The sequence below is a fragment of the Protobothrops mucrosquamatus genome, unplaced genomic scaffold (assembly GCF_001527695.2).
Source record: "Protobothrops mucrosquamatus isolate PMUCROS unplaced genomic scaffold, P.Mucros_1.0 scaffold2680, whole genome shotgun sequence".
NCBI lineage: Eukaryota > Metazoa > Chordata > Lepidosauria > Squamata > Viperidae > Protobothrops > Protobothrops mucrosquamatus.
Window position 1 is genome coordinate 390,472 of NW_015388727.1, and position 69,470 is coordinate 459,941.

Below are 69,470 nucleotides of genomic sequence, written 5' to 3' on the forward strand. Positions count from 1 at the left end.
GAAGTCAAGGACTTCCTGTATAGCAACATACTGAATTTTAAAATACACATCAAACACTTGGATTTTTTTCTACTAGACCATTGTACTGGTGTTTTTTAGTCATTTTGAAATAAATATCACTGTTGCAACTTTTCTAATTACTGCAGAAATAATTGTTTCACGACACTGAAATTAAATGAACTTTTTGCACTGGGAAGAGACCCAAAGACAGGTTTTTCTTGTGTAACAATCACAGCAAGAAATTTAAGTACATAAATTAGGAAATGTATGTCACTTACCTGACAGCAGAAAAGGAATATAAAGGTTCTTGAGTTTGGAGTGCAAGAGATGCATTTTATTGTATGCTCATTACAATGAGTAACACATTTTAAAATAATAATCCCACGTAACAGTGACAATCTTATTTTACAGCGTGTACATCATTTTTACAGCCACATAAAACACGAGTAGTTTCCTATGGTTTCCCAAAGTTAACTTTCCGAAGGTTGGAAATATATATATATATAAAAAAATTATTCTCAAGGAACTGATTCTCATCTGGTGCAAAAACAAAGTATGAACATTATCTGAAACACAAAACCACAATATAGTAGCATGAATGAATTAAAGTTACAAGTTATCATGTGAACAGCTGTGTGCAAACATGAAGCAACTTAAAACGTAAGGGTTTGTTTTTTTAAAAAAAAATGACACATGTATAACATTTATGAAGTTTTTTTTTTTAAATTATTAAATAGCCCTAGACCAGCTTGTTATATTAAGCGGCAGTTTTTGCAGCATGCTAACACAAAGCATTGTTTAAAGGGATGCGTATTTCAAATGTATACACTGTAAACTGAAAATCCATGTCTGCCCCCTAGTGGCAGTTTACTGTTCGGGTTAAATACTGCATACATAATTTCCATACAGATTGAGAATGCAAGTTTATAGTATGGTATATGTTTTGTATGAATTCTTTAAAAGGTGCAATTTTTCTTTCTCTACGGATTTTTTTTTTTTTAAAAATAAAAGATTAATGGCAAGTCAGAGCCATGGATCCTGACTTGCCAGAAACACTGTTTTTGAAAGATTCTCTAGGATTTTCCAACGGCTGGCGTCTTTCTATACCTTGATACTCTCTCTCTCTTAAGGACAGTTGTGAAGTTACAAGGGAAAAAAAAAAACCAGTGCCCCATAACTGCATCTATCATTTTTTTTCTTCTTTTTTTTTTAAAAATATCGATCAAAAGTTACTTGTCATCGTTAATATGTGCCGTATTAAACATTCAACTTGTAGTTTCAGATAAAAAGGGAAATTATGTACATACATGTCTCGGTCCCCCTAGCACCAAACTTTTGATCTCGGAAAACATAATGCTGTATTTTCAACACGGTATCCTGTAGTAAAAAATAGGTTAGCAGCTCTTGAAAGGAAACTTTGGAAATTGCTCATTCAACACGGGGAGAAAAAACGAGGTTTACGCATGAAATGTCGTGTTTGCTTTAAAATGGAAAAAAAGAAAAAAAAAAAGACAGATCTTAAAACTCGATCCATTTCTTGAATACTATGTCCCGGCACAATTTTCTTTAAAAAAATAACAAAAAAAAAATATGTAAGGACTACGCGACTTGACTTCTACCTAGCTTCACTGTTCGAAAACTGCATGTGGTGTATTCGTTCTAGCCAAAAACACTTTGAAAGAACTTCTGTCCTGTTCTGGTTTTTTCCGTAAGGTGACCAGTGGCGTTATTGACATAAAGAGCTACGGGAATGGACTTAATATTTCTTTAGCTTAATAACGTGTAACGCTTTATTATAACAGAAGACATTCAAAGTCTCTTTCTGCAGCTTCTCAAACATTCACCTCTCCGCGTTTATAGTGCTCGTTAGGTTCCTATAAGCAACAATCGTAGGGCTACGAGATACCCAGTCAATCATAAAACTTCTCTTTAAGACTCTTTAATGTAGGGGTCTTCAAACCTGGCCCTTTTAGGACTTGGGGACTTCCAACTCCCAGAATTCCTTAGCCAGCCACGCTGGCTGAGGAATTCTGGGAGCTGAAGTCCCCAAGTCCTAAAAGGGCCAGGTTTGAAGACCCCTGCTTTAATACAAAGAATGCAAAGTTATGATTTAAGATCAAGCTTTGAAACCAGGAGAAACAGTTCATGAGAGTTTCCTTCCCCTAACACAGGGGGGTCTTCCGCAGCGCCCAGACCTACATGAGGGCCTCTTTGTGATGCCTCATGATATGTTGGTTCTTCTCCGAAGGCCTCCGGAAGCCCTTTTTACAATACTCGCACCTGTGAGGGTAGTCTTTCGTGTGGATGGATATGACGTGCCTCTTGAAGCCCGAGGCGTCTGTCGTGCTGTATTCGCAATACTGACACTGGTAGACTTTCCTCCCGCTGTGGGTCTTCATGTGCTTCTTCAGTTCCAGCTGCTGCCGGAATCCCCTCTTGCACCGTTTGCACTTAAAAGGCAGGTCCTTGGTGTGAACGGAGAGGATGTGCCCGCTGAGTACGAAAGGGTCGGAAGTCTTAAAGTCGCAGTGCCGACACTGGTGGATCTTCTTCCCTTTGTGGGTCTCGCTGTGCTTTTTGAGCTCCGAGGGGCGGTGGAAACCTTTCTCGCAGACCTCGCACTTGTGAGGGAAGTCTTTCGTGTGGACGGAGATGATGTGCCGCTTGAGGTCACTGGAGTTGGTGCTCTTGTGGTCGCAGTGCGGGCACTGGTGAGTCTTGTGGCCCTGAAAGAGTTCGGTGTGCTGCTGCAGCTCCTTCTCGTCGGGGAAGGCCTGCGGGCAGTGTTCGCATTTGAAGGGCAGGTCAGTCCCGTGCTTGGTTTTGATGTGCGTCTTCAGGTTGGACTGATCCGCGCAGCGGAAGACGCAATGCTGGCACTGGTAAGGCTTCTCCCCCGTGTGGGTCCTCATGTGTTTTTTCAGCTCCGAAGGGTGGCGGAAGCCTTTCCCGCACTCGACACAAACGTGGGGGAAGTTCTTGCTGTGAACGGCGAGCAGGTGCCTGTTCAGCAGGCCTTGCTCCGCGCTTTCGTAGTCACAGTATTTGCACTTGTGCACTTTCGGTTCTTTATCCCGTAAGATGAGCTTGTTGGAACTCAACGGGCTGGCTTCTCGGTAGCGCCTGGTGTACTCGGTGAATTCGTGCGCCTTGTCACCTTTGTTGATCAGCTTATGGCTTTCCAGGTGATTGTGGAAGCTGACTTTTTTGTTCGTCGTGAAGTCACAGTCAGTGCACTGGTACTTCTTCTTAATCATGTGATCTGGGTGGTTCTTCATATGCCTTTTCAAGAATCCCCTGGACTTAAATTTCTTCCCACATATGTGACACGGGTAGACGGTTAAGGGCTGTCCGTCAGGACCTATTATAACAGCTGGGTCAGATAAACAGAAAGAATTATGGCATGAATTACGCAACAGTTATTCTGAAGTTATACAGAATGCAATATCAACATGAAAGAAAGCAAATCTTTCAACAGCTAACAATGCAAACCAACACACTACTCTAAACTACTCAGAGGTAAATATGCTGTAGAGTTAAATGAGACTTTACTTCCAGGAAAAATATGTATTAAGACTGCAAAAAGTGATGATCAAAATCCTTATTAAAACTGACAATACTCTCAATTAAGAGTAAAGTAACTTTTTAAATTATAGTTCTATATAGCTATACATATTGCAAATGTACCTAGGAACTCATTCCGCTAAACAATTCAGCATATTCCCAGTTCTAAACCTCTGTCTAAGGCAATCCATAGTTTATATTACAGAACAAACTTTTAAAAAGCAAAATTTAAAGAATCAAGATCTATTAATATTTCAAATCAGTAATTAATTTTCAAGTTTTCCCAAAATGTATTAATTTATCTATCTTCTTTAATCAAGTTCATTTTCTACAACCAAATGGTTATTTTACACTCTTTTCCAATTCTACAATGGACACATTGTATTTACACACACACACATCTGACATACAAAATTGTTAACTCAATTGGGGATCTCCACGAAGGAGACTTTGCATGTATAAAACAGGAAAAGACAAATGAATTGCCTCTTTGTCACTTCCAAAACTTTCTCCTATTTTAACTTATCAGGCTGATAGCAGCTATTACAGCTTGCCAAGTGAAAAAGTATTATATGGAAATCATCTCTGACTTAAATTCAAAGACCATTTTGAAACAACATTTTTGTCTGGCCAATAAAATTGATAAAGATTGTACCCTTTCAAGTTTTTAAGAACGTCTCATCAAGCAAGATGGTTAAAAGTCTAGGGGAAAACATGAAAGAGAAAAACATGGCTTGTAATCAAAGCACACGTGTTAATTAATAGGTTATATCCTCAAAGAGATGGACAGGAGAGTCTCACAATGTGAAAACTTGCTTTTACCCAAAGCAATTGGTGGTAGGTTACACCAAGTAGTTTCAAAACTTGTTGGGAAGAAGATAATAGGAAGCGATTAAGAGACTGTACAAAAAATACTCATTTTTTGCAAAAAACAAAAACAAAAAACCCCAGACAGAAGTTAGCTATGTTAAAAGCTACATTTAATTGGATAATAACTTTATAGAAAGTTTGTTTCACCTGTTTGCCATTGGCGTGCTTCGCCTCTTCTCCTTTTCTTGGTCTTCTGCTTAAGCAATCTGTTCGTATTGATGCTATCGCAGATTTGGAGATACTGAGTTGTGTTACCATTCTTGTTTTCTAATCTTGCATCTAAGTTTGTTCCTGCAATGAAAGATAACATCAGTATATTGCAAACGAGAGCTTTAGAATACCTGATTTACAAAACTAAAGCTGAAAGCATTTATAGAGCCTCTGATGTGTGAAAGGGTTCTAGTTTATGATGCTAGAACCCCAGAATCACTTCAAACTTCTCTTTAGTGCATCACATAGAAAGCAATCGTTTATTACTGTTTATATTTGCATTGTGCTTCAGAGTTTTCTCCGATGAAGGAAAATAAGTAGTTTACTCCTTATTCTCATATTTTATTACCCGATATAGTGGCACCCATGGTTGCAACTCGTTGGTTGCTATATTCAAGTAACATCTCTATGTATTAATATTCTTTTTCCCCTTTTCGAATTTAATTATGAATTATTCTAAAAAACACAGACTGCTCTATGCTATATTGCAGAGGGAGCAATATTTAGATTAAGCATGGAACAATTTTTTCCATCTTCTCACCTGGTGCTTGACAGTCTTCATATTTCCTAGGAAGTCTTCTATCATCCCCTAGAGAAATAAGCAGTTTAGTGATTTAATTCACAAACAGAAGATACGTGCAACATCTATCGTTTTGGGAACAGAGCATTAGAAAGAACTTCATTATATTATGTTTCTCTTCTGGAGCATGTTCCCCCAGCTAATGTTTGGGGAGGGGGAACTAGAAGTCATTCCCGGTGCTCTGGATGGAGGCCAACCCCCAAATTGGCCCTGCTTTAATGAGAACACCATCAGCCCCTCCAGTTCAGAAGACTGTCCTTGCAATGGTTGACTGGATCTCTTTGATCCAGAAGAAAAATAACAGGTTTTGCACAAACAATTAGTTTGTGCACTGCTACTGTAAAATAGTTGAAGAAAAGAGAAAAGGATGAGTACTTAATTGCCAAAACTTTCTTTGTAAGGATTCCAAAGAGTGCCAAGCAAAATCAAAAGATATATAATCATATATCTTATAGATAATAACAAGGTTTGCTGTCTGTTGCTTCCAAGAAAAAAATTACAAATATGCTTTGGTGTCCAAGAGCCCATTTTTATGCTATGAATATAATTATATCGGGCAGACGAAACAGCAACAATCGGCCTTCAGATATTCTATTTATACTATCATGAAAAATACTTGTTATGTAAATAGAAGTCAGTGCATGAACTAAACAAACCTGCCTAGCAACCACCAGTCTCTCTTTCGTAAAGAGTGTACACACAGGTACACACACACAAACACACAACCAGTATCGTGGACTCTGACAGGGCTCCCAGGATATCTGACAATACTGTTTGATTGTTTAATAGGCAATATTCTGCATTCCAAACCTCTTTACTTTACTTACTAATCAAGGAGAGAAGCAAGGAGAAACTTCCTGACAGTTAGAACAATTAACCAGTGGAACCACCTGCCTCCAGAAGCGGTGAATGCTCCAACACTGGAGGTTTTTAAGAAGAGACTGGACAGCCATTTGTCCGAAATGGTATAGGGTTTCCTGCCTGAGCAGGGGGTTGGATTAGATGACCTCCAAGGTCCCTCCCAACTTTACTACTACTACTACTACTACTACTACTACTATTATTATTATTATTATTTATATAACCCTGTAATTGTAGCAGATAAGGTCAATTGCTTTTATTATCTGACCTGAAAAGAGAAAAAAAAAGGAAATCCCAGAATTCAAGAGAAATAGGGGAATTAATCGCTTTCTGAAGTTATGTTTAGAAAATGTAAATATGCATAACAAAATGTTATAGTTTGAACAAAATCAGAGGGCCTTATTTTTTAACACCAAGTAGCAAACCGGAAGATGTCATTTCAGAAATCTTCTCGGTCACCAAAGATCGAGTTTGACTTGAAGGAGACTTGACTTCAGGTAGAAAGAGATGGGGGGGGGAGGAACCTCTCCAGGACACGAGCAAGTCTATAGAAGTAGTAACTGCAGTGAGGAGAAGGGACTGAGTTAGAGAAAAAGTAGCTTCTTACCATAAGCAGCAGCCCAGGCAACTGGAACAAAAGTTTTATTCACACCAGAGTCTTCGAGTTGTGCATCGGGAAGTGAGGAGGCTTCCTCTTCGCCAACAATGACCTCCATGTAAACTTCATCTGCTATTTCAGCACAGCCTAGAATTAATGTGAAAGGAAGCTAAATTAATTATGCTATTTATCTAACTAATATATCCTTGCTCAATTAACAGGCACTAAACCCGCTATCTGGATTTGTATGGAATAAATCATAATACAAAATTGTTCTGAATCAACTTCTTCCCTATTATTAAGGCTTCTGCTGTACGTATATTAACTTTAAGCGGGGAAAACCCCCCACCAAAAATACTTTTAATTATCTGCTTAAAATTACACTGTGCTTTTATATTGCAGAGAAGTTAAGCACAATTCCTAAGTAGAAAAGCACCTTAATAAAGCGATTTTTAATTCACTCACAATCATATAATTAGTTAAATTATGCATGTCAAAAATATTATTTTTATAGCACTTAACATATTCAAAGCAGTTCATTATCTAATCTACATTTTCAATACTGTAATGTAAGCCAATAATTCGGCTATTGGCTAGCTTATCTATCTAGTAAGTACGTGGTTAAAGTAAAATCTGTAATGGAAACAATCATAAGGTTTAGATATTTAATTTTAAAAATGGGTGGTAATTTTTAAAGAAAATGAAAGTTACAAAGACAACTCTTTTAGATATCGTGGGAATTGTGTTATGTTGTTATCTTGCTTCTCACTGGCCTCAACATATTTTAAATACTGAACAGGTAAGTAAAATATTATTATTAATAATAATATTTATATTATTATTATATGCAAACTCTTGTCAGTAATTATTGATATTTAGACATTAACATAGCTTTATGTAAATTAGAAAGGCAAAATAAAAACAGTGAATACAGACAACTGGGGAAGCATTCATAAAAGTATTATCACTGGTACATGTGGAACTACATACTTATCTTTAGACATTTCGCAAAATGTATCTGGCATTGTCACAGTTTCGTGTAAATATCAAGAAATATATTATGTTTTGCCATTCACACACGCAAAGCAGATCAAAGTCAGCAACGAGGCAACATAATATTAGACCACAATTTTGCCAAAATGGCTTTTGCAATTGCTTGGATTAAAGCTTGTGTAAAAGTGGACGTAACTCTTTCTACCAGGCAAAAATTGTGACCTGAGTAATTACAGAGGTGGGAAAGATGAGTAAACTTGCATACTTGTTAATCTTCTGTAACTTTGAACAATCATTTAGTAACAGATCTTCTAGAAATTACAAACTTAGTTACTTAATGATACAAAAAAAAAGTTGTCCTTACTAATATCTTCATCCTCTTGGGAAGAATCCTTAACAGCCATATAAACCATCTTCTCTCGCTGAACTCTGCCAATACTGCCTTGCTCTAGAACTCCAGCTACAGAGTGTCCATTATGAAAGTCACTCTCTGTTACAATCTCCGTTCCCCCTTGAATAGAAAAAATAATATTCACATGGTAGAATTTTAACAGGAAGAGTAAAAGTGTGCTATTTTTCTCCTGTGTTTGGGGTATAACAGAAGTCAACCCAGTTTTAGGGACAACAGATAATACAACAGGATGGTCTTAATCTGTAAGCAGTACGACAAATTTAAACCCATGGCAGGAAGAAAAAATAAAGATAGCCGTTCAAGGTTTGGGAAGACTGTAATACTCTAGAACAGGGGTCTTCCAATTTGGCCCTTTTATGACTTGTGGACTTCAACTCCCAGCCTGCCTGGCTGAGGAATTCTGGGAGTTGAAGTCCACAAGCCATAAAAGGGCCAAGTTTGAAGACCCCTGATTTAGTGTCTGCCTACTTTAAACTGGTTTGATGGAAACTTTAATTAAACTGGAATCATTACAAAGAAAGATTTAGTTTATGAAAATTGGCAGACAGATTTTATTTAATATTTATGGACTGATTCATAAACCTAAGTTTAAGATACATACCTATTTCAACATCATCCTCAGCTTCGGCTTTAAATATGTAAACTTTAATAACTTCAGAACCAAATCCATCGTCTTTAGATACGTCACCGTGTGCAACCTCAGTGCTGATTTTTAAGGGGGTGCTTCCAATATGGTCTAATTTTTCCCCAACATCATCCACTAAAAAATTAAAAAACAAATGAGAACTGCAGTTAAGTTTGAAGTAGAATGTGAAGCAAAACAATACATTCTGAGAATCTTAGCTGACTTATGCAAATACCATCTTGGCTGCATTAGATGCTGGCATGCACACCAATCTCTCTGTACTTGTTTAATTTCTGAAGCTTGTGTATGATATAAATATATCCACTGTAATTTGGTAATATATTATTTTAGTAAATCAAAATAATTAATTTCACCATCGGAAAGAATCAGCAAGTGTGCTGTAGAAATATATCATTAATATCATAATGTCTGATTAAGCAATTAAATAAGGCAAGGGTATTTTGCATTTAATTGGCCTTTTTTTACATTTTAGAACACATACAAGGTGAGGAATACCCATATTATCATTTTTGTGTTTTTTTTTAAAAAACGGAAATTCATCTTGGTTTGATCTTTGAAAGAAAGACCTTCAAAATTTCCAATTATTCAGACAGACATAAGAAGGTACTCTACAAGATGAAATTATGACTGATGTAGAACAGTGAAACCTTGAGTGAATTAATGACAGGTATATTTTCATGGGGGTGGGGAGGGCGAGGGGGGGTGTCAGAAAGCAATTATTTACCCAATCTCTTCAACATTTCTTGCTTGCATGAAAATCCTTCCCTTAATCAGTTAAGTTTATACCACACTAATTTTAATTTATGGACAGAGATTTTTGGAGTTCTTTCTCAATCAAAACTTGTTAATCAATTCCCAATATGGTCTCTTGTTTCAAAATGATCCAGAAATAAAACTGAAGGTACCGAAGTAAACTGTTGGTGGGGGGAAGAATAGGTTGATATTGGGGAAAGGAAGCATGCACTGGGCCTGCTCTTCACTATTGGACTACTTTAGACTGTTCCATGATCACAGTCAACAGCAGAGTTTCTTTTTAGCACTATTAACCGTACCACAAGACACCCTCCCCCTTGAGTTATCTTAAGCAAATTTAGTATAATTTACTTTGCTGGAAGCTGGAAAGGAATTGTTTAAGGTTGTGCTTCCAGGCGATAGTCAGCTAGATGCTCAGCTGCTTCTCTGATGTTAGTTCTTCCATGGAAGCAAGCAAATATCAAATATAATTTCTTGCTTTTATACAAATTGTACACGAATGTTAACAGTGCATCTTTGCTTTATGTGTGCCCATATTGCCTGTGCTAGATGTCATTTAAGGATACCTGCTAAAACTGCTGCAGTTTTGGGTGTCACTGATGAACTTGTATTTCAGAAGGCTGTGAACTGGTCAGAACAATGCTGGAGCTACTGAAAACAGAACTAAATAGAAATAAAAAAGCTAATCACTTAACTTTTTAAAAAGATTTTTTTATCAGTATCGCTACTGTTAACCATTACAAAACTAAGCTTATATGACTGAACTCAGTGTTGCTGGTGTTTATTAATGAATTTTAGGGGGGAAAAGCAAATAAAATTCAAGTCATTTGGCCCATGCAACCTACATATCTGAATTTATAAAAAGTTATCTCACAGAGGCCAACAAATCTTCCTTCCTTCCTATCGGTTTGCAGATAGACAACATTATTGTAGGGAGATGCTGGACTGGTAGATTTATATACAGATAACAAACCTGTTATTTTAATAGGAGAGCTAATTGACAAGTAGAAGCAGTGATCGCTTTTGGGATGTGTCGGTATATGCAGACAGATGCAAGGGTTTATATTGCTAGCACAGAGAAGCAGATTTTTCAAATACTTCTCTATCTCTGAAAGCATCTCTAATTCACATTCATACTCAGAAGAGTGGGAGGTAGACATCACAAAGTTTCAAGCAGTTCTTTGTGAACTGCCCATTTAAGAATATTTAAGAATGGATTGCTACAAAGCACTCTTTTTTATGGAGTAACTTCTTGCCTTTGAAATGTTACATTTTTATTTATTTTCCTTTAAAAATTAGAGTGCAGAGAAACACTTAGAAATTTGCAACAATTCTATGCAACATTAAATAGAAATGTGCAAATGCTGCTGGCCTAATAAAACGGATTCCAGACCAAACAGTGAAGCATTTACTAGATTCATGAAGATGTAGTAAAAAAATAAATAAATACGAAAGAGAAATAATATATATAAACCTATGAAGGTAATGGAAGTGATTTGTCTATTGTATTGTGGTAGTTTCCTTCTTCCAAGGTTTCAAGCTGGTTTTTTAATATTTGAATAATAATTAATGAATTGTACAAATTCATTCATAATCACTGTTTAATTCCATTCATAAAAATAACAGAGAACAAGGTTCTTTTTAAGATTTGTAAGATATGCCAATGACTGTAAAAACACTAAAATAAAGTCCTCAGAGTCTTTTATTTACCATATTAATTAAACTGAAAAGAATCGGAAAAATTAACATTGCAACTCTATCTGAATTCTCACTTGCCATTATTTTGACAAGTTAAGATCCATACACTAATTATAAACCCTAGTTTCAAATTCTGGCTTATTAGAATGAATAATCCTTAGGTTAATAAAGACCCTAACAATTTCCAACCAAAATAAAAACTGCAGCTATAACATACATTAGTATAAACTGCAGTACTTAATACATGAAGAAAATCTTACCTCCTAAAATACATTTTTCCAAAACCTATTGGTTAAATATCATTAATGCCATGCCCAAATGGCAGCAGCAGAAATATTGCAATGGATAATATTAACACTTCAAATTTTCAGGTGCGTCTTGCACTGAACAATACTTGCTAAATAAAAAATTTTAACATTGAAAGGTCTCAATACAACAGGAACATAACGCTGGAATGTTGGAAAAATATATTGGAATATTTGGTATAGTATTGGGGGGAAAAGCTGCAAATAAAAATGATTACAAATCATTAGAAACATATTGCATGTGTCAATAATGTTTTAGCATATGAATACTGTAATGCACTCTATCTTTAAGCTCTAGCTTGATATCTATTAAATGTTAACTACATATTTTATTTTTATTTCTTATTAACATTTATGCACCATTTATTCAAGGGACTCCAGAATTTAAATGCATGCAAGCTAGACTGCTACACCCACAACTCATACATCAATGCATTTCCCCCACCTTGATTTAACAAAACTTTCTGTTAAAGAAAAAACAAAAGGCAATTTATAGACTTCAACATAATAATTGTGAACCTATAGGACAAGTTAAAAAAAATTATTTAACTCCACATTCATTCTTACCAAAGATTTCAAATTATAATTCCAGAATATTATTTTCTGATCACACATAAACCTGAACAAAAAGGGAAAAAATACCCAATTATTTCCTTAGATTATTAATGTTCTATTATTACGGTTACCAAGGCAATCGTAAGGAATAATTTTCTGCAGAGATAGGAGGGGACATCCATTGACAAAGAAAAATTATAAGGAAGTCTTAACCACCTCTAACTTACCTTTCTTAGCTGTTTCCAGGTATGAGATGTTCAGATTCACTGTGGATTGCCAGCTCCCAATTCATGTGATGTCTCAGCATGCACAATGCTGGTGCTATCACACCCACCATAAAACCATGAGATACATGCCAAAATTTACAGCTGTGCAATTTTATTTTATTTTTTAAAAATAAATCTGACTTTCCTAACTGTTTTCTCAGAAGGGAACAGAATAGGATTTTACTTATAGTTGTAGCAGACTGTGCAATGCTGTATTGCAGGGGTGAATAACTTTTGGCCAACGTGTCAAATGTAGTCCAACCGTTCATTTTATGGCCCATTTCGGAGCTGAGTGTATGTGGCCACAAGCCGCATTGTGACTCTGTGCCCTGGACTGGTAGCAAAATACTCCACCACCTTGCCCGACTAACGTGATTGAAAGCAGTGGGATCCAATTGGGTGCATGCAAGAGGGGAAATGGCTCATTGCCAAGGAAAAGTTGCCCACCCCTGCTATACTGTACTGTAACAGATTCTTAAAAGGAGGGGGCAGTGGAATATTACCTTATCCCTAAAGGACAGCTCCAGGGTGGCTCTGGGTATAGGATCACCAGCATGTGCATGCAGTATCATCCTATGGCTCAAAAGCTAGCAATCCATTGTGGGTGTCTGAACATCACAAACCTGAAAAACAAAAAAACAAAGGAGGGCGTTTTATGTTTTGTGTGACTTTCCCACCCCCACCCCAACCACTAAATCTCTATTTTTCATGAATTCTTTCCGAGTCCAATTCTAGCAAAGCATTATAAGTTCTTTTTATGTGGGCTCGAGATTGATCCTTAATCTGTTTGATCAAATTCACATCCACCAAGGTGATACCGACCTTTTGATCTAAATTCCACCTCATTAATAATTGATTATAATAAAACCAAGAATCTACAATATTTTCTTGTTTCAGATCTGCTAAAGATTTAATTTGCCATCCCTTTCCTACCGGTCTAAGTAGTTCCCTGTAAGTAATATTATCCAAATTGACTCCTCTAGATACTCCCTCTATCACCTGTCCTGAAATCGCCCATATAGGAATTTTATAATTTAATCTATAATAATATTTCTTCCATACTCGTAATAAAGCACTTCTTAAAATATGAGCTTTGAAAGCTTGATCTACTTTTTTGTTATAAATTAAATAAGCATACCAACCATATAATAAATCCCATCCCTCAAGTGAAAGTACATTTCTATTTGTTAAGTTAATCCAGTCACTTATCAATGTTAAAGCCACCGCATCATAATCATGAATTCTTGCCATGGGTGCTAGCTCATAAAACTGTGAAATGGCAGCGCTGGGAAGGATGAGTTTTGAAAAATGTAGTCTTTTAAACACGGACCTTCCTTTTCAAATAGGTTGGTTTTATTAGGAAAACTATTTTTGTTTCCTTCAAAACCAACCCGATTGGGTCAGGATGCGATTGTACAGAACTTTCACTGTTTCATGGGTGTGAAGAATGTTACGTCCTTACCACAAACTCTTTTGACTGACGTTACAAAGACATCTTCATCAGTGTGACAAATTAACTATTTGCAACACTTCACTTTGGAGGAGAAAAGTAATTTCTATGAAAAAATGCAAAATGGCTATTTCTATAAAATACTAAACAATTAAATATGTATTGTTGATAAGACTGCACTTAAGCAGAAATATTTTGTGGAATGTTCCTCGAATTTGTCACAATTTTCATTCTTTAATACAGAAATACTTCCGTTTGTAGATCATGTTTAACCTTAAAATGGTTAAGCAATAATATAGAAATAAATCCCATGTTGAGTTTAACCATGGTAAAGAGATTTGATGGACCTTTTCTCATCTTTCTTTCCTTTTGGCCTCCATAACCCTCTTCTTCCCTTTAACATATTTAGCTATTTTAATGTCAACCACAGTTACTTTTATTGCCAACTTTCAACCATACTTTTTGTTGTTGTAATACTACAAGCTTAACCTACTTGTAAACCAGAGTTAAGGATTGAAAAAGAGAAATTCAAGTCGAAGCTGATACAAACTCTCGGTCGGACAAGCTACACCCATTTTTCTCAGCTGAGGCAATATCTGCAAGCTTACAACTTTTAAAGCCTAAATGTTTCCAATTTCCTTCACCAGGTAGTTTCTGTTAACTTATTTACAATGTCGTCCTTAATTATGAAACAGCCAGACCCAGTACTTCTCCACAATTATATCTCTCACTGTTAAGTCACTTCTAGTCTGAGTAGATAATGTTATATATACCTTTACTTCACTTACAAGATATCATTAAATAGTCTTCAGATGTGCTCTTGCTATCATCATCATCATCCTCGGTCTTGATGGTAACGGTGGATCCAGGAACAGTGCCGGCTGCTTGAATCACAGTTTCGGTATCTGAATTTGTCACAAGAACTTCTTCGGATACCATTGTGGGGGAGTCAGGTCCAGATACCGAATCTTGTACCACGTGTTCCAAGTGTCCATCAGGACCAGTAACAAGATCAGCCACAAAAACTTGATCAGGCACTCTAACAGTTTCGGTGATTAAATCGGAAGTTAAAACGTGATCACTGGTATCTAATGCTTCTTCAATAGCAACGTCTGCTTCCAATACAGATTCAGGAACAATCACTCCTTCGGTCACAACGTCCGTTTCAGTTATGATATCAGGTCCTTGGACAACTTCAGCTGCCAAGCCATGATCAAGGGTGATCCCATCATCTGTGACAACATCTGAAACCAGCACAGCTTCAGGGACTGACACCACAATGTGATCTCCATCAATATGAGCGGTACCAGCCATTCCAGCCACTATGAAACAACAACGAATGAGGAAGCATATTAACACTTGTTTTCAGGTTGAAAAATAATATATTCCTAAGGAGGTAATGAAATACCATACAGGTAATCCTCAACTTACAATAATGACTGTTTGAAGCTAAAACAGCACTGAAAAAAGGGATTTATGATGGTTTGCAGCATCACCATAGTCAAATGATTTACATTTGGGTGCTTGACAAGTGATTCATATTTATGACACTTGCAGTATCCCGGAGTCAGATCCCGGAGTCAAGTGAAGCCAGACTACAACCTTGTTGTTAATTTAACAACTGCAGTCATTAACAAATGTGGCAAGAAAAGTTGTAAAATGGGGCAAAACTCATTTAACATAAATTTTGGGCTCAATTGTGGTCGTAAGTTGAGGACTACCTGTACACCTATCTGAAATGGTCCCCAGCCGTCCAGATATTTATCATCAACGTCATAACAGAATTCTGCAGCTGGGATGGAAATATTACATAACTATTGGGACTCAATGAGTCTACTAGGAAATACCAGGTCTGCAAGATAGACTGAGATAGCCGTCTTCTAGTGCCAAGTGTATTCCAATTCACCTGATTTCAGAAATTAAATACAGTGGTATTATTTAAGTATTTGATCACCTTATTATCAAATTCAGAGGAAGGATTTCTTTAGTGGGCACTATACATTCTCCACACTCAAATGTGGTTTTCTTTGTAACTGACTGAAGCATGCAGCTAACCAGAGTGAGGCAATGGAGAGACAACAAGAAGTCAGTCCCATGAGCCCGTCCAAAAATAAACCAAATTCACATCCCCATACCAATTTTGGCACCCATGCTGCAGATTATTCATTTACAAATACAATGCATCTGATAAGCAAATACTTTAGCTAGTAATAATTTTGCGTGAGTATAGTATGGTTTTTACCAAAATCCTGCATAATCATAGTGTGAGGCATTTTGGATTCCTGTGTCTGCAAACCAAGACTTCCACCACCTGGATCCATAATCATTGAGGCTCATTCACAAACTGAAAAGGGAATAATTATATAGAAATTACTATTTGTACTACCACCACATGAAATGTCTTATTAAATTGTCTTGTTCTGTGCAAATGTAATGTAAACACATTGAAGGAATGTTATGTTCTCCATAGTTACCAAAAAGTCTAAATCAGAAGTGAAAATTAGCAGAACAATTAAAGGATATCACAGTAGATCCAGCTGCTATTTAAATTAAATTATTTGAAATTAGGCAATTTATTCAAGATATGTACTAATATGTCGTGAAATGATTTATAATTAAATCCTAAAAATAAAGGGGCTTACTTCCAGTTAAGCGAACATAAGATTGAAGCCTAGAGCAATTGACATTTCTGTACATGTTAAAAGATTCTTAGATAATAACTGTTATCCAGATTGAAAATTTAACCCCAAATTCTGGTTTTTTTTTCCAGAACAGCCAACGATCTCTTTTTGATTACTGAGGCACACTGGCATATGTAGGGATTTACTTCCTGGGTCTCATGACTATTTGTCAGTGCCAAACTTGCTCTATATGTCTAGGTAAATAGAGTGGTACCAGATAACCCATGATTCATTGGGTCATCATTTCAGAGAAACTGCCTTACCCAAAGGAGGTTTACTGGTGGGTAAAAAAGCTGTGGGAGCAGGAGCTATTTCCAACTTCCTACTGGCTTCCCCATTGACTTCCGTTCTAGGAAGCTAACGGGAAGTGTTGGAAGTGATGACCACATGACCATAGCTAATCACAACAGCATAGTGGCATGGTAGCCCTGAAGTGGCCACAACTTTGCCAAGTTTAATCCCACAGGAGTCATAGTTCCTGAATTTGAACAGATTCTGTAAATTAGCCCATTTGAGGCAGGTTGACTCAAAAAATTGTTGCCCTATGACAGGGGTAGGCAACCTTGGCTCTTTTATGACTCATGGACTTCAACTCCCAGAATTCCTGAGCCAGCGTGGCTCAGCTTGGAAACCTCTCCCTTTCCCCTCAGCATGGCTGGCTCAAGAAGTCTGGGAATTGAAGTCCACGAGTCATAAAAGAGCCAAGGTTGCCTACCCCTGACCTATGATGTACCATTTCGCCCAATTTACGATGACAAAATATCAAACAAACACGGGTTTTCACAGTTTACAGATATATAAAGACCAGTCGTTATATACTTAAAATCCTTAAGATAAGATTGCAATATTCTCATTTATAGCTGTGATCATCAAAAACCTGGTAATGTATATTAGCATGCTTGAATAAAGCCAATTTCTAAGAAACAGTCTGGGAGAAAAAGTGCAGCACACATCTCACTATAATCAATTCAAGCTTTTCTTCAATAATTTCTATTCACCTTTATTATTTTTACAAATAACTCAAGGCAGTGACCATATCCAACACACCTTCCTCTTCCTATTTTCCCACAACAACAACTCTGTGAGGTGGTTTGGGCTGCGAGAGTTTCTGGCCCAAGGTCACCCAGCCAGCTTTCACAGCTAAGGAAGGACTAGAATGCACGGTCTCCCAGTTTCTGGTGCCTTAAACATTATATCAGGGGTCCCCAACCTTGGCAACTTTTAACTCTCAGAATTCCTCAGCCAGCAAGTTGAAGTACCCAAATCATAAAAGGCCCAAGTTTGAAGACGGCTGCATTAGACCAAATCTTATCCGAGATGTAAAACTTTGGTATACTGTATATACATGGTTTTACATAAACAGCTTTAAACTGTAACATATGATACATCTGTTTATATTCTATCTTGCAGTACATACTAATTTCTTCCCAAATCTTCCAATGCATGTTTATGGTTAACTGAAAAACTGTGGACTGTTAAGTTACTCTAGGATAGCACAGCACAGCACTGCACCAAAAGGAGTGAGATTTTGGAGGACTGGATTGTTTATCAGTTCAAAGCAAGAATTCTTGAAATGTTTTCTTTGGAACAAAAATGCACGGGGACTTATTTTAGTCTAGATCTTGACTGAACATGCATAAAAATTCAATTAGGAATATACATTTGCAAATAATATTCAGAGTCAAAATAGGCAACATTTCTCCGTACAACAAGGTATTAAAATTTTATAATGGACATAATTTACTGAAAGGCGGGACAAGTATCTATAAAGTATATGGACTGCATAACTGGGTGAGACAGCATCCCCACAGTTAGAACTCTGAATTTTCAAAAGGACTATTGCATCTGTGACTATTTTCTGACTCTTCTCACTGTAGATAATTTTTAAAAATGGGGGTAACTAGGTAAGGCTGCCACTAAATCTGGTCTGGTCATCATGGAATTGCCATAGAGGTCCTCTTTGCCCACTCCTGATAAACAGCACTGCACCCTAAACCATTGCTCCAAATTCTTTAATGAAGAAAAAGTGTAAATACTCCAAAACACATCCTGAAAAATAAGTGGAACAATTTAGCCCAAGATACCCCTACCTGTCAATTAGGATTTATTCCCCTGGCTTGGAGGATCCCAAAGGTGCTTTTTCCAAAAGGCAAGCAGAGTTTCTTGATTTCTTTTTTTTTCCCTTTGAAAAAATGTTCCGCTTCTCATCCAAGAAGCTTCTTCAGTTCTAACTGAAGAACTGGAGTTAAAACCAAAGAAGCTTCTTGGATGAGAAGCAAAAGTTTTCAAGGGAGAAAGAGAAAAATCCCCCCCAAGAAAGCCCAGTTGCTTTTGGAAAAAGCACCTTTGGGACAACCATGACCTGGATGATGGAGAATCACCCACAGTCGTTCCCCCGGAGGGAAATCGGAGCCAAGGAACCAGCCTTCCTTGCAACTACCATCCTGACTCAATGCTTCATCACTTCAAGCAGCCGCCTTCTTAGAGAAAAAAAGGACTAGGTGGGGACACGATAGCAGTATTTGAGAGGTTGAGGGTCGAGTTATTTACTAAAGCAACTGAAGGAAGCAACAAGAAGCAACGGATGGAAACTAATCAAGGAGAGAAGCAACCTCGAACTAAAGAGAAACTTTCCTGACAGTTAGAACAATCAACCAGTGGAACGGCTTGGCTCCAGAAGTTGTGGATGCTCCACCACTGGACGTTTCTAAGAAGAGACTGGACAGCCACTTGTCTCAAATTGTATAGTTTCCCGCTTGAGCAGGGAGTGGTCTCCAATCTTTTGGGCACCAGGGACCGGTTCCATGGAGAGAACCGGAGTGTGTGTGGTTTTGTGTGTTGCCTGCATCTTACGGTTGGGGCTTTGTTTGTGCGGACCGGTTGCTGGCATGCCGCGGTCCAGTACTGGCCCACAGAGGTTGGGGACCCCTGGGCTAGAAGACCTCTAAGGTCCCTTCCACTCTATTTGATTGACTGCTTGAAGACAGACCAGACGAGGGATGCAGGCGAGGCCCGGAGAAGCCTTAAACCGGTGTTTCTCAACCTTGACAATTTTAAGGCATGTGGACTTCAACTCCCAGAATTCCACAGCCAGCAATGTTGGCTGTGGAATTCTGGGAGTTGAAGTCCACATGCCTTAAAATGGTCAAGGTTGAGAAATACTGCCTTAAGCCATGCACGGGTTTCACCGTTATGTCCCCATCTAGGAAGCGACTGAAACAGCCAGCCAACTGCGGGAGGGAAGGGGGGGGGGTAAGAAGCGCCCTCTCCCCGGGGAAAAGGGTCATTGCAAGCCCGCAGTGGGGGAGACCAGACGTGCAGCTGCTCCGCAGAAGCTCTGAGCCGTCTGGCTGCGATCTGTACCGGGGGGGGGGGGGGGGGGGGGGGGGGGGGGGGGGGGGGGGGGGGGGGGGGGGGGGGGGGGGGGGGGGGGAGAGGAGAGAGGAGAAGAGAGGAGGGAGGAAACGGGCTGGGCTGGCGATACAAAGAGCATTCGGGACCGCGCGTGCGTCATGCGGCCCCCCTCCCTCCCTTGCGCGCGCAAAGCGCTCTCTCTCTCTCTCTCTCCCACGCAAGGCGGAGAGGGAGGGGGAGAAGCGCGCGAGAGGCGTCGGGCGCGCGCCCCGCGCCGCTGCCCCCCCTCCTCCTCTTCCCCTCGCTTCCAATCAGCGCCCGTGATGAGCAAACAAAAAAGCGGCGCTTTGCAGCCCGAGTCGGGCAAAAGGGGTGGGGTTGTACCCATCCTTCCCCGGGGCGGTGGTGGCGCGGCCGAGGGAGGAGGGCAAGGGAACCAGGAAGGAAGGGAAGCGGCGCGCGGGGGCCGGAGCCAGACGGGCGCTCCCCGGGAAGCCGCGGCAGCGGCGGCGGCGGCGCCGGCTCGACTCCCCTCCCGCTCCCAGGCGGGCTGCGGCGCTGAGGGGAGGCTCGGGCGGGTTTCCCGCTGCGGGTTTCCTCCCCCCCCGCCTGTCTGGGGGAGGGGGAGGGGGGCGCAAAGGGGGGGGGAAAGATTGTTGGGGCGGCGCAAAAGGGGGGTGAGGGGCTTTTCTGGAGCCGGGTAAGGCGGGGCGGCGGCGGCGGCAGCGGGGAAGACGTCGGCGATGGTTGGGGGAGGGAATGGCTGCGGTCGGGGTCGGCCGCCATTTTAGGCGCCGCCATTTTCTGGCCCGCTCTGAAGCCGCGGCCGGCCAAGGCGGCGGCGGAGGCGCCCCTAACCCCTCCGGGGGCTGCCGGGGGCCCGAGCGACGCCCGGGCTGAGGTAAAAAAGGAACCCGGCTCTTGGAAGAGGAGAAAGGAGCCGGCCGCGAATGAGGCCCGGAGTAGGCCTCAGGTCGCGGCCTGGGCCGGGGCCTAAGCGGCCTGGCGCCCGTCCCTCCCGTCGCCGCCGCGCCTCTCCGTTTCTCTTGAGGTGCTTCCTTCGCTGCCTCGCCCGGCCGCGACCGGCGGCTGGGTGCCCCCATTCCCCCCACCTCCTCACCTTCGCTGGGCGGGCTCGGGCCCGAGCGGGGGTGGAGGCCGGAGGACACTCGGCCGCCTCGGCTGCCAGTTTTCCGGGCCTGGCATTCGAGGTCCGCCAGGTCCGAGGCCTGCACCAATCACAGGCTCGGGCTAGGAAACGGCAGGCGGGCGGGAGCGCGCGCGGCCTTCTCCCTCGCCCGCGCGCGCTCCCTCTTCCCCCCTCCCTGTTCCCCCCCTGCGCCGTCCTCGCGAACAGCCGCCGCCGAAACACGTCACCCAGGCGCTTTCTCTCCCCCCTCCTCCGTTTCCTTTGAGGGAGCATGCGCGCGGAGGCGAGTGAAGCTCGCCGGCGCCCGCATCTTTCCCTGAGTCGAAGGGAGGGGCGGGGGGGGAGAGAAAGGAGAGCGGGCGAACAAAAGCCACCCGGCGGGAGCAAAAGGAGCGGGAGGGCGACGCACGAGAAACAAAAACAAGCGGGCGATTCTGCGGGTGTCGTCTCACGCCAAGACCATCCGCGGAGGCGGGAGGGGAGACTTCAGAAATGCGCAGAAAAAAATTGTTGCAAAGCTTCCCCCCTCCCTCTTTATAGTTATTTTTTTATAAAGGAAGTGGCCGAAGTCCAACTTTGAAATTAACCTTTTATTTTTAAATCTTCTCCTAACAAGCTCTGAGCTCTGTCGGATTTCTGTATTGTAGCAATGCAACGTACAATAAAGGGCCCGTTTTGTTCTGAGCGTTAATCTTGTTTCTATCGAGCAACGCAAACGTAACGCGTTTGGCTTGGTTTCTTTTGCAAGCATAAAACTCACAACTGCCTTCAAAACGGCCAACAATCTAAATGGACCTTTGAAAAAGAAGCTTCATGCATTGCCACAAATAGTTAAGATTTACAATGTGCATTTGTAAGATGAAAGGGACTGGACCACATTTTCTAATATTCCCACCGTTACATTCGAAGTTTCAGGAAAGGGTAAGAAAAAAGCATTGTAGGAGCGAACAACAAGCTCCTTCCTCAGGTCTTCTGTTTACTTAAAATCCTTCGCCCATTTGCCTGTCTGCATTTCAAATCCATGAAGAGCAGGGAGCATCAAAAAGACTTGCAAGTTTTTGACACTGCTGCAAAAGAGAGCCGATAATCGTGAAAGGCATACTGGGTTTCTGAAACTTTTTGTTGTTAAGCTCTTTGCCATTTTTAGATAACGGAGGAACTCCAAAGAGCTATTGTTTGCATGGGCTATATCAATATTTACCCTACCAAAAATTAAAACGATACTTGCACAAAGCACAATTGAAGAGGTTTTACTGTGGGAATGCAAGACAAAGCCCCTTTTAAGATTAGGATAGTTGGGTGCTGCCCCCAGTTCGGTATCTATTCATCTAGCGGTCATCCTTAGGATACAAGTTGAAATGTGGGACTGCAAAATGAATATTGAAGTATTGTGGGGTTATCATGCACCCCAACATCAACCTGAATGGAACTGCCAAAGACTAGTTTGAGGACTACAACTCTGAGGGGTAAAGAGTAAACAGACAAAAAGTATTTATCTTGTAGTTTATTACACCGTAAGGCGCTACTTAGTTTTCTGAAGTTCCTTTTAGTTATACGTATACTGTCGACCGACAAATCTAGAAGGCATGTTATTAACGAGATCATTCATTGGCTGGGAACTGTTCACCCCATAGTCTGGAAGAGGAAACATTGATGCCTTAGGCTTCTGTGAAGGAAAATTAAGATTAAGTCATTTAAGACTGTTTTCTGAACTATGCAGTCCTCGGGATAGGACATTTGACTTATTTCTCACAATTGAAAAGTCCACAAAAGAAAGGAGAGCAGAGAAAGAGGGCACACCAACCATCTCCAGTCGAGTATGTTAAAGCAAAGTAGACCTACATTATCCAGCCTACAAACATCTGAACAATCACTAAGTACCATCAAAACTAATTATTTTATACTATCCAGTAGTTGTCTAGACTTTTGCAGCTCAGCCTAAATCTATGCAGACGGGACTGACTTTCAGCAGGGTATTTCCTGGACACTGGCCCCTGAACAGCCTCTGAAAATTTGGGCTTTAGAGCCTGATAAATACACAAAGACCAATAAACTTGGTATGACCCTGGTTTCTTCTTTAGAGTAATGGTGGGACTTAAGAAAGATTGAAATCCTCCGATTCATTAAATGGTAGTATTTTAGTTGGGACAAGTTACATCCTAGAAGGCATGACATAATGGAACATCTCTCTCTCTTTCTCTCCCTCCCTCCCTCCCTGCACAAAGTCCATTTGTATCCTCTTCAATGTAAATATTGGATACAATCCCTTTAAATCAAATAACCTGTGATTTGCAGAAAGGCTGATCATGGGAACCCTTTTCCATTTAACTATAAGCAATGCTTTGGCTCAGTGGTGGTGAACCTATGGCACGGGTGCCAGAGGCGGCACTCGGAGCCCTCTCTGTAGGCACGCGCGCTGTTGCCCCAGTCCTAGGCCTTCAGCTGGGTTTTATAAAACCTTTTCGCTTTAGGCCTCCGCCGCCGTGTGCAAAAAAAAAAAAGGTTCAATCAATCAGTCAATTTCAACTTCTCGCGGGGAAAAAAAAAATATCTTGCAAAGTTGGAATTGATTGATTGAACTTTTTAGTCCCACCCAGTCTGCCGTTACCATCGCAGCCACGGCCACCCAATGGGCCACACCCAACCAATGGGCCACACCCACCCGGTACCTGACGATGCATAAGTGGGTTTTGGGTTGCAGTTTGGGCACTCGGTCTCTAAAAGGTTCGCCATCACTGCTTTGGCTTATTCCAGTTGATGGAAACCTTGTCCAACCCAGTTGGAATGTGACACCTGGGGTCAAATCATGTTACAGTTGGCTAAAATCTTATATGTTTTTGGCAATCTCACCTAGCTCACATAGTAACAAATAAATTCCATGTTCTTGCCTGAATCCTTATAAGATTCCGGTTATTATTTATATTATTACTAGTGATTATGCCTTCAATTTTTAACCCAACTTCCTTCCATAGAGTGCTCATGGACCGCATGCAAAAGCCATTAAATTTTCATGCTGAGGTTTTAGAAACACTTACCTGTTCGGTTCAGTCTGTCTGCCTGCCTATTATTGCCTTTTCTTATTTGATAGTCTAAGTTGGGAGTATTGCTTAAGCACAGGTGTCTTTTGAGAACTGTCTGAATGATTGAGGTGTCTAGACAAGATCTTGTAGAAGCAACGGGATCCAGAAAACCACGGGCAATATTCCGTTTGCACAAGCTATTGCACAAGCTATTCCTCTGACAAGGATTTTCAAGTTCCTTCATACAAGCAAAGGTGGCTTCCACTGATCTAAAGAACACTCTGAAAAAATGGCATTTTTGTGCATAGCCAAAATTTGGACGTACCAAAAGTTGCCTCATAGGCAGAGCTTCAAGTGGGTTTTGTTGATCATAATCAGCACTTGGGATCTCATTCATCCAGGGGTTACCCCGACCAGCCTGGGCAGATGGAAGGGGTCTCTGGGGTGAGTAGCTGTCATGAGAAAATTAAACATACCATAAAAACATTCCGTAGTCCTGCAAATGCAACCGAGGAGTTGTATTCCTGCAACACGTTAAGCTAAATGTAAACAAACCACATTATGGCCGAATTTACTGTATTGGCCAGGAAATGAAAGCAGACACACAAACGAATAATTTTCCACTGTTACTAATTCCCTCTGCTTATATGAAAAAGAGAGAGCCGTTTTTGCATATTGTACATGTAGTGATCACAATGTGGAAGTTACTGTAAGGCTGAATTCCAATAAATATTTTTCTTTGAAGTGACTTTCAAGCAAATTACTGTAGATGGAATAGAATCAGAGAGTAATGTGAAATAGCCTCTTTCTGGGTGCGGGCTGAGTGTGTGTGTGTGTGTGTGTCTAAATCTATATAGTGTGTTTATGCTACACATACACACGCGCACACACAGAGTCCAGATTAAGTCAAGTTGAGTGGATGGTACATACAACCAGAATTGAACTTAAAATTCCTGTTGCTAAGTGAGACAATTGTTAAGTTCATTTTGCCCCATTTTACGACCTTGCCACAATTGTTCAATGAATCACTGCAGTTGTTAAGTTAGTAACTTGGTTGTTAAGTGAATCTGGCTTCCCCATTGATTTTACTTGTCAGAGAGTCACTGCGGCCGTCATAAATGTGAGGCAGTTGCCAAGCACCGAAGTTTTGATCACGTGACCATGAAGAAGCTGCAATAGTTGTAAGTGTGAAAAACGGTCATAAGTCGCTTTTCCCAGTGCCATTGTAACTCTGAATGGTCACTAAACAAACTGTCAAGGACTTATTAGTGACCGTTCAAAGTTACACGTATTTGACTTACATTCACCCAAACAAATGCTTAAAATTCGTTGGGACTCCATGAGCTTCGTTTTTTGAGTGTGAAAGAAAGTTAACAACCGGGATTCAAGCCCTGTGATAGAAAAAACAAATCTTTCATCCCAGGAGGTCATACCTCAGTCTTTCAGGAAAGGGGATCTCCTGTTGGTCTTGGATCAAAGGCCTAGGAAATGCCAACGTTTGTCTGGGCTGGGCATCCTGTGGGAGCAAAATCAGAAGTGGGAAATAAGCAGATTGCTTTGATTTTGATTGTTGCTTTAAATAGAAAAACACGGACATTCCAAGGTGCAACATTTCTGAAAATGAAACGGGTCCAGAATTATGTTGATGGAGGAAAAATAAAACTGGGGAAAAAAGACGGCCATGCCTCTAGGAGATCAAAACTGGACACTGCACATTAGGCAGCCTTCTAAAAGGTTGCAAAGCACTGTTCTTATGCACAGATAGTATCATCATAGTTTCTTTTCCACATGAGCCATAATTTCTTCCTCTGTTCCTCTCTTTTTAAGGAACACATTGTTCTTTTTTCTTTCATAGGCCAGGATTTGCTAGACTGGGTGCAGCAAAGGGGTTGGCATTACTTTAGAGATTTATTTTATGTACACATTGAACATAAATGTACGCCATCTTTTTCACATCATTCTGGGAGTGTCAGTTACAGGAATTAATCGCATCTTGTATATCGGAGATCTGGTATCAATTTCCATTGGAAAGCAAATAGGATGTTTTTTAAAAAAAAGATGCAAGATATGTCTCAAAATAACTATCCGCTATTTTTGTAGAAGCAAAACAACCCTTTAAAAACATCTTAAATTAAAACAAAATTAAACATAATAAAAAAAACAAAGCCATAATAACAACAATGAAATACATTTAAAATATATTTGCTTACCGGCTGTCTTTGGGGTTGAAGTCTGGATGGGATGGCAGGGATTGAGATCCTTGGTTGCCTTACTTGACTTCTGAAAATACATCAAAATATCACATTTTTTTTAAAAAAAAGAAATATTAAATGTAAATGTAGTATACTTCAGATGAGGAGAAAAACTGTGGCTAAGCTAATTTATTTTGTTCAGTCATGTTCAGTTCTTGGAGATTGTCTGGACATGTCCCTGAGGTTTTCTTGGCAAGATTTTTCATAAGAGTTTGCCCATATCTCCTTCCTAGGGCTAAGAGATAGTGACAGGCCCAGGGTCATCCAACTGGCTTTGTGCCTAAAGTAGAACTAGAACTCACAATCTCCTGGTTTCTAGCTTCATGCCTTCACCATTAAACTGTGGTTGGGATCATAGACCATTAAAAATGGATGATCTCACCCTATTATAGGGTGATGAACAAACCATAATTAGACAAACGATGGCTTAGAGGGAGTCAAGCTATTTTCCAAAGTGCCTGAAGGCAGGACAAGAAGCAATGGATGGAAACTAACCAAAGAGAGAAGCAACCTAGAACTAAGGAGAAACTTCCTGACAGTTAGAACAATTAACCAGTGGAACAACCTGCCTCCAGAAGCGGTGAATGCTCCAACACTGGAATTTTTTAAGAAGAGACTGGACAGCCATTTGTCTGAAATGGTGTAGGGTTTCCTGCCTGAGCAAGGGGTTGGACTAGATGACCTCCAAGGTACCTTCCAACTACTACTATTACTACTACTACTACTACTACTACTACTACTTCTTCTTCTTCTTCTTCTTCTTCTTCTTCTTCTTCTTCTTATTATTATTATTATTATTATTATTATTATTATTATTATTATTATTATTATTATTTTATATGAACACCACCTCTGTGCTCCTTCTAAGTTCTCTATTGAGACGTTTGGCACTTTTTGTTTAGTGTTATCTATAAATTCATTGGTCAGGGGAGGGATTTGGTGGAAATACATCCTACCTTAATTAGAACAGGTCTTCTCTCTGCCCCAAATCAACTCACCTGCTTTTTTTCGACGGGCTTCTACAGTAGCCAATCCACTGCGTTAAGGTGAAGACAACCACAGACAATGTTACTGCAGGAACTATGATCATCAAAATCAAGTCCAGGGTGCTCCAAAGATAGTTACACTTGGACCCCATGTACCAATAATCTTTCCATGTGTTTCGGTAGGAGGGACACCTTAAACATAGAAATGGAGGAGACCCAAATTGAGAAGTTTTGAACCACTTTCCCTGCAAAGCATAGCCTACCTGTGTATCATGAAGTTGGGTGCTAATCCACCCAACAACTTTAGGGCTGGATGGCAGAATCAAGGGCTTCCTTGCGTTCTGGAGGAACATCTGCAAGTTATCGGCCTCAAACATTCGGACCATGCTTGCTTATCAACAAAGGTTCAGCGGACAGCAACAAAGATGATTCAAGAGCTTGAGGACATACATGCCTACAAGAACAGGCAGGCTAAATTTTGGATGTCAGATTAAGAAAAAAAAGACTTAGGAGAGAGATGATAGCCATGTTCAAGTACATAAAGAGAAGCTACAGAGAAGACAGTCAAGAACTTTTTTCCCATACTATGGAAACTAGGCCAGAAATAACAAGTACAAGTTGTGGATGGATGGAGGGACAGAGATAGATAGATAGATAGATAGATAGATAGATAGATAGATAGATAGATAGATAGATAGATAGATAGATAGATAGATAGATAGATAGATAGATAGATAGATGGGTAAATAGATGGGTAGATGGGTAGGTAGATGGGTAGGTAGGTAGATAGATAGATAGATAGATAGATGATAGATAGATAGATAGGTAGATAGATAGATAGATAGATAGATAGATAGATAGATAGATAGATAGATAGATAGATAGATAGATAGATACCGGTAGATAGATAGATAGATAGATAGATAGATAGATAGATAGATAGATAGATAGATAGGTAGATAGGTAGATGGGTAGATGGGTAGATGGGTAGGTAGATGGGTAGGTAGGTAGGTAGGTAGATAGATAGATAGATAGATAGATAGGTAAATAGATAGGTAAATAGATGGGTAGATGGGTAGGTAGATGGGTAGGTAGATGAGTAGGTAGATGGGTAGGTAGGTAGGTAGGTAGGTAGGTAGGTAGATAGATAGATAGATAGATAGATAGATAGATAGATAGATAGATAGATAGATAGATAGATAGATAGATAGATAGATAGATAGATAGCGCTGCCTAGATTAAAAAGTTCATAGTGGAAGTTGCCCCTATGGAAGTTATAAATTCTCCATCTCTGGAGGCTTTTAAGAAGAGGCTGGACTTTGCAAATACATCCCTCCTCCCCAATTCCCAAAACAAGGAAGTAAACTTACTTGCAATAAGGCACTTTATCTTTGCAACCGCAGGTAATCCCTTCTGGGCAAAAACCGATTGTATCACCTACACAGTTATCAAAGTCTGCAACATGGGTGCAATCAGCTGGAAAACAAGACAATTGTCACTTCAACCACTGTGTCACATTAGTCATCAGTGGACTTCCAAGACCAAATTTCACTGCCTACGTGGATCTCTCACCAGGTTCATGCATTGTGTTAACCGTGATATAGTTTTGTTGGTTTGGATGCAATACAATCTGTCAGCTCAGCTATTGCCCTTCATAAGCCAGAGTTATGGCTTAGCAAGGCATGAGAACAGAGCTAGGTATGATTCATTTAATAGCATAGCAAGCCATGTTTAGCAGAATTTTGTTTTTTTAAAAAAACTTTTTTTTTCTATTATAAGGAATATTGGACTAGAACGGACTTTTACAAGCCAAACAAGGCTTACTCAACAAGCTACAGTTGAAACAAGCTACGACTTACTGCAACATGTGAACCTGCTTCCTTTTCTATTATATGAGAAGAAACAAAAAACTGTTTATTTACTCTTTTTTTTTCTATTTTATCTTCTCTTTTCCCAAATCACCAGCAAGTTACTTTTTCCTGTTTGGGGAAAAAAAGGATTGGATTGTGTTTTGTGTGATTAATAGCTGACCATAAGACTTGATAAGGGCATTCATTTAATTTTAAGTTCTTCCATGACAGCAATAATAATTCACTCCTATAATTATGCTTCTGCTCCAGATTGCCAGTGGGTAACAACAGTGTCTTTCTGGAAATATCTAAACTCAGCATTCTAAACATTCTAACTGTCTTTATCTACATTCCCGTGATTGTAGGACCATAACATGTTTTTGGTCCCTCTCAGCCAAAAGACAGAAGTTGCTTCCCATAGAGGAAGAACTCAACTTTTTTTTTTAGTTAGTCAAGAAATTTCTATCCCCCTCCTCTTTCTCAGCAATATTTGGACTTTCAGTCTCAAGTAGAGAATCATGGAGGATTTATAATCTTGATTTTAATCTGGTCCCCCACATCTAAAACATATAAGGAACGGTTGCTGGAATTGGGTATGTCTAGTTTAACGAAGAGAAGGACGAGGGGGGACATGATAGCAGTCTTCCAATATCTCAGGGGCTGCCACAAAGAAGAGGGAGTCAAGCTCTTCTCCAAAGCGCCTGAAGGCAGGACAAGAAGCAACGGATGGAAACTCATCCAGGAGAGAAGCAACCTAGAACTAAGGAGAAACTTCCTGACAAGTTAGAACAATTAACCAGTGGAACCACCTGCCTCCAGAAGTGGTGAATGCTCCAACACTGGAAGTTTTTAAGAAGAGACTGGACAGCCATTTGTCCGAAATGATATAGGGTTTCCTGCCTGAGCAGGGGGTTGGACTAGATGACCTCCAAGGTCCATTCGAACTTTATCATTATTACTATTACTAAGTGGGGTTTTTTTGTTAAAAAAAAAAAAGGTGCCGGAACTCACACACTTCATACAACCCGCCTTGCCTACCCTACAAGGTTCCATCCAAAAAAGGTGCCAGAACTCTGTTCTGGGCGTTCTATGACAAAAAAAGCCCTGCTATTACTATTACTGTTATTACTATTACTACTACTACTACTACTACTACTACTATTATTATTATTATTATTATTATTATTATTATTATTATTATTATTATTATTATTATCTGTGTGAGAACAAAGTTATGATAGAGGATAATCAGAATTTTGCATGATACAATCTTTCATCCTTTGTCTTCTTTCACACTGCATGCTGGCGATTAAATCAACCCCTTTTTAGATTCACACAATCATCATTCCTGGACTAGGTTGGCACAATAGGCTAAGCTCCAGAGGAACTAACCAGGTTTAGCATGTTAAGTCTTTAACGGCACTAGGTAAATATATTGTGCAGGCCCATCCCTTGCGGCCTGTGTTCTTTTGTTTCCAACGGATGCATATAAGATTGCCGATTTTAATCTTAGCCCTTTCTACATCCACTTCTTAAAAAAAAAGTCAAGTTCCAAAGGATTCCACTTGATTCTGATATCGGGAGGATCGAGTTAACTAGAAGTCAGCTAAAAAAAGATCCCAAAGGTTTTCTTACGATTTGCAGCTTGAGCGGTCAGACAAGGGATGGTTAACAGCAGAAGTAGGAGCAGGTGAAATCTGGATGCCCACATCATGGAATTCCTTCGAAAAAGAGAGATTTGATGCTTTTCCAGCTTTCTGAAGTTTCCATTCCAATCTGAGCAATTTTGATTTACATTAGACCAAAGGTCATGGATTTTGAACTTGCTTTACAGCATCACTTCTGGCTTTTAATTAACTTTTCTAAAGATAAAGTCTTCTTGGATTGGTTTTAAGACTAATATTCATGTAAATAAATGACTAGAAATGGGATCATAGCGTTTCCTAAATATATTGCATATAGATTATGATAATGTCCATGAAAAGCAGATTACCAGAATACCCTGACAAGTGGTGATAGCCTTATTAATGATACATAGGGCACATTAAGGACAGAAAATGGTGGATTCTCTTGGTTTTGTTTTTCTCCTTTTCTGTGACACATCCTCAACCAGCAGGAAACAATCCTCTACAGGTGGTCCTTGAGTTACAATCACCATTGAGTCCCAAAGTTCTGTTGCTAAGTGAGACATTTGTTAAGTGAGATGATCAGGGGACTGGAGGCTAAAGCATATAAGGAACGGTTGCTGGAATTGGGTATGTCTAGTTTAATGAAGAGAAGGACGAGGGGGGACATGATAGCAGTCTTCCAATATCTCAGGGGCTGCCACAAAGAAGAGGGAGTCAAGCTATTTTCCAAAGCACCTGAAAGCAGGACAAGAAGCAACGGATGGAAACTGATCAAGGAGAGAAGCAACCTGGAACTAAGGAGAAACTTCCTGACAGTTAGAACAATTAACCAGTGGAACAACCTGCCTCCAGAAGCGGTGAATGCTCCAACACTGGAAGTTTTTAAGAAGAGACTGGACAGCCATTTGTCTGAAATGGTGTAGGGTTTCCTACCTGAGCAGGGGGTTGGACTAGATAACTTTCCAACTCTTTTAGTCTGTTAAATTAAGTTCCAAATGGCTATCTCTACACAGAAGATAAAATCCCAAACTGAGATTATAAACTATCCCAGCAAGGCTGAAGAATTTAACAAAAATGGCATTCACATATCAAACATTTATATAAATATAAATATATAAAATCCCTTTTATTGTTTCTCCTGAGCGATGTTCTTGAGGAAATAAATTCATTGTCGACTGAATGCAATTTAGATAAGGATCTTTTTAAAACAAGTATGTCAGCAGAAGGATTATTGATCCTAAGTATGATTGTGCAGAATTACTTCCTTCTCTATAAGGGCAATGTTCTAAAGATTCCCTTATTAAAAACAGAGTCACATGGCAGTTGAAAGGAGTTTTTTAGATATCTATTAGTCAAATTCAACACATCTTCAATCTCTGTGGCATTTAATTCCCCTTCAAATGGTCCTTTGGACTTTTTGACTCTCTCTGGGAATCCTCCTACCTATTCAAAAGCTGTGTCACCTGACTTGTTTATCTAGAGCTCATCATGCAAAAGAGAACTGGAAAATACCCTGAATAAAAACAGCAGTTCAATTGTGCTATATATGATTTCGTTTTCTAAAGTCTTATCTTTGGGTACAGTGTCCAAAGCTGGCCATGATGGTGCCTCATCCATGGAAATGTTGGTGGGAAGTGAGTTTGAAAACCCCATTTTGTGATGCATGGATTTGACAAGACTCTTTGAAGGAAGACAATTTATGGATTTGCTTGTCCCTGCCTTACTAGTGTGAGACTTCAGCTTATTATACATACCCAACTGTGTCTTATACTGGTTATATAAATCAAGGATAAATGCAAGATTATTATTACAGTTGAAACTCAAATACTTTGGCCACCTAATGAGAAGGAAGGACTCATTGGAGAAGAGCCTGATGCTGGGAAAGATGGAGGGCCATAGAAGAAGGGGACGACAGAGAATGAGGTGGCTGGATGGAGTCCCTGAAGCAGGAGGCGTGAGCTTAAATGGATTCCAGAAGATGGTAGAGGACAGGAAGGCCTGGAGGAACGTTGTCCACGGGGTCGCGATGGGTCGGACACGACTTCGCAATTAACAACAACAAATTATTACAGTTTCTTTTTCTCCAACATTGAGTGAAGACCTGTTCCAAGAAGTAGGTGGCTTTCCTTAGCATTCTTCCTATCCTCCTTGTATCCGCAGGTAGATGGGGACATCCATCTACCTGCGTACTTCTTGGAAGAAGAGAGGGGAAGAAAAACCCTAATAAGTCCATTCATAAATTCCCACTTGAGATTTCAAAGATTGAGAAGTAGAATCAGAGTGGGCCTACCTTAAGATCATCCCTCCCCACTTCACCTTGCCTTGATCATTGTAGGGAAGAAGATGAGCAGAGATGGGATATTGTGATGCCGGTCCCATTGTGACTCTTTGCATGACCAGGGCCTAGTTGGGTGACCCCTGAAGTGAAGCACAAGCTGGGATGTAAGCTAGCCTGAAACAGAGGCCACAATTCCAATCCCCACCTTTGTAAACAGACAGGAGAAAAGAGAACGTGGGGAAGGGTGGTGGGGAAATAGGAAGACCGCCTTTTTTTTAAACTTCCTCTTTGTCTTCCTTTTCTTTTTCTTGCCTTGTCCAACCCTCACTCTCTGAGATGGTGAATGAAGGAGCCCCAGCAGAGGCTCAGCAGCGCTTAAGCCCCTTTGTGGGAAGCGAACAGCCACTCTGCTGCTTCAGACTCCCACTATGGAAGGCAACAGCAACTCCATGAATCGCTTCCGGGTGCGACCAGCCGAGCCGCGGGACTGTTCTCATATCATGCGACTCATTAGAGTAAGAGGAGAGGAGAGGAGAGGAGAGATGGGCCTGCAGGGGGTGTAGCCAGTGCTGGGATTCAAATATGGGAACAACCGGTTCTCTGTGTGGATGCCGCTTCCGGACGTCCGTTCTGGGCCTGGGAAACAACAAATTAGCTACCGGTTCTGCCGAAGTGGTGCGAACCGGCTGAATCCCACCGCTGGGTCTAGCCCGGGGTTCCCAACCTATGGTCTACGGCCCTGGACCAGGCCGTGGGCTCTTGGCCAATGGGCCGCGGAATTAGCTGGCGTGGGTGTGTATTTCCCCACTTGTGCTCGCAACCGCGGCGCCGTTTGCGCATGCGCGTGAACGGGAATGCTAGCACAGAGCAGTTGTCCGCAGCCCGTTTGTGCATGTGCTGCTAGCCCGGTTTGCGTGGCCCATTTGCACATGTGCGAACGGGCCGCTAGCTGCCACGGAGGGTACCTGGCCATTCATGCATGTGCATGGCACCAGCGCATACCGCATGCACGAACGGGGCTGCTAGTGCCGCACCAGTGTGCGTGGCCCCGTGCGCATGCGCGGACCCACACACACACATTTTGAAACTGCTCTCCTTCGCTCCGGTCCTCGAGCCCGGAATGGTTGGAGACCTCTTGTTTAGCCTATCAACTATTAAGAAGTCCGAACAAATAACATATTTATTTTTTTTATCCCAGTGACATTCTGGTTTCTTCTCTTGGCAGGAGCTGGCTGCTTATGAAAACATGCCTGAAGCAGTAAAAATAACAGAAACAGGTATTTGTATCCTATCCATATCTAATTATCTCTAGCAACTCTAGTGTCTCTTTATATATCTCTATCATCTATCTATCTATCTATCTATCTATCTATCTATCTATCTATCTATCTATCTATCTATCTATCTATCTATCTATCTATCTATCTCAACCTATCTAATCTGTCTGTCCTCTGTGTAATCTATCTCTATCATCTGTCTCTCTGTCTCATCTATCATTTCTATTTCTATCCTACCTATATCTAATTATCTTCTTCCTCTCTATTTCTCTCATCTTTCTCTGCCCCTTTCTCTCCCCCTCCCGGCTATGGAGCTGACCTTATCTCCAGATCTACCAGTGGTGGTCCTCTTTTTTGTGATTTTCATTTAGTATTTTTCTCCCTTCATTCAATGGCTTGAATATTTTTCAGATTTACTTCGAGATGGTTTTGGAACTCGTCCCTTCTTCCACTGTTTAGTAGCAGAGGTATCATCAGAAAACGTAATGCTAGGTAAGCCAGAAAGTTTTCTTATAGTTTTTGAAATGAGTCTTAACTACCGTATCTTTGCAGGATGGAAAGTACAGTACCTGTTGTAAAGCCAGAAATTCAACAGTCTTCTCCTCCACTGGACGTTTTTAAGAAGAGACTGGACAACCATTTGTCTGAAATGGTATAGGGTTCAGGCAGGAAACCCTACACCATTTCAGACAAATGGCTGTCCAGTCTCTTCTTAAAAACGTCCAGTGTTGGAGCATTCACCGCTTCTGGAGGCAGGTTGTTCCATTGGTTAATTGTTCTGTCAGGAAGTTTCTCCTTAGTTCTAGGTTGGTTCTCTCCTTGATTATTTTCTATCATTGCTTCTTGTCCTGCCTTCAGGCGCTTTGGAGAATAGCTGGACCCCCTCTTCTTTGGGGCAGCCCCTGAGATATTGGAACCATTTCCCCCAATAAATGTTGCACTAATGAAAAATGGATCATACAAAGATTCTTTTCCCACTTTCTTTCTGAGACAATTACAATCTTTTCTGTTGTAAACTCCTTCGGATAGAAGAGCAGTGCTGAAATAATAAACAGAGGAACTTCACTGTGCAGCAAGACATTAAACATCCCATTCTCCAGCACTGGTTTTTAAAAACCGTGCAGGTGTGTATGTGTTTTGTGTGCATGCTTTTTTGAAAAGAGATCTCTGGTGGAATGTTTAACAGCGCTTGGGAATGGAGGACGACTGTTAAAAGAAAATGTTTTAATCCGGAGCACTGAAAAAGCATAGAGAGACAATAATCTTACACATAGTTCTTGACTTGAGCACCATTCAGTTAGCTTGAAGTTACAACGGCACTGGAAAAAGTAACTTATGACCATTTTTCACAGTTACGACTGTTGCAGCATCCCCAGGGTCACGTGATCAAAATTCAGACGCTTGGCAACTGGTTCCTAATTATGACGGTTGCAGGGTTCCCGGGGTCATGCGATCACATTTTGCGACCTGCCCACAAGCAAAGTCAATGGGGAAGCCAAATTCAATTAACAACCGTGTTACTAAACCACTGTTACTTGCTTAACCACGGCCGATTCACTTAACAACAGTGGCAGAAAAGGTCACCAAATGGGGCAAAACTCACTTAGAACTGTCTTGCTTAGCAACAGAAATTTTGAGCTCAATTGTGGTCCTAAGTCAAGGACTACCTGTAATGCTAGATATGCAATAGTGGCGAGTATCTGTAGCTCGGGCGTAGGATGAGGGTGAAGGTTCGTCCTCTGAGTTTGTGGGTTGGTTTCCAAATGTTTCGTTACATCTTCAGGTGACATCTCCAGCCGAGGCTTACCTTTTTCATTTTGGGTACATAATTCCTTAAAGCGGTGCTCCTTCTTCTTCTTCTTCTTTTTTTACCCCACAGATGCAGGTATTGTAGCTTTTGCTATGTATTACTTTACATACGACCCTTGGATTGGCAAGCTGTTATACTTAGAAGACTTCTATGTTATGGAACAATATAGAGGTAACTTAACAACCCTGTTTCCTTGTTGCCCACTTCTAATACAGCCAGAAAAAGGAAGAGAACCACCAGGTGGAATTAGGACCTTGTGGCAGGACTGCAGAAGAATAGTCAGGTTTTGATCGACATTCACGTCTCTGCCCGATGTTTATTATATCCAGAATTCTCTCTTAGCTAGAAGGGTAGTATATAAGTCAGTGATGGCGAACCTTTTAGAGACCGAGTGCCCAAACTGCAACCCAAAACCCACTTATGCATCGTCGAGTGCCGGCTGGGTGTGGCCCATTGGGTGGGCGTGGCCCATTAGGTGGGCATGGCTGCGGTAGTAACGGCAGACTGGGTGGGACTAAAAAATTCAATCAATCAATTCCAACTTTGCAAGATCTTTTTCCCGCGAGAAGTTGAAATTGACTCATTGATTGAACCTCTTTTTTTTTGCACATGGCGACGGAGGCCTAAAGCGAAAAGGTTTTATAAAACCCAGCTGAAGGCCTAGGACTGGGGCGACGGCATGCGTGCCCACAGAGGGCTCCGAGTGCCGCCTCTGGCACCCGTGCCATAGGTTCGCCACCACTGATATAAGTGGTCCTTGATTTACAACAGTTCATTTAGTTACAACGCACCAAAAAAAAAGACTTACGGCCGTTTTTCACACTTACAACCGTTGTAGCATTCCCCCCCCGCTCAGATGCTTGGCAGCTGACTCATATTTACGACGGTTGCCATATCCCACGGTCACGTGATCCCCTTTTGCAAACTCCTGACAAGCCAGGTCAATGGGGAAGCCAAATTCACTTCACAATCGTGTTACTAAAAAAAATAAAATAATGCAGCGATTCACTTCGCAAGAAAAGGCAAGAAAAGTTTGTTAAAGTTTGTGGCAAGAAAAGTTTGTAAAATGGGGCAAAACTCACTTAACAAATGCCTCACTTAGCAACAGACATTTTGGGCTCAACTGCAGTCCTAGGTTGAGGATTACCTGTATATAAAATAGGACTCCTGGCACTGAGTTTCGAGACAAGCCTGTAATTGAGACAGGATCCTAGAAGACAGAAAGAAGAAGAACTAGGAGACCATCTTGCCCTGCCTCTGCTTTATTTTGAAAGTTAGAATAGAATAGAGATGGAAGGGACCTTGGAGGTCTTCTAGTCCAGCCCCCTGCTCAAGCAGGAGAACCTATACCATCTCAGACTAGTGACTGTCTAGACTTTTCTTGAAAATCTCCAGTGATGGAAACGCCCACGATTTCTGGAGGCAAGCTGTTCCACTGGTTAATTGTCCTCACTGTCGGGAAGTTTCTCCTTAATTCCAGGTTGCTTCTCTCTTCGGTCAGTTTCCAACCAGTTTCTCGTCCCTCCCTCTGGTGCTTATTTGCATTTATTTATTATTTTTTACAAATAAAGTGGCAAACCTACCCAACGCCACCTACTTCCTTCTCTTTTCCCGAAAACCATCACCCTGTGAGGTGGGCCGGTCAGGCTGAGAATGAAGGACTGGCCCAAAATCACCCAGCTGGCTTTCATAGCTAAGGCGGGACTCGAACTCACAGCCTCCTGCTTTCTAACCTGGTTGCTTAATCGCTGGATTAAACTGCCCCTCTGCTGGGGGGGATGAATAACTTCTAAGTGACCTATCAGAATTGCAGAGGTCGTGACATTCCAGGAAATTTGGCTGCTTGCATCCAATAAACTAACTTCACGAGTTGTATCTGGGGTTATGGGTTCCGAGCATATTGTACAATCCGAGTTCTTCTCGATTTTGTGAATCCAAGAGTGTGTTACTATCCAATACAGCAGTGTTTCTCAACCTCAGCAGCTTGAGATCTACCTATCTTCAAGCTGAGAAACATGGCAAGATCAATGTTGTGTAAAATGCAGCTGCCCCGATGGTGGATTGTTGCCCCCCAGATAGATGCAGCCAGTTACATTTTTTTTCTTTCTTTCAAAAGATCTGAAACACAAAACCAGCTAAATACCTTTTTATAGAGGTCGGTAGAATAAAGCCTTTGCTTTCTGTACATATAATTCTATGGGTTAGAACAAAATGGTGGAAAATTTCCAGTTCAGACAACTGAGTTTCTTAACTGTGTTTTGGCAGGCTGGGGAATTGGATCAGAACTTTTAAAAAATTTAAGTCAGGTAAGTAACCATTTAACACTTTTAAGTTATATTTTACATGTTATGGTCATCATTTTCATTTGAAAACTCTTAATTATTGCCAAAGAGCTAGCAAAACAGTAAAAAAAATGAGTTACAGCAACCTTCCCAAAATGGATTTCTTCTACCCGAGTTGGTGGCTAAAATTTCCATCACTCCTCAATCCTAATGGCCATTCCTAGGATTGGACATTAAATTTAGAGGACCATCAGTGGCTGTGTTCTTTAAGGCCACAAAAGAAAGGGTCCACGGGATCAGGGCCGTCTGTTAAGATAAAAAAATTCAAGATGACAGTGGAGTCCACCATCTTAAATTTCTTGACCTCTCTCATAAGTTGAGTTTATTTGCAGCCAGCAGCTAAAAACTGCTTATGAATTCTTAGATTGCAAAGGGAAGATTTCACAGCTGAATGTTCCTTTACAATTTTCTATGTGGAATATTGCTACTGTCAGAGAGAAAAAAAACATGGTTCAGTTGCGCCTACAGGTCCATGCATGAAAATGCAGTTAATTTTTATACATACAAACATTCAAATCTTAACGAAATGTTTAATTTGAGCCGTGTGAATGGCTGGTCGGAGCGCCTGTGCGCAGCTCAACTTGTGCAAGTCCAGCTACTTATGTGCATACCGGCCTACCACTCGCACAAGGGCTGCATGCCCGCATGTGCACGCGGCCCAGTTCCCCTCTCCCCCGCCCCAGCCCAACCGCCAAGCGGCAAAGGTCGTAGACTGTTGGTGCAGTGGATTCTGCCGAATTGCACTGCGAACATTTTCACCGGGGGGGGGGGTCTTCAAACTTGGCCGTTTTATGACTTGTGGACTTCAACTCCCAGAATTCCTCAGCCAGGCACGCTGGCTGAGGAATTCTGGGAGTTGAAGTCCACAAGTCACTAAAGGGCCAAGTTTGAAGACCCCCCTGATTTTCACCTCTGCGCTCAAATGCAATCCCTTTGCGCTTCCGCTTGAACAGATCGCCCTCGATTCCAACTGTAGCTGCATGCACTTTCTTGTCGTCGTTTGGAATAAGCCGTCGATCGAGTACTACATGAGGCACGGGGCATCCGATCTGTCCACCGAAGAGGGATGGCACCTCTTCCGCTTTGATAAAGAGCATCTCGTCCGAATGGCAACCGGACAATAGCAAGGAAGTCTCTGTCCGAGGCTGGCGTTCCATCGGCTCCTCAGGAAATCTCTCGCTACAATTGAGGCTTTAAAGCAGGCAAATACTAGCCACAAGAAATTAAAAAGAAGTTTTATGACTGGCAGTAGTAACTGGAGATGCGATTGGATTCTGGTGTTTTCCCATGGGCAAGCTGTGCTGGGTAGGACGTGGGATCCCCTGAATGTTTGGTTAGTAAGTACGCACATCGGCACATTAGACAGGGTCTCTTGGTTGTTCAGGGCTCCTTAACCAAAGTCAGAAGTAGATCAAGATCTGCACTTGAAACCAGAATTTGTAGTCAAGGTTTCTACGGGTTAGAGATGTTGGCTCTCTCTAAAGCCTCACGGTATCAAATGAAAAGCCGTGTGTGAATCGGAGGTGGAGTGGAAATGTGCAAGAGTGTTTCCCTGCCTGTCTAGCTTAATCTGTCAGGCCAACCCAACGGCCCTCATTAAGACATTCCATGGATTGTTAAAACAGTTAGACTGTTTCAGCAAGTGGAAGCAGGACAAATATTCTGAGCAGAAAACCTCAGGATTTCCTCCAAGGAGGAGAAAAAATGGAACTCTCAGTTATTTGACGGGGGAAGTGGGGTGGTGGTGGTCCAATTCATGTCCATAAAATGCTATGCCAAACGAGCCGGAAGCTTCACACCTTTGGCCGTTACTACACTTCTGCAATGATGCTTTTAGAGCAGGAGTGTCCAACCTTGGCAACTTTTAAGATGGGTGGACTTGAACGCCCAGAATTCCCCAGCCAGCCATGCTAGTTGGGGAATTCTGGGAGTTCACGTCCACGTATCTTAAAGTTGCCAAGTTTGGGGACCCATTTTAGAATACAGCTGTCTAGATCAGGGGTAGGCAACCTTGGCTCCTTTATGACTCATGGACTTCAACTCCCAGAATTCCTGAGCCAGCCATGCTGAGGGGAAAGGGAGAGGCTTCCAAGCTGAGACATGCTGGCTCAGGAATTCTGGGAGTTGAAGTCCACGAGTCATAAAAGAGCCAAGGTTGCCTACCCTTGGTCTAGACAATCAAGTGAGATTTTAGAAAAACCCACATTTCCCCTGCTAGATCCCCTAAGCTGAGTCAATTTTGGATCCAATTAAGATGGTCATTTGATGTTAAGTGTATTTTTTTTCTTTTTCTTTTTCTTCAAGTTTTAGACCCTTTCTCTGTTTTGCTCTCAATGTTCAGTCTAAATTTTAAGGGCCAGCCTCTCTTGTACTACATAGTCTTCGAACTAATTGAAAGCAACTGGTCTGATCATCACTGTATAATCAACCAAGCATCACTTTGCATGAAGACACTGTTGGGGAAATGTATGTCCATGGTTGCATAGCGAATAGAGAACTAAGATAGGATCCAATCTTGGTCAGTCACTGGGACCAGAGGTTTACGCTTCTGAGGTTTTGGACTTGTGTTAGAGTCCATCCTCAAGGAACTTCTCTCTCACCAGAATGACCAACATGTTCTGGTGAGAGAAAGTTCCCTTGAGCAGGGCTTTTCAACCTTTTCACCCATTGTACCACTTTTAGGATATGGCAATATCCAAGTACCACCAGGCGCCTAGCAAGGTATCAAAAACCTGATGACCCCCCCAAAAAGAAAAAAGTGATAAAGTACAGGTAGTCCTCGACTTACAACAGTTCGCTTAGTGACTGTTTGAAGTTACAATGGCACTGAAAAAAGTGTCCCCCAAGGCACAGCTGAGCAAGACACCTGCTTGCCCGCCCGGCCGCGCTCTTCCTCCTGTCTGAGGTTTTCATTGTTGTGAGCATTTCTGTTGAGGATTGGCAGCAGAGGTGGGGTGGGGGGGGTGTTTGGTTTTTATCCCCCCCGTCTGCTGGGTGGTTGCAGCAGGTTTTGGTCACTTCATATGACCCTGGGACACTGTGACAGTCATAAATATGAATCAGTTGCCAAGCATCTGAATGTAAATCACAAGACCCTGGAGATGCTGCAACATTCCAGCTGATTGGTGCTTCTTCAGGGCTCAGCAGAAGTACAAGGATCAGCGCCGAGCTCCAGCTGGATCCTGGCGCTGATCCTGGCGCTTCCACTGAGCCCTGACAGCCCTGCAGCTCCAGCCGTCTCTCGCTCAGGCTTGTGCGGTGCTGTCACCGGTTCAGCTCATTCCCCTCCCCTGCTACCATTTTTCTAGGATGGTCGCGTACCACCTGCCAGGTGCCAATGTACCACAGGTGGTACCCGTACCACTGGTTGAAAAGCCCTGCCCTTGAGGATAGGTTCCAGCACGAGTCAAAAGTTCAGAAGACTGGACCCAGACTGGATCCTGCAATATTATCCTGGAACATGTATATTTGCCATCTTTCATGAGAACCAAGATATTTTGAAAGTGTGCTCTTCCTTCGAAACGGGAGATTGATTAGCAATCCACCCTACTTAATAAATACTAGTTCCATAAGCTCAACATAGTGGGCGTCACACCTCTAGACAGCCTAACAGCCCTCTTTGTAAAGGATGTGCATTCATATGCATGGGAAACCTAACGCTGTGCTTATACTCATTAAAGCCAAGCACACAAAGTTTATATTTGATGGACTGAAAGTTGCACAATCAATTCTGCAGACCTCAACATCCTTCTGGTCGTCAGACAGCAAAAGTTTTTGAACAGCCCATGGATTAGAAAGAAACGCAAAGCAAAATGTGGTTTAAATACGCTATGTTATTATTGCAAGCTTTTGAATAGAAGCAGCAGGGTATCCTATGTTATTTACATTATTCGCTAATTTGGCAACGAGGATCTCTTGAGAAGCTTCTTGCGTTTTACACCCAGAGACCAATTATACTTTCAACCAGTTGAAAATCCGAAGTGGCACTAATGAGTAGAAAAAGGATTTAAGAATTGCACGGGAAAATTGGCAAGAGAACAAGAGTTAAGATGCTACCTGATTCCGTATCACCATGCAGACCTGTGAGCAAATTGCATAGGGCTTCCACCTGTTTTTAAAGTCCCATGAGGAAAACTGGAGGGTATTAGCTTCTCTTACTATACAGATCTGCATCTTCTGGGCTGGCCTGCCCGTAGTCCATGAGGCTTGCATCTGCTTTAAACGTGGGTGCCTTCAATGCATCTGCCAAATAGACACCAGGATGTTAGGATAGGCAACTCTGGAATGAGGGAGTGGGCTGCTAAGGATTATTAGTTATTTATTTCCAGGTAATCCTTCATTTACGACCATTTGAAGTTTACAATGGCACTGAATAAAGGGTCTTATGACTGATCCTCACACCTATGACCATCATAGCCATCTCCACAGTCATGGGATCAAAATTCAGACGGGTGGCAACCATTGTGTATTTATATGATGGTCGCAGCATCCTGATCGCCATCTGTGACTTTCCCACAAGCAAAGTCAATGGGAGAAGCCAGCTTTGCTTACCAGTTCTGTGACTCCCTTAACAAATGCAGTGATTCGCTTAACGACCGAAGGGATCGTGACTCAATAAGCACGACACGGAAATTCTGGTCCCAACTCAAGGACAACCTGTGTGCGTTCATTCATTCATTCCCTTCGATTTGTACTGGTTGACAGACACCATTTTAATTTCTCACAACGTCTCGTCTCTTGTGGGGAAGAGTGTGATACAGCCTGTGCTAATCCGTTGTTTTCCAAAGGTGTTTAACAACTTCCCCTACCCCAAAATGGTGTGAAAAATCATCCCATTTGGGAATTACAGATCCAGAGTTGCGAAAGCCTGTGAGGGCAGTTAGAACTTCTCACCTATTCTGACATTTGGCATCTTCATGGCACCCATCAAAGTCTCATAATCTTTCTGGGCGTCTGACCTCTCTCTTCGGGTTGGTTCTTCTGAGGTTTCTGCCTGGTCCTCCGGTTCTACAGAGGCCTCCTGTGCTTTTGGGAGGCTATGACCGACTCGTGAAGCTTCCTGTACTTGAAAAAGAGGCATAATCATGGAATATCCAGAAGGATACATTGGCTGGGCAGTTTATTCTAATTAAACAGTGTGACTTCCAAAAAAACGGAGTGATTTTAATAAAAGCATTGGTCAAAGTATTTCTGCTTTAACTTTAGCACAGAATCCTTATTAGAAGTCATCAAACGCCAGTAAGAAAAAAGATACCTTTTAGAAAATAGAACAAGATTACATTCAAATAGATAAAATGTGTATTTTGGATATTATAGTTTGTTATGAAGTGAGATAAGGGAAATCCTGGTTACCCAAAGTCTGAAAATTATGGATATCAAAGGTTAAATTAGAATATTGATGAGAAATTAAAAATTATGTAAAAATTAATAACAGGATATGGATTGTTTATGAAGATTGGATGTAATTAAGATATGTATAAGCTAAAAATGTATGGATAAATGTAATAATGATGTTTTTATTGATTTAGTATAATCAGAAATGTACTAGCTTGAATACGAGACAGTAAATGTTAAGGGAAAAAGAGAAGAAATATCTGATGTTGTAACCTGAGATTTGCACTAAAGATTTTGTTATTGAACTATTAATCAATAGTCACCAGGTTGCTTTTTAAATACTCAAATGTAAAATTGGAAAATTAATACAATATTATAAAAAAAAATGCCAGTAAGAAAAAGACTTGGGCCAGATTTTATGTTTTTATACTGTATGTATGTATGTATGCATGTATGTATATATGTATGTATGTGTGTGTGTGTGTGTGTATATGTATGTATGTGTGTGTATACATACAACCAAGTAAACCACCAATTTCAGAAGCATCAAGACTCCATGTATAGATAACTAACATTAAAATCCACCTTAGGGCCTCTTTATAATGGGCAATGTAGAGATGCAGTAGATTTTACCATTTAATCTGACGCAAAATGTTGGCATTTTAAAACATTTATCAAAACTTTTGCTATTTAAAATGCTTCTTGGAAAAGGACATACCTGAGTATCTTTTTCCTGGGCAACTGGAACTTCTGTGGAAGATTTTTTGGTCCAGAGTGATCCTACAACTGTATACGTTTTATGGCTTGCGGCATAAACTTTGCTACCTGTAACCTGGTTTAACGTGAAATAGGTTATTGGACTGAGCAACAGACACAAGGCGGTGATGTTACTTTTTTTTTTTATGAATAGGATAATTCAGAGAATGGAAGGAAAAAAAACAACACCCCTAATTCTGAATAACAATCTTTTGGAAATTTGTAACCCGGAGTTTAAAAATATCAACTAGCAGCAACATTCTTAAAGTGAAAGAAAAAGTTTATTTTTTTAAAAAAGCACCTAAGTAGGAAGCTTAAAAGGAGATTACCTTTGCAACAATCACCGACTGTGCTGGATAGCAAAGAGATATACCTAGTGAGCCCAGGCACATGGGATAAGCAATTTTCTTGAATCTAGATCCTGCAAGAAACAAGTCACAAGTGAGAATAAAGAGCACCACTAATTGCAACATGAAATTTCAACACTTCTGTTCTCATAAACCGCTTATGTCATTACATAATTGATCTGCTTTCCTAGAGTACATTGAACCAAGTATTGGTCTAGATTTGCACATCAGGCTCAACCACCCAAAATTAACCAAGTCAACAGTTTTGGTCACCACGATGTAAAAAAGATGTTGAGACTCTAGAAAGAGTGCAGAGAAGAGCAACAAAGATGATTAGGGGACTGGAGGCTAAAACATATAAGGAACAGTTGCTGGAATTGGGTAGGTCTAGTTTAATGAAGAGAAGGACAACATGATAGCAGTGTTCCAATATCTGAGGGGCTGCCACAAAGAGGGAGTCAAGCTGTTCTCCAAAGCACCTGAAGGCAGGACGAGAAGCAACAGATGGAAACTAATCAAGGAGAGAAGCAACCTAGAACTAAGGAGAAACTTCCTGACAGTTAGAACAATTAACCAGTGGAACAGCCTGCCTCCAGGAGCGGAGAATGCTCCAATACTGGAAGTTTTTAAGAGACTGGACAACCATTTGTCCAAAATGGTATAAGGTTTCCTGCCTGAGCAGGGGGTTGGACTAGATGACCTCCAAGGTCCCTTCCAACTTTATTATTATTATTATTATTATTATTATTATTATTATTATTATTATTATTATTATTATTATTATTATTATTATTATTATTATTATTATTGAGAATGGAGCGTATTCGATATGCTCAACATTCAGTAGATGTGCAGTGCTTAGGATACGGAAGTGAAATGATGCTTTTGAAGCGTGACATTGTACCTATAACATTTGCGGGCAGCCCTTTAAAGCAGATGCATCTTTTCCTTTTGTCCGCAGCTGCAGCTTTAAAAACTGCAGGTCAAAAGATTAATTTTAGCCTGGAGTAGGGTCTCCCCACAGCATAGTCAACAAAACCAAGGTGAAGCCATGACGGTGAGATCCATTTTATATGTCCAGCACACGTAGGGCACAGCTGCCACCACACTTTCGCAGTTGCCATCTTCCCTTTTTCTAACCACACCCTGCAAATACTGACCTGTTAGGCTAAGAATGAACTGAACACAGCAACAGAGATCACTGTAACAAATAAGTACATTTTTTTTCATATCATCTGGAGTGGTTTCCTTTCCCATCACCTTACCTTTCCTGGCCAGGACTATTCCAGTCAGTCCTGAAACTGTGATCACCCCAATTTTGGGGAGAAATTCTGGAGGTGGATTCTTCAGGTAAACATACGCATCTTAAAAATAAGCAAAACAATCACGGTTAGTTCTTGCTGGATTCTCCCACCTCTTTATCTCATCTGTTATTTTCATGGGCAGAGGTTGTAGTGGTTAGGTAGGAATGGCCTTGGGAAACAAAAGCACGAGGACTAAATAATGGTCAGATAAGAGGTAGCTGAGCCCACAAAAGAAATATGGGCAGGGCAAGCAGCTCAGAAGGGACCCTCCCAACTTCTTTAGGGACAAAGGAGACTGGCTGGAGAATTGTACTTTCAGGCATGCAAGAGCCTGTTAATGTATCCTTACAGTACATTAAATTTAAAGCTAGCATAGTTCTCGGCTTACAACCATTAATTTCTGTGACTGTTCAAAGTTAAATCACCATTGAAAAAAGGGACTTGTGACTGCTTTTCACACAACCGTTGCAGCATCCCCAGGATCACATGATCAAAATTGGGGCACTTGGCAACTGGCACGTATTTATGACGGTCGCAGCGTTCTTGAGGTCACGTGATCCTGTTTTGTGACCTTCAGACAAGCAAAGTCAATGGGGAAGCCTGATTCACTTTATAACCGGGTTATCGACTTAACTGCAGTGATTCACTTAACAACTTGTGGCAAGAAAGGTCGTAAAACGGGGCAAAAATCACTTAACAAATGTCTCGTTCGGCAACGGAAATTTTGGGCTCCACTGCGGTCGTAAGCCGAGGACTACCTATACTTATGGGTAGGCCTCTTGGTCTGGTTGCAAGGTTGACAGAAGTACGCACCAAGCACAGGAAGGTGCAAAGTGCTCTACTGACACACCCACCTTTTCCAAACTGTAGCGAAGCAGTGACTCCGTTTTTGACGAAGAGGTAAGCGTCCTGTGGAAATAAACAAAAGATCATTGTTTAAAATAATAATAATAATCCCACTGACAAATGCGAAGGCAGCTTCACAGAAGGAAGAGATGGCTGAAAAAAAAAATACTCTTTGTTTGTTATGCAGTACGTGAACCTATCCCAAGGGAAGTGATTTGTACTTGGAAAACGATGCATACATCCTTGCTTGTGTTCTCACCTTGCAACCCTTTACGTAATAACTTGTCGTCTTTCTTACGGATGAAATCCTGGTCTGCAGCTGGCCGGGCTTTTCGTCAACGTACCGTGATTCCAGAGGTGGGGCACTGTAAATGGGAAGCTGCAAAAAAAAGGAGGGGGAGATGGTGACCATAGGCTTGCCTGCAGAAATGAAAACCAATCCTCCACTCCGTTATCTTATCATTGGTATTTCTTTGCTCCCACTCAACAAGAATTGGCCATCAGGTTATTGACTAGAATGAACGGGAGTGGTGCTCCACCATTCGTTGGCCATAGATGTTGCATCCAATGGCTCAAAGGAGTGTTCACATCTGCCTCTTGACAAGGATGAAGAATCAAGATCACACGTTATGTTCCCTTTAAGCTGATTTATTGCTGATGTCTGTACACAAGAATCTAGTCAAGCACTAAAGGGTCAGCACTAAATAGATAAGAGTCAACGGAATTCAAGAGGGACTGGACTTGGATTGCTGGTGGGAATGTAACGACTCTAGGCTGATTCCTCTCTTGACTCCGCCTCTCCTCCTATACTGTCTACTTAGTCATTGATCGTCATAAGATGATCAAAGGCCTGGAGACCAAAAATGCGAAGAACGGCTACAGAACTTGGGTTTGGCTAGTCTAAAGAAAAGAAGAAATAGGGGAGACATGATAGCAGTGTTTCAGTATCTGAGGGGCTGCCACAAGGCAGAAGGGCTATATAATGATCCACGACGTGTATTTATTTGCCGTACTGCAAAATAAATAATGATGCATAATCTTCTTATTTTAACATAACTCAAAGTTCCCAGACTACGATACAAGACTGTTTTCCTGAAATATACCCTTCAGAGGGAAAGCTTCTCTGCACAAGCCGAAGCCCGCAATGATCTTACGAATCTTACCTGATGTACTTTAATCTGGCGGGATTTCTGTTCTCCTTCGGCTGCGCCAAGTGCATGAGTGGAAGTCCATGCTAAAACTGTAGGAAGGGCTGCCCATTTGGTGACCTGCTGTCACAAGCAAAAGTCAAGATAAATCAAGGAACAACTTCAATATCTCCAGAAAAGCAGCTTCTATGCTTCAACATTCATTCTGAAATCAAGAAAACTGTTGTGCCCACATCTCTCTTTGAGCTAGGAATGCTGGTTTATCCATGATTCATCATGAACTGGGCCAGGGAGTTGACTCTTGTGTTGTTTCTCTGTGTCATATATGTGGGTATATGCACAGTTCTGTATGTATGTATATATATAGGTATGTATTATGTTTGTCATATTTATGTGGTGTATATTGAAGGTGGTGACCCTTTGAGAGCTGTATGACAGTGGTCCCCAACCCCCGGTCTGTGGACCAGTACTGGACCGCGGCATGCCAGCAACCGGGCCGCACAAACAAGCAAAGCCCCATCCACAAGATGCAGGCAGCACATAAAACCACGCCCCCTTCAGTCCACGGAAAAACCTCTCTCCATGGAACCGGTCCCTGGTGCCCAAAAGATTGGGGACCTCTGCTGTATGCAATGAAATTTCATTTTAATGTATGTTGATTAGTGTACATTCAAAGTGACAATAAAGTCTATTCTATTCTATTCTATTCTATTCTATTCTATTCTATTCTATTCTATTCTATTCTATTCTATTCGCAAACTGGGAAGAGTTCAAAAAACAAAGGCAAACCACAAATGTAAAATGGGTGTAATCTAAATTTTAAAAGCAATTTCCCCCCAATCTGGTGCCTACTACAGTAGCCCCTTCACTATCTGAGCTGTACCGAATGTATTGGAGAAAACGAAGATATTACGAAAGCGGTTGGTTTTTGTTGAAAGGGGATGATATCAACACGGATGTGAATGCTTGAACAGCAAATTCCGCACTTGAATTTTTTTTTTTTAAAAATTGCTCACTATACACAATTTTGCACACTAGCTGGGGAATTCTGGGAGCTGAAGTCGCACACTTTAAGATAAAGTGGCCAAGGTTGAAAAACACTGGTGTAAGGGGTTTCCATTATCAGTGTGATTTTGCTAGCCTCACAACGTTCCCTAACCTGGTTATCTCCCAGCCCTGCTCCACTACAACTCCCATGGTCAACAGTATCAGGTTGGGGAAGATGGGATGCCTAATCAGATGGGTGAAGGATGCAGAGTGTGGTTCTTTTTAAGGAGAAGTGGATGGCCAAGAATCTCAAAAACATCCCAAGGATGTTGGGTTACACCTGGGGGCAGCATCAGTGGGATTTCACAACGGAAGGGCATTCTGCACATGCTCCGCTGCCCAGCATCTTCAGGAATGCCCAAAATGTCCATCTTTCCATATTGAAAAGGAGAGGCAGGAACAAGAATTAGCAATGGGAAGGGATGCGAAGGAACAAGCTTTGCCCATCCTTCCTCATTCATTGCCCTGCAACTCTTATTTCTTTTACATCCCCACATTCAGTCTCCTCCGAGCAAGGGCATAGGATAAATCACTCTGCACATGCTCAGGAATCCACTTGCCTTTGCCACCCCTCCTCCCCTTTGAGCCTCTTTTGCAGGACAAAGTTCCAATTTTGTGGCTGGCGGGAGACAAGGGCAAAGATCAGAAAGGAGCCCTGCTGGTTGACACTCAAGAGACCCCGCAGGGAAAGGGAATTCTGCACATGCTCAGGCACCCTTTGCAGCCCAGAGCCACTCTTTTCAGTGGAAAAGCAGGAAAGGGCTCCCCTATCGGTGGGAGGCCCCGAAACGAAGGAAAGAAGGGGAAAAAGGGGGTTCCAGCAGCCTCGAAAGTCCCCGGAATCGGAGACCGGAGAAGCACGACGCAGCCACTCACCTTGGCCGCCATTTTGGCTCCACCGCTTCGCGTGGGAGGCGCCCAACCTGGAAGAGGGCGGAGCGGTAGGAAAGCTGGCCTAGGATTGGCGGAGCGGAGAAGCGGCGTCAGAGTGACGTCACCCGGTGTTTCCCCTTCCCGGAGCCTTAGCGGCGGAGGTTCCCGCGCGGGACTACAGCTCCCATGATCCCCCAAGACCATGGTTCAACTACTGCGGGGAGGAAAAGAAACGAGAAGGGAGTTTATGGGGTTCCCCGAGGATGGACGCTCTTTTTTAATTGGAGGGCTAAAACAGTGTTCTTTTTCAGCCTTAGCAACTTTAAGAGGCGTGGACTCCAATTCCCAGAATTCCCCAGCCAGCTGGGGAATTCTGGGAGTTGGAGTCCACGCCTCTTAAAAAGATTGAAATGTATTGGACCAGTGTTTCTCAACCTTGACCATTTTAAGGCATGTGGACTTCAACTCCCAGAATTCCATAGCCAGCATTGCTGGCTGTGGAATTCTGGGAGTTGAAGTCCACATGCCTTAAAATGGTCAAGGTTGAGGAACACTGTAAATTGGACCAAAATAAAGTTCCAACCCGTGGTATTTGGGGTGAGAGGGAATCGTGGTTTCTTGGTTTCTTAGCCTTGTTAGACTACAGCTCCCATCATGCTTGTATAAGTAATGAATGCTGTAGTCCAGTGTTTCTTTAAAGGTGGTCCCAGGTTTGGGGGACAGGAGGGAGGAGGGAATTTCAGGGGTCCACGAAATCCTAATTGTTTTGCTGCGTATGGAAAATATTGGCAAAAAAAGTAAAGCCACGTCAATTTCTCACAATTATCTGTAATCAGTAAAAAAAAAAGTTTTGCTTCATGAACAATATTTTATTTAGGGAAATATTCCCAAAACGTTATCAATGTTAATTTTTAATATGGGAAATACAGAATAATCATTCTAATATGTGCTACGATAGAGCAAAAGGTTTAAGAATCACTGCCGTAGTCGTGCACCTGGGGATCTAAACTGAAACTACGTGACAGGCAGAAATCCAACAGGGGCAGACCTTGAGCTGCCTTAGTGATGTAAAGAAAGAAGGAAGGGTTCAGAAGAGGAAACAGATTTCCCAGCGTGCACAGGTAGTACAGACTTACAACAGTTCATTTAGTGACCGTTCCAAGTCACAACGGCACCGGAAAAAGTGACTTATGACCAGCTTTCACACTTATTATATTGCCGCATCATTGTGGTCACGTGATCAAAATCTTGATGCTTGGCAATTGACTCATACTTATGACGGTGGCAGTGTCCCAAGGTCATGTGATCCCTTTTGCGAGCTTCTGACAAGCAAGAGTCAGTGGGGAACACAGATTCACTTAACAGTTTGACTAATTTAACCACTGTGGCAAGAAACGTCGTAAAATGGGGCAAAACTCACTTAACAAATGTTTCATTTAGCAGCATACATTTCGGGTTCAGCTGTGGCCGTAAGTTAAGCCCTACCTGTACTCGCCCGTTCTCTAAAACCACACTTCAGGTCGCCCCTTTTCAGAAAGTTAATGCAGATTGACAGGGATTGTTCATCTTATTAAAGACAAGCAAACATTAAAGAAGCAAGCGTCCACACATCCCACTCTGAACGGCGCGATTCACTTAACAATCACAATGATTTGCTTTACAACCGTGGCCAAAAAGTGGTTGTAAAACTGGGCACAGCTCGCTTAACAATCGCCTTGCTAACAATGAAAATTCTGACCTCTTTGTGATTGCAAGTCAAGGAATATCCATAAGGGTTTAGCATCTGTATTATTTTAATGTTCCTATTGTATGTCTTATAATCAAGGCCATGGTTTTCCCAGTTGCAAAGTATGGATGTGAAAGTTAGACCACAAGAAAGGCTGAGCGCCAAAGAATTGAGGCCTTTGAACTCTGGTGCTGGAGAAGACTCCTGCGAGTCCCCTGGACTGCAAGGCGATCAAACCGGTCAGTCCTAGGGGAGATCAACCCTGACTGCTCTTTAGAAGGCCAGATCCTGAAGTTGAAACTCAAGTACCTTGGCCACCTAATGAGAAGGAAGGACTCACTGGAGAACAGCCTGATGCTGGGAAAGATGGAGGGCAATAGAAGAAGGGGACGACAGAGAATGAGGTGGCTGGTCGGAGTCACTGAAGCAGTAGGCGTGAGCTTAAATGGACTCCAGAAGATGGTAGAGGACAGGAAGGCCTGGAGGAACGTTGTCCATGGGGTCGCGATGGGTCGGACATGACTTCGCGACTAACAACAACAAATTATATTTCTGAATCATTCTGAGTGGAGATAAAAAGCCCCGACTACCTTCCAGCAACTGATGAAGCTAAAATGCAGGCGGTATATAAGTCGGTCTCTTAATTTTCTCGGCTGGGCTTCTTCTATGCGGTCTTACCTGGGACCTGAGTTATCTGCAGGATGTGCGAACCAAGATAGGATGTCAGGTGCTACGGTGCAGTTGATGCTCTTCTGGGTTTGATATACATTGCATATCTGGGAACAAGTCCACCCTAGAGTCACACTCTTACTTTTCAGTTGGCATATAAATGATCGCCAGAAGGGTTCATCCGTAGTGTTTAACATAGGAACTAAAATTATAAGCATAAATCTTCAAGAGGCCTAGGTAAAACAGGTAGATTGAGCTGGCAGCCATTCATTTAGCGTCCATTTAAAGTTACAACACTGAAAAAAAATGACCTACAGCTGGTTCTTGTGTTAATGACCATCATAGTGTCTCCGTGGTCACGTGATCAAAATTCGGGCAATCGGCCTGTACAGGGAGTGCTCAACTTATGACCACAATTGAGCCCCATATTTCTGTTGTTAAGTAAGACATTTGTTAAGTGAACTTTGCCCCATTTTACGATCTTTCAGGCCGCAGCTGTCAAGTGAATCACCGCGGTTGACGAGTTAGTAACCCGGTTGTTAACTTTGCTTGTCAGAAGGTCGTAAAAAGGGGATCACGTGACTGCCCTGGGACATGGCAACCGTCGTAAGTATGAACCAGTTGCCAAGCATCTGAATTTTGATCGCCTGATCATGGAGGATGCTGCAAAGGTCGTAACTGTGAAAAACAGTCCTAAGTCCCTTTTTTTTCAGTGATGTCGTAACTTTGAACGGTCACTAAGTGAACTGTTGTAAGTTGGAGGACTACTTATAAGTCGAAGACTATTGCAAAGTCTCAGGTCGTGTGATTGCTATTTACGACCTTCCAAGCTGGCTTCGGACAAGCAAAGTCAATAGGGCAAACTGGGTTCACTTAATGACTGTATGATTCATTTAACAACTGCAATGATTTGCTTATCAACTATGGCAAAACAGTCTGTAAAATTGGGCGTGACTCCCCTAACAGCTGCCTTGCTTAGCGACAGAAATTCTGGTCCTGGTTGTGATCCTAAGTTGAGGACCCCCTACCGTGCTTGACCAATGGGCTGTAGGAACGAAGCTTCTGTTGTCTTCTTCAAGGATCATCCAGTGCTAAGGAAGGAAGGAAGGAAGAATCTTTGGAATGCAGAGAATTCCGTTTATTGAAGTCCAATGTACAACTGAAGTTTTACAACTTTTCCCAAAACAAAAAGTTAACTTTCAATTTAGGAAGAATAAATGTCCTTTTTCAATAATATACAGTCTCTATATATTTTTTTTAAATAAGTTAATATCTTTGAAAAAAGAGCAATATGTTCCTTTTATAATGTTGCAGTGCAACTTACAACTTACACGTCTGTGCAATGTACCATGAGGTATATGCCCAGTGAAAAACACACAGTGAATTTTATTTCCATTCATAAGTTCTCATGGTCCATTCATAAATTCTCATGGTCCATTCATAAATTCTCATTTGTAGACACACAAAAAGTTTAACATTAATCTGTGGTAGAAAAAGAAAAAAAAGAAAAGAAATTCAGCCAAGTACACACTAAAAAAAATATATATTATCTTTTCCCCCTAAAAACAAAGAAAACAAAACAAAACGGAAGGAACATTCATTGCTTCTACAAATTGGTGATTGCTTCTTGACATAGAGCGAGGATAATTTAAAAAGATCTTTGTGAACTTGGAAAATGTAACCAAACACAGAACAATCTGAATTATCCAGAGGTTGAAATTTAAATTTTGGTGATCTGATGCTGCAATCCCATAGACGCTTACCTATGGAAACAAGCTCCCATTGAGATCAATGGGGATGGGCTTTAAAATAGACAAAGGATGGTTTATGTACGCTGTCCCCATTTTCAGCGGAGCTGTGGACAGAGCAGATGTTTTCAAACAACAAGGCAAAATGAAAGGTGTAATGGGGGTTGGGTTGATTTTTTCCCTGGTTTATAACTATCCCTTTTTCAATTCTCTTTCAGAACTTTTGAAGGAAAACAGAGAGCAGGGCTGGAGTCAAGGTCACCATTTACAGATGTCCCTTCTCTGAACGGTTTCCAGTTTATGAGAAAAACTACATCCAATGGGTAAAAAAAAAATTCTCTCTATGAATAACATATTTATCTGTGACAAACGACTTAGAAATAAACAAACATATCCTAAAGTGGGATTAATAACAGTGCTGCCTCATGTTCAGAAGACATTGGTTCTCCGTATTTATTTTTTTCTTTTAAAATACAAGGCGCTCAAGAAGGTTAAATTGTTGTTTGAAAACAGTCCAAGGGGAGGTTGGCTAGCCTAAAAGCCTCCTATTGCTACGGAAATTGTAAGAATGTTCATTATTTACAAAAGAAAAAACGTGGAGCTCTCTTAGCACAGCCAAAAAGAGACATTAGCATTAGCCAAAGATTTCTGCCTCGAAGACATTTATCTGGTCTTTGACTGGCAGGAAACCAGTTATTGTTTTAGAGAGGTTTGAAGGTGGTGGGGGAAAAAAAACATGCATTGTTTTTCTTTTCTTTTTTCCATTCTGTGGTTTGGAAAATGTTAAATGTCATATGTACTGTGTATACCCAAGGAAGACAACCTTACATTTGATACCACCCACGTTTGAACCAAAAAAACGCTCTTCTTCCGTTACCACACAGTTCAATTTAAAAACATTTTGAATAATTGGCAGAGTGGAGACTCTATTCTTGAACGTACTGTTAAATACAAATCCCTTTCCCTTATCTTGCCTCTTGCAAGCCTAATTCCTTACTTTTGGCTTGAGTTAAGCCACGGTTTGCAGGGACATCCGAGCTAAGAAGAAGCAATGGTTTGAGACAGCCTTCTAAACAGGGCCAAACTGTGATTTGTAAGTCATTTAGAAGGAGGACTCAAGCCATGGCTGGACAAGTTGGCTATCAAAGTTAAAGCAGAGAATGATGTCCCTAACCACAGTTTAGAGGTCTAGGAAAATATGGCCATCAAATCATGGCCACACGTTGTATAGCCAGGTTGCACCATAATGATTGAAGATATTGTAAGAATATTGGTGGTATATAAGTCCAGACTGACGTAGAAAGTTATAGCCTCAACTTTTCTTTTTGTCTCAAGATGACACCAAAGTGAAAGCATGTCTCTCTCTCTCTCTTACCACCTTCAACTTTTTTTAAAATGCTGATGTCTGTCTCCTGAAACATTTTTTTTAAAACTGCAGCTTGAGAACCAGGCATTTAGTACCAGCTTGTGGTGACTTCAACCCCTGAAGAAACTAAAAAGAATATAAGACGACAGCCTATGTCAAAGCTCATATGCAAGTAAAGTGCGGGCCGTAGTACAATGGTGTCATACATTTTTTCCCCATACATTTAAGCATTACATTGTTTGAAAAGCTCTCTATTTGTAAACAAAAAAAAATATCCGTATTGATTTGCTATTGAATAAATCAGACGAGGCTAGCTATGGACCAGCAAGCAATGGTGTTAGGAAGCAAGTGTCCTTGTAATAATACAGCTTCAGTGTCAAATGTGGAAGGATGCTTATTGTCAGTGCCAACAGGAAGGCGGTGCACACTTTGCCAATGAAGCCTGAAGGATGCCGCTGCTTTAAAGAGTCCCTGGGACTTTTAAAGCAGTGGTATCTTTGTTCGGGCAGACATGGAACTTTGAAAAAAGTTGGGCTCCCTTCACAAACAGAACAGCAGAGAGATGCTGGGCTCTTGAGAGATACAAACCAATTCTTCTACCTAGACATTGTGGAAGCCTGCACAGTTCTAGCAAAGAGATCCCCTCTCAATTTCTGCTCCTCTTCTTAACAACTTTCAAGTCACACCTTCGGGACAGATGGGTTCCATTGTTATGGCTTCTTCCCCAAAAAACAGATTAACAGGTTTGTTTCTTGTCCTAAGCAACTGAATGATTGGTTTGGTTGGGCTTCACATGTTGCAAGAAACCAGCAATTTGCTCTTATCAACCATGGATCATAGCTTAAGGCTTTCTTCACTACTTGTCTGTACTCCACCCATTCTTAATAGCGTAGAAAGTGACCCTAGCATGAGCATTTACGCTCCTATTGTAGATAGCTCATTGACACAAAGTAGTGGGTTCCAAAGCCTAACACATTTATTCATCTTAAGACTATCCTTGGAGAAGTTTGGAATATTAAATGCTACTTTAATGTTGGTACAGCTAAGGATGATTCCAATCAAGGTCCCTACTTCTGAACGGAGGATAAGATGAATGCAGTGGAGATACAGTTAAAACAACAACAACAACAACAACGAGGATCTTAGGTGTAAGGAGGCAACAGCCTTAATGTATTGTGCAAATCCAGCCATGTATAGTGTGGATTCATGGTTTTGTATGATGAGTGAATCCAATCACGGAATAATCAATGTTTTTCACAAAACTACCTTTCTCAGGATTCTTTGGAAGAAGGTTTTGACCGTTGGAATCCAATGCAGCATGATTTATATTTGAGTGCAGATGTACCTAGTTAAACTGCTTCTGGTTTCTTTGCCTGAGAATACATAGAATTGTGTCAGTCAGAGAGTTCCTTCTTTGTTTCTAGCTGATGGGACAAAACACACACAACCAAATTTGATCTTCATTCTATACCACTCACTAGCATTGCACGCACAACGTTGGACCTGAATAGATTTACACGAGGTGAATGCCTATTTCAGGTTTCCATTTCTTTAAAAACAACAACAACAACAACAATTGTCACTTTTCTCTGACACTTACGTGATTCTGAACCACTTCAGGTACACCCTACTGGAAGATCATTAAGGATGGAAGTTAAATAAGCATTTAAGAAGGTTTAGAAAGAACTGGAAGCATTCAGATCAGCTTCTAGCGGGCTCTCCTTCCTTGCCCATTTAGGAGTTTAGGCGGGAGAGGATGAAAGAAAACAAGATGTATAACATTGGTATTTAACGCCTGAGAAACTATTAAGAATGTATAAAGGAATTTCTAATGTAGATTGGAAATGCAACTGCAAAGAAGGTACTTTTTATCATCAGGTTTGATGAATAAAGAACTTGAAAGAAAATTTGGAACTTTCTTATTCTATATGTTAACAGCGGCGAGAATCTTATATGTACAAAGATGGAAAGACACACTAATTTCCACAACGGAAGAGTGGAAGGTGATGGAATTAATGGAGATGGCAAAATGGACCGCTTTAATCAAAGAAAAGAATTTATCTGGTTCTTGGAAACTACTTCTGGACTTTTCGCTCAAAAATGAAAAATAAAATCAAAACTTTTAAAAGGCTTTGACAATTAGAATGAATTTGTTGTCATAGAAATGGCTTGAAATGTTGTGAACTGTAAAACAAAGGGTCGTGATTGTATTTTTTTTGTCGTATATGACTATTGTGAAAAAAGTTGGAAGTCACTATTTTTTTCTCCTTCTCTCTCTTTAGTTTTCTAACTTCTGTTTTATTTTATTTTTCTGTTTGTATTTTTTTTACCTTGTAATAAAACTAATTAAAATTAAGTAACAAACAAGAAGAAAATAAGATGTGTGAGAAAACAAAAAGTAATCTAACAACTTCATCCATCTGGCCTCTACCCTCACAGTCTTATTTGTTTCAGATACACCCAGATTATCAACAAAATGTGGCTCTTGGTTAAAATGTTCGCCCAGAAGATGCTACTTGGTGTAGATGAAATAGCACCAGGTTGTATCTCCTCTTAATCACTTGCATTTGATTCCCACTGAAATCTCTGGGGCTTAAACCACCCATCCTTAGACACATAAACCATAATTACACACCATTCAACGGAGACAATAAAACATTTAAAAAAGTGACCAAAATATAATAACATCCCCAACAGCAGCCTATACTCAGATAAGCAGGGATTACCACCAGACAAATGAACAGGCAGAAAACAATCGTCTAATCAAGGAACCACCATGGAGGACCCTTNATGAGGGAGGCATAAAATCAACAGGCATAACTTGAAATTGATATGCATGTCCAGGGATCCTATAGACCAGTGTTCCCCATGCCAGCTGGGGAACTCTGGGAGTTGAAATCCAAACCTCTTAAAGCTGCTAAGATTGAGAAACATTTCCCTAAACAATAAAATTGCCATTTTCAGTGAGAGAGAAAAAAGATTGATTGTGAACTTATTAAATATAAGCTCTTAATGCAAAGAAACAAGTTAGTGAGGACACCGAGAAGCGGAATCAATCTAGCTGTCAAGATCAAGGGGTATTTTGGATAGCTGCTTTATAGAAAAGGCTGATGTGCATAGATTTACAGTGACTGACCTGTGAGAGACTAACAAAAATAAAACAGTGGATTTATAAACCTTTGGCAACATGGTTTGGGAAGCACACTGTTTGGGATGATGTAATCTCAGCATCTCCTTTGGAAGCACCAGAATCTGTTATCGCCAGCGTATCAAATACTGCCTTTAAACTTGCCTTGAAAAATGTAAATGCTTTCTTTTTCTAAAAGCAGAAAGCAGTTCACAGAAGAAGAAAAAAAATGTTCTTTGGGAAAGTAATTGTTAAATAAACAGAGTCAAAGGTCTGATTCAGACATAATAAAACTGAGATTGGGGCATATAAACCCCATCTTTGTCCCTCCGTCTCCAGCTTTGTGGCTTACGACACCCATCTTTCCTTCTATAGTTTTATCCTAATCTTAGAATTACAGATTACTAGAACATCAAAACCAGAATATCAAACTGCCACCATATTCTGTTTGACAGACATAAATTATGACAGAAGCTTGTCTCTGCCTACTTCAAAGTAGTTGCCATATCTAATGGGATATACATCCAACTGCATAAAACTAGTTGTGCAAGCTAAACCAGTTTATTCTGGCTTAATAAACCACAACTGAAGTGCTCAGGGAAGGAAAGGGCAAGGGTAAAACACAAGGGCACAATGCTTGTTTGCAATTAAGTAAACAATGCTTTAGCGAACAAAGATTGTTTTGTCAAATCAGGCCCAAGCTTCACCCTGGGATTATAAATATTCTGCTTTTTAAATTTCATTTACTTTCATGTTTTTCTCTTTAAATCCTAGAAGATTTTATCTGGGCACCTGGTATGTGGCCTTAACACACCACATTTTTTTCTCTGGAGGCATTAATGCCACTACTCAGTGGTTATGTTTACATACCATGCTTAACTTGGTTAGTAAATTAACCCATGTGAGTGTGTTCTTAACAGAATAACAGAGTTGGAAGGGACCTTGGAGGTCCTGTAGTCCAACCCCCTGCTCAGGCAGGAAACCCTATACCATTTCAGACAAATTGTTGTCCAATCTCTTCTTCAAAACCTCCAGTGTTGGAGCATACACAACGTCTGGAGACAGGTTGTTCCACTGGTTAATTGTTCTCACTGTCAGGAAATTTCTCCTTAATTCTAGGTTGGTTTTCTCCTAGATTAGTTGCCATCCATTGCTTCTTGTCCTCCCTTCAGGTACTTTGGAGAATAGATTGACCCCCTCTTCTTTGTGGCAGCCCATCAAATATTGGAACATTTGCTATCATGTCACCCCTAGGCCTTCTCTTTGTTAGACTAGACATACCCAATTTCTGCAACTGTTCTTCCTATGTTTTAGCCTCCAGTTCCCTAATCATCTTTGTTGCTCTTCTCTATACTCTTTCTAGAGCCTTAACATCTTTTTTATATCGTGGTGACCAAAACTGGATGCAATGTACTTGATTTATTAAATGAAAAATTAACCTGGGTTTTCAACACATACTAAGCCACAAGAGAGACCTCAACATCCCAACCAAAAAAGCAAACCAAGTTTAAAACCAACCAAGCTTATCTTTCAGTGCAAATATACCTGTCTGACCTAAGCATTCTATGGCTAGAAGGTGGTCAGATGGTGGCCCACAGAGTTCTGTTGGGTCCTAGAAATGCTTTCAACACTTGGACTCTTAACTCTGTAATCAAAGTATTACATTTTTTACATGTGCCAGGAATGTCCTCAAGGTATGGTCAAAAAGGCAATATGATGGATGGGATGATGCAAAGAAAGCTCAGTTTACCAGCTTCGCTGAAGGGTGCAAAAGGTTTAAAGCAAGCAAACATAGCATTGCACTTCCAAATGCTCTTCTGGTTAGGATTTGATGAAGGTCCCTCCTAAATAACTAGAGGCCGTGTCCTAGTATTAGATTCCTGAACAGATAGAGACTTCCACTAGCTTTTTCATGGACATGAGATGGACAATGATGCTAAGTTCCTGCTCAACAAGACAGGTTCGGAAGGATCAGGAATGTAGGAGAACCTACATCTCTTATTGTTCAGTTATAATGCCTCAACAGGATTTAAGTTTCCTTTATTGCAACGGTTCTCAAATCATAAATCTGAGGATCTTTATTCATAGCACAGTGTAAGTATAGAAAGCCGTTGGTGTTCAGTCTGGCCTTTTTTTTTTTTGTGGTTGTTGTTGTTATTCTGTCTTGAGGCTGCAAAAAGACAAGATCAGAATTTTGCCTTAAATTCACAGTGGACAATTGCTGACACCCGGAATAGCCACCCATTTCCAGAAAGATGGATTATGTCCTTGGCCCCGACTTGTGACGGCCTGGAAGGTGAGCAGAACCTGCATTTTTACACAATCCTGCTCCCAAACAGTTTTTATACCTTAATTTCTTCTCTGTCACATTAACGTACAGGGGGCTCGTGCGAGCGCGCGCGCACACGCCCTCACGCATCTTGGGTCTATCTTCTGAAAAGCAGGCACAGTATTGTAAAAATAGCACAGCATTTCAACAGCGTGTACCAGTTGCACCCCGGAGAGGCCAAAGGGAAAGCAAATGGTTTTCCTGGATAAATGCTGCATATTTTAAGGCACGCCAAAAAGGGATGGGGGGGGGGAAATTTAATTTTTCCATTTCTAGACTTCGTCAAGCTCTCTTTCCTTGGAAATGCTGAACGGTTAAACCCTCTTTCCGTAGGAGTGATGGATCCTTTCTTTTCTTTCTTTACTCTATTTTCTTCTTCTCTTTTTCATATTTAAAATTTCCACTCTTAAGAGAAAAAAAAGGGGAGGGAGGTTTATGAGGATGGACATCTGGAAATATTTAAAAAAAATAAAACCTCAGCTCTCACGTTACGTTTTATATCCGTAGATACGAGTAGGTGCAGTGTATCGACGTATATAAAAGAAAGAGGATTTTCTTTCTCCTGATTTTTTCTTTTTTAAATATACGGGTAAGTATACTAGCACTATAAATATACTGCAGTTTTGCGTCCTTTACGCCCGTTCGTCCTTCTACACCGCTTCTTACTAAAGCAGAATTGGAAAACAACCTGAAATAATTCCAGAAAAGGGGAATAAAATAAATCAAAGAAGTCTGTCTTGTCATGCAATGCAGTAGGCATCCGATGGTACTAAATTCTTATCCAATCTATTTACAATATAGCTGGATACATTATTTTGACACGGGTTACAGTGTTTTGTCACAAGGGATCGTTCCCCCCCCCTTCCCGGTGGTTCTTCGCCCTCGTCGGACAATCCCTCATGTGGTCAGACGTGGGTTTCGATGAAGGAATGTGTGTGTGTGAGCAGAGAGGCCGTAATGGTGAGTTCAGAAGCTCCGTTCTGGGCTTTCAAAGCACCGCTGTACTCACAAATGTCCAGAAAAAACTCATAGTTCTTTGTTTTCCATTCTTTGAATTTCTTGGACGTCAAGTTAGGTTCGTGGAGCAAGTTGTTGATCAGGGCCAGATCTCCTTCCTTGGCCTGTTCAAAAAGAGAACATTTCAGATGCAAAAAAAAAAAAAAAAAATCAATACTAGGAACAACATACGCCAGAAATTATGTGGAATTAAATAGCAAGAGCACTTAGACTTATTTACCGCTTCACAGTGCTTTACAGCCCTCTCTAAGTGGTTTACAGAGTCATCCTCTTTGCCTCCAACAATCGGGGTCCTCGTTTTACCGACCTCGGAAGGGTGGAAGGCTGAGTCAACCTTGAGCCTGATCAGGATCGAGCTCCTGGCAGTGGGCAGAGTCAGCCTGCAATATTGCATTCTAACCACTGAGCCACCAAGGCTTCCTTCCTTCTCCTCATTTTCCTTCCTTCCTTCCTTCCTTCCTTCCTTCCTTCCTTCCTTCCTTCCTTCCTTCCTTCCTTCCTTCCCTTCCTCCTTCCTCCTTCCTCCTTCCTTCCTTCCTTCCTTCCTTCCCTCCCTTCCTCCTTCCTTCCTTCCTTCCTTCCTTCTTTCCTTCCCAAGCAATAGCACTTAGACTTATATACCGCTTCATACTCCTTTACAGCCCTCTCTAAGAGGTTTACAGAGTCAGCCTCTTTGCCCCAACAATCTGGGTCCTCATTTTACCGACCTTGGAAGGATGGAAGGCTAAGTCAACCTTGAGCTGGTCAGGATTGAACTGCCAAACTGCTGGCAGCTGGCAGTCAGCAGAAGTAGCCTGCAGTACTGCACTCTAACCACTGCTCCAACATGGCTCTTGGACAGCTTCATCTACCACCCTCAAGTCATCAGCACTAGGATTAGTCTGCTCCACAGCAGAATACTGTGTCCCTGTATGGCTCAAAGGCTGCCCTACTAGTAAATTAGACACCAATAAGTTATAATCCATGAGGATTATAAATGGATGTATTAAAACCACTCTGACTTGCTGGCTTCCTGTTCTGAGCCATATAGCACTCCCAGCCTTACAAAGGCAAGATGCACTAGTGAGAGTAAAGAGCAAAACAACAGCTCCTACCGGTGCATGACAACCGTCTTCATTTATCAGCCGGAAGGCTCAAATCTAAGAAGTCCCCACTGGCACTTTCACAACATCTGCCCAACAACTTTAACCTCGGTTCACAATGGAAAGCCAAACGGGTCCAGACATAGGAAGGCAGATAAATGGCCCCACGCAAAAAGTGTCATGCTTTGAACTACCAAGCCTGCCTTAGAAGATACAAGTCGTAGATCTTAGAAGGTACAAGTCGTAGATGCTCCTGTTTGACTTAAGGAGAACGTCAGAAGAGAAGAATTCATGGCTCTCTAGAACAGAGTTCCTCAACCTTTCCGGCTTTGTGGACCAACAGAGGGGGGAGGGGATGGTTCCACGTGAGCGGCGGGCAAACGTATGGTTCCACGTGAGCGGTGAGCTCCATTTGTGTGAGCAGTGGGTACCTGCACTCAGTGCTCACACAAGTGGGGATGCACGTGTGCTCGCCCAGCACTTCCATACCCCAGTTCCGAAGGGCTCAAGGCCCAGTAGTGGCCAGTAGTGGCCCAGTCAGGAGTTAGGGACCCCTGCTCCAGAAGATTGCTGTTGCCTCCTTCCTATGGCTGGGAAAGAGAGAGTAACAGGCCCAAGGTCACCTAACTGGCTTCCTGCCTGAGGCAGAACTAGAACTCACACTGTCCTGATTTCTAGCCTAGTATCTTGACTATTATACCAAACTGGCTCTCAGTTATGCAATTACATTGCTTCGTTTCACAAAGATTTCAGAAGTTTCTATGATTTTGTAGCCCTCTTCATATTTTCCTTCTTTACCATAGCAGAAAAAAGAATTCATTAAAAGAAGAAAAGACAAAATAGCTTAATAACTCCATTCTGTGACTAGCAGTAGTATTGGGAGCCTTCCAGCGAATGGCTTGAGGATACGCGATCTAATCAGTGCTTTGACGTGTGTGCGATTTATGGTTCATTATTATGCATTTAATTTTCAATTTCAGTTTTGACTTGATATTATCTCTGAAGGTAACCAACTGAGGCCAGGGCGAGAAAGACCCTCCCTTCAACTTTGAAAGAAAAGAGAAAGAAAAGAGACTGGGTGGGGAAAAAGTAGAAGAATGAGATTAAGTTGACAAATAATTCCACTCAAAATAAGGAGTTGAATCTAACATTTAGATCCATCTGGGGTGAAATCAACAGCATCTGGGGCGAAATGGGTGAGAGAAGCAAGCAGAAAGATGAAAGAATAACATTATGTTATTATGTGAAGGAAAAGAACAGGTAGAGCTGGAGGATGGGGTTAAATGAGTCATTAGCCTAGAGTCTTTACATTCCCACAAATAAGTCCAACCCCTCTTGCATTTTGTTGACTGTCATCATGCCCCAATTTAGTATTGTACGTTAGTTGACCAGATTCTTGTGTATAGGTTTCAGCAATAAATCTCCTGAACTGGAACTTGTGTGTGATCCTGATCCTTTATGCCTGATGTTACGCTCAAGTCTCACCCTTTTCTGTCTTAGTGTCACAGTGCTTCCCCCAGGCCATGATAGAAATGCTCTTTCACTATTTTAACGAAAGCAGCAAGATCTTGTGAACATGCATGGGTCACATTTTCCTTCCCCTGCTGTAAAGATTTAGAGATGGCCACTAGATGGAGGATTGGACTGTCTACATTCCTCTGATTCAGGAGTAAAACAAACCCTCTTAGTTGTTACCATAACAAGCTACAGCCCCTTTCACAGAATCTACTACAGGGATAACACATTCTTACTTTTAAAGTACTCTTCAGTACTCTGATGCGATGCAACTTTTCATTGATGACAGGGTCATTGCATCTCTTTACGAAGGACCTCCGGAATTCTTGCTTGGTGGAAGGACGTTGCTCTCCAAAGGCTGACAAACTGGCTTGCTCCAAAGTCTTGTAGAGTTCATGAAGGCCATCTGTGCTCTTCCTTCGTTCTTCTACTTTTTCTAAAGAGAAGCCAATCTGCTTTAGAAGCTACATATTTATAGTGAAGGGAGACAGAGCAAAATTAAAGATGTAATCCTTATTGTGCAAATAGATATTGTGTAAATAAGAGCCATGGTAGTGCAGTGGTTAGAATGCAGTATTGCAGGTTCTACCAACTGCCAGCAGTTCAATCCTGACCTTCCATCCTTTTGAAGTCAGTAAAATGAGAACCTAGATTGTTGGGGGGAGGCAATATGCTGACTCTGTAAACCACGTAGAGAGGGCTGTAAAGCACTGTGAAGCGGTATGTAAGTCTAAGTGCTATTACTATCTCTATTGTGGTCCCAATGAAATGTAAAAATAACACCTATTAAAGAGCCATCTTCCAACCTATCTGAACTCTGCAAATGAACTAAACCAAACAACCCCATTTCAGAGGTATAGCTGGCTCTTAATCCATTTCAAAATCCTATTTGAAGTCATTGACAGTGTCATGAAATATAAAATCTAGACTTAAAGTCCTATTGTCTACCAATCGTCCTCAAATTACTACCACAATTGGGATCAGAATTTTCATTTGCTAAGCAAGGGGGTTGTTGAGTGAATCCACCCTTTTCCTGCTCCAGTTGTTAAGTGAAGCACTGCAGTTGATAAGGGAATTATGCAGCTGTTCAGTAAATCTGACTTCCCCCATTGATTTTGCTTGTCAAAAGCTGGCTGGGAAAGTCACAAATGGCAATCATGAAAATCTCAAAACTCTACAACCATCATAAATACATACAAATTGCGAAGCATCAAATTCCGATCACGAGAGCATGGGGATGCTTGCGATGCTTCTATTGTAAGTGTAAGGACTAGTCATAAGTCACCTTTTCCAGTGTCATCATGGTTGTATGCTGTACGTTGAGGACTGCTTGTATTCAGAACTTTCCAGAATAGCTGGAAAGTTTTGACTCTTCAAATATTGCTGATTGGACAGCATGGACAACATGATAAATGGGTCTTGCAGTTCAGCAGTATGGCCATAGTCTCCCCACCTCTTTGCTAGGAAACGTTTAAGTAGTTTCTATCTAATCCAGTGGTTCTCAACCTTTTTAATGCCGCGACCCCCAACCGGTCGTAAGTCGAGGACTACCCAACCGGTAGTAAGTCGAGGACTTTCCCTGCCCAGGAGCGCCGCACATGCGTGGTTCCGCCCCCTGCGCTGGTCGAGGCGTAGCTGGCAAGCGGCAGAATTGGAGCAGGCCGACCACCAGCTGGCCCAGCCCAAGGGAGGTAAGGCACCCGCCGGAAAAGGGGAAAAAATGGCAGACAGCCTTGCTTGGCGACCCCCATGAAATGGTCGATCGACCCCAAATGGGGTTGCGACCCATAGGTTGAGAACCGCTGATCTAATGAGTGAAACTTGTTAAAGAGGGATCCAACTAGAAGTAAGGAGAAATTTTCTGACAGTGGGAACAATTAATCAGTGGAATAGCTTGCCTCCAGGAGTTGTGGGTGCTCCATCATTGGAGGTTTTCAAAAATAGACTGGACAATTATTTGACTGGGATAGTATAAGTCTTCTGCCTTGGTCAAGGAGTTGAATTAGAAGACCTTTGAGGTCCCTTCCAGCTCTACAGTTCTATGTTCTGTGTTCTATCTGTTCTATCAGATATTTTGTTGACTCAATTAGCAATGACCCTATTTTTTTTACCAATACTAGAAATTGTTTCATGCTGACTGCTGAGTTCACCTAATCCAGAAATATCTACTCTGACTGGGGTTAATGTTTCAAGATCTCATATAGAAACCTTCTGTAGTTCTTCTGCCTGTTAACGGAGATGGCATGTTTTGACATTTGGCACCTCTGCATGAGGAGCAGAAGCCTGGTCACTGAGCTTCACCACTTCCATCACTCACACGATCAGCCATTTTAACCTCTTACCATCTTCACACAAATTACTCGGCTTTTTAATAGCCAATTCCTCTTCCAACCGCTCTTCAGTGATCCCACTCGTTTTTACTCGCCCTTTGATTCGGACGTCTCGATTGCGTGGAAGGCTTTGACTTCTTTGCTTCTGGGGCCTAGAGTGAGAATTCTGACCTTTGTAGCACTCGACCAATGGGAAAGGACCATCCTGATCGTGGTTGTGGCGTCTCTGGACGGGTAAGGTGGCTTGTCGCCGCCTCTCCGGCGACACCCCAAATCTCTCATTCACATAGTCTGAGTCAGTAGGAACAGTCTGGAGAAAATGGAGTCCTGAACTGGTCAGTGGCGTCTCTATAAGATCCTGCCACGAACGCCGTTCTCTGTAGGGGGGTCTAGAACCTCCTGCAGAGTGTGTGTTCCCTGCTGGATCCTGACGGGATTCTTCTGCAGAAGAATGGGAATAGGTTGATTCACTGGAGAAGTGTCGGCCGTGTTTGGGCTCAGGGAATGGACTTGACGAATTCATCTAAAAAGAATTAAAACACCCCATTGTAAGATATAGTTATGGGAAGACGGAACCATGCAAGATAGACTCTTCAAGGTAAAACCTTTTCTTTCCCTCAATAGGCTGTTACTGCTTGTTGCAGAGTTGCTTCCATGTTGCTAACAGGATCTCTCAAGTGTCCTTCCTCAACCTCGTGGCCTCCAGATATCTTGAGACTACAATGCCCTGGATCTGAGTGACCCCCTGGCTGGGAATTCTGGAAACTGCAGTTCCAAAATGTCTGGAGAGAAGTAGATTTAGCAAAGCTGTTTTAAAGCTTCCCCTCCCCCCAAGTTATGTGAATGGCCATGAACTGAACTGAAGAAGCTTCTTGGATGAGCAGCGAAACGTTTTCAAACAAACAAAACCTAGGAAAGTCCAGTTAACGTTTGGGGGGGGGGAAAAAGCACCTTTGGGACATCCAGAAAGGGTTAAGGTTTTGAAAGGTTTGCATTTCACAACTTGCTCGACTTACGGAGGGAGTCCGGTGGTAGGAGTCACAAAGCACGATGGGTCCTTCTTGCTTCAGCATTAATGAGTTGTCAGTGTCTTCCTGGTCACTTTCACTCCAATAATCTGCTAAAAAGAGGTTTTCGTTTTGTACTAAAATGTATGGTTTGCTAGGCAAGATTTCCCAAAGGCTGCAGAGAAGTTGGATGTTTTCAGCCACCTCTTTTGAACAACTAATTCTCAGAACATTGCCTTGTGCCTAAGTATATTCACCCATGTAGTATGGCTGTATTACTATTATCCTTCTCATCTTTTCTACTACTTTCTCTTATTGGTATCATTATTATGATTATTATTCTATTGCTTTGCATGTATACTGAGAGCTTCTGCACCGGAAGCAAATTTGTTGTGTGTTTAATCACACTTGGTGAAATAAAGTATTGTATTATTCTATTCTATTCTATTCTATTCTATTCTATTCTATTCTATTCTACTCTACTCTACTCTACTCTACTCTACTCTACTCTACTCTATTCCTTTCTCTTCTCTTATTCTATTCTATTCTATTCTATTCTATTCTATTCTATTCTATTCTATTCTATTCTATTCTATTCTATTCTATTCTATTCCTTTCTCTTCTCTTATTGTATTCTACTCTACTCTACTCTACTCTACTCTACTCTACTCTACTCTACTCTACTCTACTCTATTCTATTCTATTCTTACCATCAAGGAAAGGAGTCTCACCTTCATCTGGCCGAATATCCTTGTCATCAGGTGTGTAACCAATGGCAGCCAGGCCTAGACGGTTCATCCATCTATTGAAAGATTGTTAAAAAAGAGAAACAGATTCCAATGGCTTTAAACACTTCTTATATTAAGCAGTGAGTGAAAAATTTTGGCTCTCTGAAGTTGCTGGCGACGATACTGGTTTTACATATTCATTCATTCATTCATTCATTCATTCATTCATTCATTCATTCATTCATTCAATTTCTTTGTTATTAAATTTCAACTAATTATTCAACTTTGATTATTCATTTTATTCAATTTCTAGGTCTGCTCCTAGTATCCTCCTTTTCCCCCCTCTTTAACAGGGTTGACTTAAATGTTGGGAAATTGCATTCAGCAGCAACATTTGAAGATCCGGCTGCAGACTGATAACCCTAAAGCACGAATGGGGGAAAGTAAAGTGAAATTGAAGACGCAGAAAAATGTGAAAGTTGGAGGCAAAGAAAATCTTTGTAAGGCGTTGGTTCTTTGAAAGAGAAGGGTGTAAGAGGAGTGTGTGTTTGTGATTGTCTCCATCCAGAGGTGAAACACCTGACGTGCATTTGTTTAGTTTTATTCCTTCCTTGAAAATTGCGATTTGACCATTACAGCTGACGCATTTTTGAAAAGCAAAGGTACTTGCAAAATATCCTCTAAGTATTTTTCTGTGATTTGATAATAAGATGACATGATTCTGCTAATCTCTCTCTCTCTCTCTCTCTCTCTCTCTCTCTCTCTCTCTCTCTCTCTCTCTC

The 69,470-nt window shown here is 41.3% G+C and overlaps 4 protein-coding genes across 6 annotated transcripts in view; 1 reads left to right on the forward strand and 3 right to left on the reverse strand.

The window, feature by feature from the left end:
* Positions 1 to 2,086: 2,086 nt before the first annotated feature.
* On the reverse strand, positions 2,087 to 16,088 carry ZNF711 (zinc finger protein 711). Of its 2 annotated transcripts, XM_015825534.1 has the most exons (8): positions 16,004 to 16,088; positions 14,550 to 15,083; positions 8,690 to 8,848; positions 8,041 to 8,187; positions 6,693 to 6,830; positions 5,186 to 5,233; positions 4,582 to 4,725; positions 2,087 to 3,373 (listed from the first exon to the last, which is right to left on the reverse strand). In XM_015825534.1, the coding sequence occupies exons 1-8, from the start codon at positions 16,086 to 16,088 to the stop codon at positions 2,196 to 2,198; spliced, it is 2,433 nt and encodes an 810-aa protein (XP_015681020.1). In that variant the 3' UTR covers positions 2,087 to 2,195. The 2 variants fall into 2 exon arrangements, with proteins under 2 accessions (XP_015681020.1, XP_029141829.1); XM_029285996.1 differs by lacking the exon at positions 6,693 to 6,830 and having other exon boundaries at positions 16,004 to 16,084.
* Positions 16,089 to 33,409: 17,321 nt separating this feature from the next.
* SATL1 (spermidine/spermine N1-acetyl transferase like 1) lies at positions 33,410 to 39,513 on the forward strand. The gene is made up of 6 exons (XM_029285999.1): positions 33,410 to 33,475; positions 34,186 to 34,237; positions 34,649 to 34,729; positions 36,117 to 36,218; positions 38,313 to 38,353; positions 39,343 to 39,513. Exons 1-6 carry the CDS (start codon positions 33,410 to 33,412, stop codon positions 39,511 to 39,513), a joined length of 513 nt encoding a protein of 170 aa, XP_029141832.1.
* Positions 39,514 to 42,202: 2,689 nt separating this feature from the next.
* Positions 42,203 to 50,074, reverse strand: APOOL (apolipoprotein O like). 2 transcript variants are annotated; one of them, XM_015825535.1, is made up of 9 exons: positions 50,048 to 50,074; positions 48,140 to 48,247; positions 47,236 to 47,355; positions 46,985 to 47,039; positions 46,092 to 46,190; positions 44,809 to 44,900; positions 44,442 to 44,555; positions 43,283 to 43,448; positions 42,203 to 42,631 (listed from the first exon to the last, which is right to left on the reverse strand). In XM_015825535.1, exons 1-9 carry the CDS (start codon positions 50,057 to 50,059, stop codon positions 42,534 to 42,536), a joined length of 864 nt encoding a protein of 287 aa, XP_015681021.1. In that variant the 5' UTR covers positions 50,060 to 50,074; the 3' UTR covers positions 42,203 to 42,533. The 2 variants fall into 2 exon arrangements, with proteins under 2 accessions (XP_015681021.1, XP_015681022.1); XM_015825536.1 differs by having other exon boundaries at positions 48,140 to 48,244; positions 50,048 to 50,065.
* Positions 50,075 to 61,649: 11,575 nt separating this feature from the next.
* Positions 61,650 to 69,470, reverse strand: part of LOC114923264 (connector enhancer of kinase suppressor of ras 2-like) — a gene marked incomplete at its 5' end in the record, with an annotated part of 27,167 nt that continues 19,346 nt past the window's right edge. The window contains 5 exons of the mRNA XM_029285997.1: positions 61,650 to 62,130; positions 64,860 to 65,059; positions 66,966 to 67,476; positions 67,970 to 68,073; positions 68,692 to 68,762. Of these exons, the coding sequence (XP_029141830.1) occupies positions 61,915 to 62,130; positions 64,860 to 65,059; positions 66,966 to 67,476; positions 67,970 to 68,073; positions 68,692 to 68,762 (1,102 nt within the window). The remainder of the gene's footprint in view (positions 62,131 to 64,859; positions 65,060 to 66,965; positions 67,477 to 67,969; positions 68,074 to 68,691; positions 68,763 to 69,470) is intronic.

What these genes read in the sequence shown, in the direction of transcription:
- ZNF711 (XM_015825534.1), bottom strand. Translation starts at nt 16,088, where the DNA reads ATGATTATGGATCCAGGTGGTGGAAGTCTTGGTTTGCAGACACAGGAA. An exon ending in AGACTATTTAATGATATCTT is followed by an intron (nt 8,849 to 14,549) that starts GTAAGTGAAGTA and finishes TTAATTTTTTAG; the next exon opens with TGGATGATGTTGGGGAAAAA. An exon ending in TGCCTGGGCTGCTGCTTATG is followed by an intron (nt 5,234 to 6,692) that starts GTAAGAAGCTAC and finishes TTATTTCTCTAG; the next exon opens with GGGATGATAGAAGACTTCCT.
- SATL1 (XM_029285999.1), top strand. Translation starts at nt 33,410, where the DNA reads ATGAATCGCTTCCGGGTGCGACCAGCCGAGCCGCGGGACTGTTCTCAT. An exon ending in ATATCATGCGACTCATTAGA is followed by an intron (nt 33,476 to 34,185) that starts GTAAGAGGAGAG and finishes TTCTCTTGGCAG; the next exon opens with GAGCTGGCTGCTTATGAAAA. An exon ending in TTTTAAAAAATTTAAGTCAG is followed by an intron (nt 38,354 to 39,342) that starts GTAAGTAACCAT and finishes CCGCTTGAACAG; the next exon opens with ATCGCCCTCGATTCCAACTG.
- APOOL (XM_015825535.1), bottom strand. An exon ending in ATTACGTAAAGGGTTGCAAG is followed by an intron (nt 47,040 to 47,235) that starts GTGAGAACACAA and finishes TTATTTCCACAG; the next exon opens with GACGCTTACCTCTTCGTCAA. An exon ending in GATGCCAAATGTCAGAATAG is followed by an intron (nt 42,632 to 43,282) that starts GTGAGAAGTTCT and finishes TCTATTTGGCAG; the next exon opens with ATGCATTGAAGGCACCCACG.